A 72,089-nucleotide genomic window follows, 5' to 3' on the forward strand; every position below is an offset into this window, starting at 1 on the left:
GAGTTTGCACGGTTCAAAGTTTTTGGAAAAATTTGAGTCGAAAGAGGTATGTCTTCATTTGAATTTGTTAATGATGGAAACCTTTTGATAGCTATGGGACTCGAAAGTATATATTTAATTTGTCTTTTCGTAATGGCTTTGTATGCAGGTGTTTGGATGATCCGCATTAATCGACATTGAGTTCTTTGTCGTACTAAGTTCTAATGTTTAGTGATCTCATTTTTTAAACCAGTTATTTAACCGCCCGCATCTCGCCGAGAGCGGTTAAGTAGTTTGGGACCAATGGAGAAGTATATTGTTTTAAATTTTCAAGTTATGACAGGTTTTATATTTATGAAAATGTCGAAAAATACGAGGAGATTGTCAAATTTTCAGAAAAGTCACCTACTTTAGGTATATAATTGTTCGAGTTTGGGGTGTTAAACTCAAAGTATATATTTAATGTGTTTTTCGGTAATGGCTTTGGATGATCCGCATTAGTCGCAGACATGGTTCTTTGTCAGACTAAGTCCTAATATTGCGTTGATCTCATTTTTAAAAACCGCTTTATTTAACCGCTTCCGCATCACGTAAAAACGGTTAAGATTTTGGAGTTAATTAATGAGAAATATATTTGTAATGAGGTGCTTGGATGATCCGCATTAGTCGAGACATTCAAGTTCTTTTGTTGTACTAAGTCCTAATGTTAGTGATCTCATTTTTTTTAACCAGCTATTTAACCGCTTCTAGCATTTGTCGGTATGTTAAGTAGCCGGGTTAATCAATGAGAAGTATATTATTTTAAATTTTCAGGTTATGTGATAGATTTTATATTTATGAAATGTCAAAATACAGAGGAGACTTTGTTGAAATTTTCAAAAAAGTCATGTATTTTAGGTATATAATTGTTTGAGTTTTGGGGTGTTGGACTCCGAAAGTATATATTTAATATGTGTTTTTGATAATGCCTTTACAGGTGCTTGGATGACCCGCATTAGTTGAGACATTCTGTTCTTTTGGTCGCATCAAGTCCTAATGTTACAATGATCTCATTTTTAAACCAGTTATTTAATGCTCGTGCATTCATCGAGACAATTAAGTAGGCTGGGTTGCTCAATAAGAAGTATATTTGTAACGAGGTGCTTGGATGATCTCATTATTTGAGACATTCAAGTTCTTTATTGTACTAAGTCATAATGTTGAAGTGATCTCATTTTTTTAAACCAGTTATTTAACTGCTTACAAGTGTATTGATAGCAGGCCATGCGAGCGAAAAACAAGACCTTTTGGCTATGTTTTGTAGTCTACAATTTCACATTGATCACGGTGACATTTATTTTCAGCAACCCTATCTATGTAAGCAAATATGTGTTTAACAAATAAACTAGCTAAATCTAAAATTATGCTATATGAAAGATTCAGATAGCTAACTTTGAAAACAAATCCTTGGACTCCATTGTAAAATTTCACAAAGCACCCATGTTTTCAATTTTTGTAATCCATCATCCACATGCCACCAATCCTCCATGACATCGGCATATGAACTAAGAATTTTCAGCTTATGGTTAAAGCGCATCTCAATCACTAAAACAAGGAAAGCGGCTAATCTACTTATAATCTACTTATTGGGAAAGGAAAAACTTGATAGAAATAAAAGTAGATAGATAGATAAGCATGTACACTAGCGAATACATAGCGAGTACCCTAAAATGCAATCTAAAATGTAATAAAATTTGTATGGTAAAAGCTCAAGTTCTGCGAACCCAAAGCGATAATTTTTTTCTACTTAAAATATATGCGGCTCATTCCCAGATTCCGTTAGATTATAATACATCTAAATTTGGGCTGAGACACCAAAGAAAAGTCGAATATAATTTTGTTTATAATCGATGGATATCGTTGTTGAATGCTAATCCATATCACGGTTTTTCAAGTGGACTTTAACACTTCCTTATTTAGATAAATCACAATGAGGATAAAATCACTAATCAAGTTGATTAATTTTTGTATGTTCATCGGTTTGCTAACTCAAATAATAAATTATGTTCTTAGCATAGCGATGAAATAAGCCAAAGTTTGTTGGAAATGTCTAACTAGGTATTAGCACACGAGAAAGCGTAAAATCTTTGGTGCAATTAACCACAAATGACCGAATTCAAGGATGAGAGTTACCTATTGCCTTTAAAATTGTTTCCTCCATGGCAAATGTCTTTCCATTTCTTAGGGGGAGGACCCGAAGCCTTCATCGCTAAGCTCGTTCTTATGGCATCTCAATCACTAAAAAAAGCGAGAACAAAAAACCTTTATTGGGAGGGTGGGTCTTTGAAATGATATTAGTCAACCTAAAAATTTTGCAAGGTTAAAATCTTGATATGTGAATATTTACACATTCAACGAACCCATTTTGAGCAATAGCAATAGATTCCTAAACAAAAAATCAAATCAAAATATACAACTTACCAATTCAAAACCAAATCAGGAATTACGTCTGAGAACAATATTTCAAATTCAAAATCAACTAGAATTCTAAAATCAACAAAATCAACTCTATATAACACCGGATCCGACTACACAAATATTTGCTGATTTCTTCTTTGCAACAATCTAATTTCTTTCGGTTTTCAACTTACGGTATGTCAATTATTTTCTCTTTACAAATTCTTTCCAAAGCTTTACAATTACAATGGATTCTAGAGTAGATTGTAAGATAAAAAAATCAAATAAAGCGTGGATAACTAGAAAAATTACCTTGAATTTACAATTCTTCAATCTTTGCCAAGTGCCAATGGCGTGTTTTAATTGTTGAATAGTAAAGAAATATCGGTGTGGAATTTAGAATTTGGAAATATCGCTATGTGGAATTTGAATTTTTGAATTCTAATTATTTGGAATTTGGATTACACATACTTTAGCAAATATTTGGAATTTGGAATTTGGAAATATTTCTTGGCATATTACTTTAGCAAATATAATTAACAAGCTGTATCGGTAAAATGCCATATCCGGAATATTGCATCGTGACGATAGTAGATATTATGCCAACATGTATATAAACTTATTCACAATTTAGCATTACTAATTATGTTTAATTTTTTGTGCAGCAAAAATGGATCATGATAAAATATTTCCTATTTCAAGGAAAGCAATATTGAATCGAATCTTGTTGCATAGCAGAAATTTATACACCACCGGTTTACAAAGCGGAAATTATAAAAGCGATAGATTTGGATCAAATGTGACTATAGACATTCCTATTCTACAAGGAATATTTAAAAGAAGATTGTGACAACTATGATAATTCGTCAACATTGCAAACATGTTATGGAACTCTGGAAGAAACACAAAATATAGCTGAAAATCAAGCTGCACAAACTGCTCTCACATCACTTCGTGAATTGTACCAATTCGACGTCAGAGATTTCAACTTCAAAGAACTTAGCCATATACGACAACAACTTAAAGAAGCAAGGAGCGAAATCAATCATCTGCGTCAGTTCATGAAAGAAGCTACAAAAGCGAAATCATACAACTTCAAAGAAGCCAATTAACGGTTTCATGAAATAAATCAACGGTTGCATAATGATATCATGCACCCGTTGGACAAGAAAATAGAAATTACGAACATCATTTGCTAATGTTGACATGGCGAGTGATGAAGTTGTTGGATAATCAACATTAGTGATGATGATGATGATCAGTAGAATAAATTTTAATGGAACTATTACTTATTTTAAGAATAATAATTAGGTTATAGATTGTGCCAAGTTTTAAACTTATCAAGCACGCAAATATATGCTTAAATTTATTACATGTTTGAGATTTATTATGCAATAATTTCTCAATTAGTTAAATTACATGATGATACACTTACTCCTATTACACAATGCTGGAAATGAAATTTCTCAATTAGTTAAATTACATGATAATACCCTTACTCCTATTACACAATGCTAGAAATGAAAATTTCATAAAAAGAACCCGGGCATATGCCCGGGTATAATACCTAGTATATATTATACTTTTACCCTCTTCAATTGAGGAAGCGTTTCTAGAGTGTCCATGTGTCAAGGCTAATTAAGAAAAAATATGAGATAAAATAGGAAACAAATATTTATCTTTATCCTTAGATATATATTATAACTATACCCTCACAAAGACTCCAGTTTTTTTTTAAACTCTATTACTAAATATAAAAAAAATATGATATAAATAAAGAAACAATCCCATCTAGAGTTTCATATACTCTCTAACTTTTTCTAAACACTATAGCTAATTATGAAAAAACAATCACATCTAGATTTTCACAAAATCTCCAACTTTTCCTAAACAATATAGCTAATTACGAGGAAAAAAAAATAGTAAACAAAAACTAAATTACTAAAACAATAATTTCCACGAAAACAATTTTTCTAAAACCCTTTTCGATTTGATCGCCATCCACTGTATGATTTAGACATTTATTCATAGTTAATGATTCAAAAAATCACAATTACGACCACAATAATTATGACATATTCCAATTCATATATATATATATATATATATATATATATATATATATATATATATATATATATCCTATTTTTTTTTAATTAGTCTTGACACTTGGACACTCTAGAAACGCTTCCTCAATTGAAGAGGGTAAAGTATAAAACAAATATTTATCTTTATCCTTAGATATATATTATAACTATACCCTCACAAAAGACTCAGGTTTTTTAAACTCTATTACTAAATATAAAAGCGGTTTTTTCTAAACTCTATTACTAAATATAAAAAAATGATATAAATAAAGAAAACAATCCCACCTAGAGTTTCACATACTCTCTAACTTTTTTCTAAACACTATAGCTAATTATGAAAAACAATCACATCTAGAGTTTCATAAAATCTCCAACTTTTCCTAAACAATATAGTTAATTACGAAAAAAAAATAGTAAACAAAAACTAAATTACTAAAAACAATAATTTCCACAGAAAGCGATTTTTTTCTAAATCCTTTCGATTTGATCGCCAAATCCATCATTATGTGATTTAGACATTTATTCATAGTTAAGGATTCAAAAATCACAATTACAACCACAATAATTATGACATATTCCAATTCCTTATATATATATTATAGTTACACCCTCACTGATCTATTTTTTGGAACACTTTCATGAGGGACTCAGTTTTTCTAAACTCTATTACTACTTATAAAAAAAGTAGGATATAAATAAGAAAACAATCCCATATAAAGTTTCATAGAGTTTCTAACTTTTCCCTAAACACTATAACTAATTCTGAAAAAACAATTCCATCTAGAGTTTCACAAAAACAATCCCATCTAGAGTTTCATAGAGTCTCTAACTTTTTCAAAAAAATATATAGCTAATTCACGAAAAAAAAAAAAAATGAGACAAAAAACTAAATTGCTAAAAATAATAGTTTCCACGAAAACAATTTTCCAAAACCTTTTTAGATTTGATCGTCATCCACAATGGGATTTAAACATTTATTCATAGTTAAGGATTCCAAAAATCACAATTACCCGGTCACAATAATTACAGTGATTCAATTAAATTTATAAATATATATAAATTTTTCAACACTATTATATATATATATATATATATATATATATATATATATATATATATATATATATATATATATATATATATATATATATATATATATCAATCACACAATATATATATAATTATTTGAATAACAAGATTAGGTTAAAAAGTGGAAGTTGGGCTTAAATAAATTATATACCAAACCAAAACAAATTACATGTGAAAAATTAAATTATACAAAAAATAACATCACAAAATATATAATGAAAATGGAAAAAAATAACGGAAACAATAATGACAAATATTTCAAAACATATATATCTTGAATGAAACTAGCGTCAAAGAACAATTAATGGGGAACCCGAAAACTAGATGCAAATGCATCGACCTAACCTCAAATAATATTTAGCAATCCAAATCGAAAACTAGATGCAAATGCAAGTATTAAACTAATCTTAAAAAGTAATTAATAGAAAATCGGAATATGGATACAACTGCATTAAACTAACCTCAAAGAATAATTAACGGGAAATCAAAACTTGGATGCAAATACATCAAACAAATATAAAAAAAGTAATTGTCGGGAAATTGGGAACTGGATGCAAATACATTGAACTAACCTCAAAGAAAAATTAATTATAAATTGGAAACATGATTCAAATCGTGGAACTAATCTTAAAGAATAATTAACGGAAAATCGAAACCGGATCATTTTTGCCTTGAACTAATATCTAAAATAAACTGAATGCAAATACATTGAACTAACCTCGAAAATAATTAACGGAAATTGAAAATTGGATGCAAATTCATTGAACTAACCTCAAACAATAATTAGCAGGAAATCGAAAAACTAGATGCAAATGCAACCTTATCAAATAATAAACGAAAATCGGAAACTTTATGCAAATGCATTAAACTAATCTCCTGAGAATAATTAATTAAATCAGAAACTGGATGCAAAATGCATTGAGCTAACCTCAAATAACAATTAATAGGGAATTGGAAATTGGATGCAAATGTATTGAACTAAGCTATGAAAAGAATAATTAAGAAAAATCGGAAACAAGATACAACCGCATTGAACTAACCTAAAAAAGCGGGAATCAAAATTGGATTCAAGCCGCATTGAACTAACCTCAAATTATAAATAGCGAGGAAAATCAGAAGCTGGATGCAAATGTATTAAATTAACCTCAAAACATAGTTGGATTATATGTTGTGAGAATGTCTTGATAAGTATAGTTTTGCATTTAAAATGGTGTTTATCTTATCTTTTTTTCATTATGGTAGTAACTCCTTACTATTCAAGTAACTTCAATATATATGAACTTAGCCTTATTAGGTAACCTCATGAAAACTTCAATCAAATTTATATTATTAAACAACAAAAATGAAGTTGAAGGGTTTTATCAAAAAGTGAGTTTTTTAATAGAAATTAAAGGTTTTCACGTTATAAGAAATTTGGATGAGTGATCAATATAATATTAATATAAAATAGTTATGCATATTTATAAATATTTTTAGAATAATTAATATAATAACACCCGTTAAGTAGATAATCTTTGCATTCCACATAGAGTCATGCATAATTTAAAAAGAATAATTAATAGAAAATGCGAATTTGGATAATCTTTGATGATCCACATAATAAATCAAACATAATTTATTTTTATGTCATGTTTTGCAAGACCTTCTGAGATGGATCGATAGAAGTTGGTATTACACACCACATTGGATAATTAAAAGGAAATTGAAAATTGGATTCAAATACATAAGCGAACTCAAAGAGTAATTAACGGAAAATCGAAAACTTTATGCAAATACAATAAACTAAACTCAAAAGTAATTAACTAGAAATCGAAAAACTTGATGCAATTGCATTAAACTAACATCAGAGAATAACTAACGAAAAATTAGAAATTGGATGCAAATCTTTAAAAATATTTAACCGAAAAATCGGTATGCAAATACATCAAACAAACCTCAAATAATAATTAATGGAAAACCGAAACCGTGCAAATGCATTGAACTAAACTCAAAAATAATTAACATAAAATCAAAAATCGAATGCAAACCATTGAACTAACCTCATAGAACAATTGGTGGGAAATCGAAACTAAATGCAAATATGCATTAAAATAACCTCAAAGAATAGTTAATGGGAAATCGAAAACATGATGTAATTGCATCAAACTAACCTCAAAGCATAAATAATCAAAAACTATATGCATATATTGAACTAACCTTAAAAGAATTATTACTTAAAAATTGGAAACTAGATGCAATTGCAATGAACTAATAATCAAAATACTAATTAATAAAATATTGAAAAAGGGATGAAACTACTTGAACTAACCTAAATGAATAATTAACATGAAATTATAAATTTGATCTAAATGCATTGAACTAACCTCAAAAAGTAATTATGAGAAAATCGAAACTTGATGCAAATGCATTGAATTAACCTCAAAAAACAATTAACATAAAAATCGAAATTGGATACAAGCAGTATTGAACTAACCTCGAAAAGAATAATTAACAGAAAATCATAAACCTGATGCAAGCGCATTAAACTAAAATTAGAGATTAACTAGCGGGAAATCGAAGAATTGGATGCAAATGCATTGAAATAACCTCAAATAATAGTGAACTGGAAATCGGAGGCCGGATGTAAGTGTATCGCACTAACCTCAAAAGCATAAATAACTAGAAATTATAAACTATCGAACTAACCTAGAAAAACAATTAACGGAAATCGAACCGAATACAAATGTATTGAACAAATCACAAAAGAGTAATTAACTAAACATCAAAACCTGGATGCAACCTCTTGAATTAATCTTAATGAATAACTAACGGGAAATTATAAAGTGAATGCAATTGCACTGAACTAACCTCAAATAATAATTAACGAAAAATCGGAAACTTGATACAACTGTATTGAATTAACCTCAAAAAATAATTAATGAGAAATTGGAAACTGAATGCAACGTGCTACATTGAACTAACCTCAAAAAATAATTAATGGAAAATCAGAAACTTGATACAAATGCATTGAACTAATAACCCTAAAACGTGTTTGTATTATATGTAGGGGGAATAAATGTCTCGACAAATATAGTTTTGTATTTTAAGTAGTGTTTATCATAAATTTTTTTTATTATGATTAAAAATGTCATGTTATTCAAGTAGCTTCAATATTATTTTAAATCACATTGGGCATTCTCACAAAACTTCAATCAAACTTCATTATTAAACCTAACAACAAAAAAATTCGATGAGTTTTATCAAGGTTTAGTCTTCCTTTTTATAGAGAGTGGTCAAGAAATTTGAATGGTGATTAATATAATTTTAATATCTCATAATTATCGTAGTTCTAATATTTTTTCAATAATTAATATAACGGCACTTTCGTTAAGGGCCGGTTCGAAAAATCTAATCTAACCAGTTTCTCAGGTTAACAAGTTTACTTCAGAATTTCATTAGCTGAGATTGATGTGCATTGGAATGCATAGGAGGTTATGGGCAAGTAAGAAAACCTCTTCTAAAATTGACATATATTTAAAATTCAACTAATACTATTAGAACCAAAAAAACTAATACGATTAGAAAAAAAAAAAGATTCAGAAGATTCGATTGGTAAAATTGATGACCCAGTGATTACGAAAATTGGGGTTCCGTGTTGGCTTAAATAATGTAGGACATTATATATCAAAGCAAACAGACTAGACGGAGAGAGAGTACATGAGAGAGAGGGAGATGGCTGAAGAAGAAGCTATACTACAAGGCCAACAAAACATAACAAAGTTACTGTTTGCCTTTGCAGACACCATGGCTCTAAAATGTGTGGTCGAGCTTCGTATAGCAGATATCATAAACAGCCATGGCCTTCCCATATCCCTCTCAGAAATAGCTGCCGGCATTCAATCAACATCATCTTCTTCTTCTCCTCCTAATATCAATTATCTATTTCGCATAATGAGATTGCTAGTTCGTAAAGGTGTTTTCTCATCACACGCTCCAAACCAAAATGAGGAAAAACTCTATGGCCTTACTAATTCTTCCAAGTGGCTATTACGTGATGCTGATTTTAGCATGACCCCAATAATCCAGGCTGTGACACATCATTGCTCAATGGACTCATTTCAAAAACTGAACAAATGTGTGGAAGAAGGAGGGTATGCTTTTGCCAAAGCCAATGGGTGTGAGATTTGGGAGTTTGCTTCCATGAACCCAGAGTTTAATAGGCTTTTTAACTCGGGTATGGCTTCTGCCTCAAGATCGCTGTGGATGCAATTTTGTCGGGTTATAAAAATGGTTTTGATGGTTTAAGATCGCTTGTTGATGTTGGTGGTGGGACGGGGACGTTGATTGGAGAGATTGTGAAAGCTTATCCACATTTAACTGGCACTAATTTTGATCTACCACATGTTGTAGCAACAGCACCTGAGCACGCTGGAGTTGTGCACGTTGGTGGTGACATGTTTGTAGAGATTCCCCATGCCGATGCCATTGTCATGAAGGTTTGCTCCTTAATTGTTATTGAAGTAGCTTACTGTGAGTATCTGATGTGATTCTCAAGATATATGTTTTCCATATCTATATATATATTTTTTTCACTAAACATTGTTTGCATGCATATATATATATAGAGAGAGAGAGGAGACCATGCATTTGAACTAAATCCGACATTTTGACTGGTGAATCCTAAGGTGTATCAATGTAAAACTGTAAAATACATATTACTGTATTATATATGGACTATGGAGAAGGGAGTAGCGGAGACAGATAGACATTTTTACTATATAGAAAAATATGGGGTCAAGTGAATAGTAATTGTGTGTGGACGTAGGAGTAATTTCATCATTTTTTAATTTTATTTCAGATCCCCATGTTTTATGTAAATTACAGAATAATTCCTACTCTTTATGGTAATTACGGTACAGTTCCTATATTTTATGATAACTACATAATAGTCTTTACATTTTTTTTAAATTACATATTAATCCCTATATTTTATCTAAATTACTATAAAATCCTATACTTAAAATTACAAAATTACTCCTATGTGTTTTTTTTTTATATATTACATTTGGTGCAATATTGCCACTGAGCTTTATATGTATTATGTATCCCATTTTTCTCTCTCCTAATCTAAGTGAATAACTACTAATCTAATAGAAAAGCGAAATGGCATCGAAATCGAAATGATCGAAATGTACTCTATCATAATTACATTAAACTATACTGTTTATCAACACGTACTAACCCAGATCTATTTATCTAATCCTAGCTCAAAATTCCCTGATCTTGGAGGATATACGATGAAATTGAATAACAAATAGATGATATATTATGAAATTGATGAATAATTTAGAAAAAAGATGATGAAATTGAAGGAGGTATGTAAAGGGAAAATGGAGATTATTATTCATCATAAACTTCGTCTTCGTCATCCCCATTGATCAATTTCACCTTAACAGCTATTATTATTGCTCCACTTTAACAACAACAATCGTTATGTTAAGAAACTCTAAGTATAAACTATTTATAAACTTAAGTGGATGGACAGTGATAAGATCTAACATTTGACGATCAGGACATGTTCAAATTGTTTTTATTACCTTGCAAATTTCGATCTTTGTTGTTGGAATTCGAATGGAATTTAGATTTTTCAACATTTCAAAATTCCGTTAATTTTGAAATTTGTAACTATATGCATAAATCATTGGTGATGAAATTGAATAACAAATAGATGATATATTATGAAATTGAAGAATAGTTAATTTAGAAAAAAAAATGAAATGAAAGAGGCCGAGGAAAAATGGAGATTATCATTCATCATAAACTTCGTCTTCTCCATCACCATCAATCAATTTCACTTCACAGCCTCGGCCCCATTGTTTCTCCACCTTAACAATCACGCCGTTGTTATGTTAAAAAACCATAACTATAAACTCTTAAACTTAAGTGGATGAACAATGATAAGATCTAAAATATAAAATCAGGAGTCAGGACGTGTTCCAATTGTTTTTAATACCTTGCAAAACAATTTTGATATTGCTGAATTCCAAACAGAATTTAGATTTTTCAACATTTCAAAATTCCACTGAATTCGAAATTTGTAATTATATGCATACCACACTCATGGAAGTGCATTTTTGCTAGTATCAATTAGGGGTGGGAATTTGGCCCTAACGACCACTAACCGATACGACGACCCGACCCCAAAGCCCTATAAAGCCCCCTCACTAAAGCCCTCCAGGAGTTTAGGGGCTGGCGAACCGACCTAATGCCTTCTAGGCGGCTGCTAGAGCTAAGATTCTAAAACATAGGCCGACCCTAACCAAGCCCTAACCGCCTGTTTTTCATACTTTCACTTATAAATCTGGCATACCATAATTGTCCAACTCTTTTGTTAAATATTTTCAATTAAAATAACATTGTCCTTTGTAATTTATCACTTACACCCAAGGGTACTTCCAATAACTTGTTTTATATAACAAAAACTTGTCGACTTAGCGTGTGAATGAAACATGAGCACTAGCCTAATAAAAATAAGACTTTATTCCTTTGATCATCAAGTCAAAGTCCATAACTTATTATTCTCGATTTCTTTTCTCACTTATTTCTTATAAATTATATTTTTATTCACATCAAAGCCAAGTCTAAAACTAAAGATTTCCTTCCACACCATTAAAAGCAAAATCTGGTCTGGAGACATTTGTAACATAGAAAACAAAACAACCTTTGTCAAAAAATGACATTTGTAATCTCAAACCTTTCTCCATCACTTGTTCAAAGCCAATATTTTCATTTCCATATACAAAGCTTGAATCACTTTTAAATTAGAAGAAAGGTAATATTATATTTGTTTGAATCTATTATAGAAATAATTTATGATATTACAAATAGTTTAACAACTTCCATGACCCTTAACCAAAACTATTATGTTTCTTCTTTATATATATATTACTTCTTCTTTAAAATGATAATATAATTATTTGTCTATGTATTTCAATGTTAAATGTAATTTTAGTGAGGTTTGAGTCTGAGGAAGAACAAATTCGAACTCTCGATGTATTTGGAGTTCATTAGATTGTGGATGTGCATTTTAAATTTTTTGGACTTATCTGGGATTATTACTAGATTGGTTGGACTTTGAGTTTGTAGATTATTATGTACATTTTTGTAATATAAATGAGTTTTAAAAGCGATGTAGTAAAAATATATATATATATAGGCCGAGGCTAAAGCCCGACCACAAAAGCCTTTAAAGAGGCTAGGGTCGAGTCGAGGAATTGAGGTTTCGACTTGTGACCCGGCCCTATGCTGACTTTAGGGCCAGGCCGACCCGGCCCTAATATCTTAAGGGCTTTAAATGTTTAGGGCCGGGCTAGCCCGACCCGGCCCATTGCCCACCCCTAGTATCAATTATTTCCTAGCAAAAAAGAAAAAAGAAAAAATAATAATACAAAACTCACTTTCAAAGTTTCAATGCAAGGACATAACTAATAGATACTACATGGATGCACGCATGTTGTGCGGTTTTTCTTGAAAGGATAAAGAGGTTTCATCTAAATGTATGTTTACGTTTTTGTCTCTCCAATCTAATTAATGTTTATTACCTTAGTATTTGGCATATATAATATTGAAATTTTCTATGGAAATGAGGGGCAAAACAGTCATAAAAAATGGACCAACAGACCAAGAGATACATTAAAAATAATAAAAGTATTGTTGCAGAACTGTAAATGAGCTTAGGATTTTTAAAATAGTAGAGATATATGGCCTTAATTGTTAGGGAAACCACTAAAGCCTACATGGGCGCATCAAGGATCTGGCAGTAACCCCACTTAAATTTTGGGGAAAAAATTATCTACAATACTAGTATTTTGCTAGCTTAATTGCCTTTACATCATGGGTAAAACTAACCAATATATTGCATTTGCTTACTTGCTTACTTGCTCAGGACTCAGAACAAACAAAACTCACTCAATGTGCTACCTATAGAACACCAACTTGTCTATAAAATTTAGCAAATTAACAAAGGACTCATAAAACCCATCATCAGTTTTTTCTTTTGCAAAAAACTTGTTGAGTCATCATTTTGAGTTTGTCTTCCCAAATGAACTGCATATAGTTGATTATTTTGGTGATTTATTGAAATATTAACGGTATATGTTGAATTTTCTAGGCGCAATATTTTATTATTAACAAAATTATATACTGAGCATTTTACAGCCCACCCCAATTAACATTATAAAATACTGGCCGGTTCCACCCTTGAAAGCCTCTATCTGGTTGATATTATAGTTCATTCAACTATTCGATCAGTCATTAATTAGTTGTGTTTTTTTCATATTGGATTGACATATTACTTTGCCGAATTTATTTGTTATTCACGAAAACATATTTTACTATTTTTTTTTTCTTTTTTTTCTTTTTCTTTTTTTTTTTTTTTTTTTTCATACAGTGGATATTACATGATTGGAATGACGAAGATTGTGTGAAGATATTGAAAAATTGTCACAAAGCTATAGCAAATGGAGGAGTAAAAGTTATAATTGTTGAAATCGTGTTGCAACCAGATGGAGTAGCTCCTTTGGATGAAACAGGATTGATATTTGATCTCTCAATGATTGCTCATAGCTCTGGCGGCAAAGAAAGAACTGAAACTGAATGGGAAAAGCTACTAAGGGATGGAGGATTTCCTCGTCATAGAATTATTCAAATTCCAGATGTAATATCCATCATTGAAGCCTATCCAGCCTAATTAGTTTATCAGTACATTTCAAATGTTAATGTGTCATGTGTGTGGGTATGGAGTCTTGTGTGTGTTTTGGTGAGGTGTGATGTCTAAGTTTGTGATTGAACTGTATTTTTATGAATATTCTTGTGTGTGTTTTAGTGAGGTGTGATGTCTAAGTTTGTGATTGAACTGTATTTTTATGAATATTTATGAGCTTTAGTAAATGTGAAAGTTCTGTTTTTAGTCCAATTTAGCTGAAATCTTGTTCTTTTCTTAGTGTTTTTCCTTATTTCCTTTGCCATACTATATTGTGAGTGTACATTGGTTCAAGCCAATTTGGTACACAATGCTGGGCAACACGTTAATGTGCAATTTTGCTCATTCTCAACAATTACACAGTGTCTAGCACAAAATATCGCGATATATATCGCAATAAATATCGAGATTTTAGATATGGGTATATAAAAATCGCGATATTAGTTTGGATAAATACCAGTGTAAGTATCGATGATATTTGTGGATATATCGTGATATTTCGATGATATAAAAGCTTTTGTTTTAATCCGATATTTTTCGGATATAATTGGTGGTGGTGGTGGCGAGAGAAAAAACTTGGAAGGAGTATGTCCATCGAGCACACAGGTTGTTGACCATACGGAATATTGGACATTTGAACAAATATCAAACCTTAAGATTGAGGTACCTTTTTTGCCTATTTCCACTGCTATTCTCTATGGTCTAAGTGTCACCTTCATGCGTTTGTGCAGTCTAACTGATGCATGAGCATGGAAGTTTCTAAATTAGTTAATTAATTAGTAGTTTCTATTTTATTTAGTCTCCTAATTGAATTAGGATAAAGATTTAGAATGGTTTTATATTTGGTTTCCAATTAGGTTTAGTAGTTGTTTTCTTATATAAAGGCATCTAGGCCTTCATTGTTGGGTTGGTTATTATTGATTATTAATCCTTTGTGAATTGTTCTTCATGTTTGAAGGTTTAAACCCTAGATTTAAGTGTTTGTTTTATTAAATCTTATTGATGTTCATCCATTGTTAAAGCTTCCGCCAACAAGATACATCAAATTTGGTATCAAGAGCTAATCGATTTTTGGGATTTTTTTTTTCAAGAAATACTGTTCACGAGTACTATTCATTGCGGGGAAAAAAAATCTTCAATTTTCTTGGTTAATTGTCATAGAGTATCATATGAGAAGTAGAAGAGAGTCAACGCCGCTGCCCGATCATCAAAGTTTCCATGGGTCGAAGTACCATATCGATCACAATTATGGGAGAACTTACGATATGGATTGCAACCGCCAGCGAAAGTTTTACTCTTTCAAGAAGGTATGAACCTCCTTCCCTCCTCCATGGTTCTCCTCATCATCGATAGTAGTTTCCTGTGCTGGAAATTTCACGTAATTGCCATTTTCCGCTTTTTCTATGCACATATATGCACTATAAGGTAGTATGACCCAAGCATCATCGTCAACTCGTCTTTCACTAACAACAATGAGCAAGTTGTTATGAACCTCGCCCAAGTCTTGATGGCCATCGTCAGTTGGTAGGAAAATAGGACCTTTGGAAACATTACTTGGTTTTGCGGGTCTTATAGTTGAAACTAGTTGTGCAGATAGTGGTGGCAGAATACTATGACAAACTTGGTGTAGTGGTGGCAGTGGTGGGACTGGCTTGGTCTTCTCACCTTTTTCTCCTTCAACTAACTTTAGTTTTGGAAACACGATAACCTCGACAACATTAATGGATAGAATAGCAAGAGGCGATGGTGAGCACTTTCTTGGGTTTGAATTGCGTCCCCACTATCGGTTTGCCCGGCATTGATGTTGCTGATTTTGACAAAAGGTGTTTGTTGTAGCGGCTTGTCGTCATGGCCATGGAGATCTTTGCGATTCTGTTTCCATAAAACCTGAAGGAAACCCATTGTTAAAATCGAGTTCCAAAGAAGGTTCATTGAAACAATGACCAATTGGCGAAGCAACAGATGCGACGTCAGTTTGTTTAGCTATAATTTTCATATCTCATAGTTGTGCATAGTTGCTAATATTTTTTAGAATAATTTAATATAACGACAGCCGTTCGTAGGATGGGTTTGAAAGCTAGTTAGGTTCTTGATAGAGAAGTCTTTCTAGGCTTTCAACACCCATTCAAAGGGGCTTTTTTTAAAACTTATTGAAGTGTATATGAACTACATGGAAACCACTTATATGTTGTTTACCGCGAAATAGACATGACTTGATATTTTTTGAGTAGCCTTTTAATTAATTTGAGATTTATGCGTGATGAATGCTGATATTGTTTTGTAATATTCAAGAAGCTATTCAGATTTTGTTTATATACAAGGATGGTATTGTCGCTAAACAGATGAGTTCAATGAGTAGCATGTGTATAGGGCGTACTCATGACACATGGGGTTATAGGTGGCAAATGGTCGCATTATCTTTGAATAGCGAAGAAGAGACCTAATGTAGCGGATCGTGTCCGCGATAATACAAGCTTCTTGAAACGCCTGTAATCTGCTAGAGAAAAAGAGTGGGGCGTCGGATAAAGTCCATGGAGCGAGAGATGTACCTTGGAACCTAGAAAAGGCATAAGTTTGATGAAATATCGGGGCCTAAAAAGGAATGTGGATTAAGGAAAAGAAGCGGCAAAACAAAGATGCTTGAAACACAATACCTAAAGAGAGCGGTTGGACAAGTGGCGGGCGTGGGACCGCGAAAAGAGATCATGGAAGCGGTTTAGAGAGGATGGAAGCGGTTGGAGAAAGAGAGCGGTTATGGGATATATAGAGAAACGCTGAGAGAGGGAAAGAGGGAGAAGAAAACACCAGAGTGAGATAGTAATTTTTCAGAGGTTGTAAAATCTGATCATACATTTTGGCACCGTCTGTGGGGACTCGTAGGAGAAAATGGCCACTATAGCAAAAAGAGGCGTTGGAAGACCTAAGAAAGGAGCAGTTAGAGAAGCCGTTGAGGAAGTCGAGAGCGCTAGGATGGAAGGGGTAGGAGAGGAAGAATTATCGGATGTGGCGGTTGACGCCACCAGACTTCTGCAGAAAGAGGTAGTGAGGCTAAGAAATGAAAATGACGAGTTGAGGAAGGACAGGGAGACTACACGGGGGGAAACGGAGTCGGGGATCCTAGGGGCGATGAAGCGGAGGGAGAATGTGGAGTACCTTCTGGGGGCGTCGAACCAACGGCGGGTATCACTTTGGAGGTAGTTCGAGGCCATGATCGAGAAAGATAGGGAAGTGAACCGTGTGGCGAGAAAAAAGTGAACGAGTCGCGGCTCGAAAAAGAGGTAGCGAGCCTCAATAAAATCCGCTAGCGATTCAATATGGAATTCTGGCAAGTACCTAAGAGGTTCTCAGCCAGATTTGAGCGGTCGCGATGGGAAAGGGAGACCTAACTAATCATTTGCACCATTTTGGCGAAAATGCCGTTATGGCGGGAGAGTAAGTATGATGGGCTCCGGTATGATGTTTTTCCCAAACCTTAAGGGAGGCATACCAATTTGGTATTACCGGTTGGCTTCGCGAACATCAAAGTGTTTGAAGAATTGGGCGCGCATTTATCGACCACTTCATTCACCAAAAGAGAGAAGGGTGGTCGATATCGCTCGACTCTATTCAATATTAAACAAAAAGGTCCATGAGAATCGTTAAGGGAGTTTTTATGTAGATTCAAGGAAGAGACGTTAAGAGTGGAAAACTTAGATGAGCATACGGCGGTCATAGCTTTCCAGCACAGATTGAGGTCGGGAACGAGAGTCCATGAGTCGGTCTCCAAAATCGAAATTACTACTTTGCACGCACTATACCCGAAAGTAGAAAAATACATAAGATATGAGGATATAATGCAGAGAACTGCAAAGGAACAGAAGAAATCGGGAAAAGCAGTGCAAGAGGTTGAGAGGGATGATCGAAAGGGTAAAAGAAAGATAGAAGACAAGGAGAGGGGGTCTTACAAAGGGGAGAGCCGAGGTCCGGATAGGACAGGAGATCGGGGTAGAAGGGACATACGGGAAAGGAAGCCATACCGTGAGTTAGAACAGACGCCTCTTAGCAAACCTTTAGAGGAAATCTTGCCTCTAATTAAGGGGAACCAGTATTATGAGGGGCCGCGAAGTATCCCACGGGAGATAGAAGGGAAACCATTCTGCGAGTATCATCAAGTCAGAAACCATGCTACAAATGAGTGTTACGCCTTGAAATGGCTAGTAGAAAGGATGATTGAAAAGGGAATGCTCAGAGAGTTTGTCGCCGAAGTTCACCAAGCTGAGAGAGTGCCATCCCCGGCTAGAATTTTGGGTACTATCAATGTCATTTTCAGTGGAGAGACGCTAGGTAGGAATACACACAGGGATAAGATAAGAAGGGCAGCGAATCTACAACAGGTGAGTGAGGTGGTGAGCATACCGCAGTTAGTAAGTGGAGTCACGATGATAGACGGGAGCATAATGTTCACCCCGAAGGATTTAGAGTCGGTAATTTCGCCGCATGAGGATGCCTTGGTAATTACCATAGCGATGGGGAATTACCTGGTTCGAAGGGTGTTGATAGGCTACTTGGCGATTCGATGGATTTGTTATTCAAAGGGGCCATGGAGGAGATGAACATTGACCGAAACCAGTTGAAGGCTCCGCAAACCAATCTGTATGGGTTCAACGGCAGTATGACAGAGCCCGTTGGGGAGTTGACGCTCCCTGTGACAGCAGGTCCGGTGACCGTATTCACTAGGTTCATGGTGGTGGACACTGGTTCACAATATAATGTGATTTTAGGGAAAAATGGATTCATGAAATGAAGGCCATTCCATCGGCGTATTACGGGTGATCCGCTTTCCCAAGAAGGGGAACATATGAAATCAAAGGGGATCAAGTAGCCACGAGTATACAACGAATGTAATCACGAAGAGTTTGGTTCCGAGAACAAGAGGAGAGGGCGTCTCATGAACAAGGAGGCGTAGCAATTACGAGGAAGCGGCAGAGGCAAGAAGATCCGAGCCGCCATTAGGTCCGTCAGCGTTGGATCGATGGAAATAGTTAACACGGGGTAGGAGGCGATGAAAATTTACATCCGTAGGGCCGACTTGCAAAGAGAATGGAAAAGTAAACTTCGTCGCGGTTCTTAACTGAAAATTCAGGCGTGTTTGCGTGGGTGATAGAAAGGATATCCGCGGGGTTGGATCGAGAGTTTGCATGTCATCATCTACACATGAATGAGGGTGCTAAGCCAATTAAGCCAAAAGATGAAAGCATCGTCCGGCACGCTGGCGAGCGATTCGTGAGGAGGTTATTCGGACCGAAAGGCGGGGGATAATAAGGAGAGTAGAATACCGCAGTGGTTGTCCAACATGGTGCGATTCACGAAAAAGAATGGCGAAGTCAGAATGTGCGTGGACTTTACGGATGTGAACAAGGAGTGTCCGAAAGATTGTTACCCTATGCCGCGGGTGGATGAACTAGTGGACCGAACTGCAGGATTCAAGGTGTTCTCTTTCATGGACACGTCCATGGGATACAATCAGGTTGCCATGTACGGCCCGGATCAGGAAAAGACCACGTTCGTGGTAGAGGGGAGCACCTACTGTTACACCAGGATGCCCTTTGGGTTAAAAAATGCTGGGGCAACATTTCAATGAGTAGGAGAAAAAATGTTCCAAGGGAAGATTCAGAAGGGGATGGAGATATATATTGATGATATGGTGGAAAAGAGCATGTCAGAAGACGAACACTTGGAAGGTCTTTAGGAAACTTTTCACATACTACGAAGACACAAGCTGAAGCTCAACCCCGAGAAGTGTACCTTTGGAGTAGCGTCTGGAAAGTTCTTGGGTTACATAGTAACACACCGCGGTATAGAGGAAAATCCAGAACAAATTAGATCACTGATAGAAATGTCGTCCCCACAAAATGTGAAAGAGGTACAAAGTTTAGCGGGAAGAGTCGCGGCACTCAATCGGTTTATTTCTAAATCATCGGACAAATGTCGTCCGCTGTATCGACTATTGAGGAAAACACAAGACTTCCAATGGACGCGGAAATGTGAGGGAGCCTTCCAGGAGTTGAAGAATTATTTAGGTAAAGCACCACTTCTGTCGTGGCCGGAACAAGGGGAAAAACTGTATTTGTATCTAGGGGTTTCAGAGTACGCGGTGAGCTCGGTATTGGTGCGAATCGTTGAAAAGATAGAAAAACCCGTTTACTTTCAGAGTAAGACCATCTTTGGGCCGAAACCCGATCACACAAAAAAATCGAAAATACGCTTTAGCTGGTATTCTCGGTAGCTAAAGTTGAAACCTTACTTCGAAGCTCATTCCGTGGTGGTAATAACAAACCTGCCTCTCAAGCAGGCATTGAAAGCGGAGAAGTCAGGAAGAATGCTGAAGTGGGCGATAATACTTTCGGTTACTCTGAAATTGATTACCGGTCGAAACCGCCCAGAAAAAAAGCACAAGCGATGGCGGAGGTGTTAGTGGAATTTCCAGCTAAGGACCCAACGTGGGGAGAGGAAATGGTCATGGATCGCGGAGGGGAGCTTAACCCGCGACCCATTGGATCCATGGGATCGCGGGAATGGTTGGAGAGTTTTTTGCGGATGGCTCGGCTACGAATCTGAGGAATCGGAATAAAGCGTCGTCACGGTGACTCCCCGAAACAATAGGCTGGAATTATCGATGAAACTGGGATTTGTGGCTTCCAACAATGAGTCCGAAAGTCTGAAGCGGTGATAGCGAGGTTTAGGTATGGCACAAGATTTGGGAGTGAAGCGGTATGCATTTTACTCGGATTCTAACCTAGTGGTGTGTCAAGTGAATGGAGGATTCGTGGCTCGCTGCCCAAGGATGGCAAGATATTTGGAAGTCTTCTGAGAAAAAGCCGCGTAAGTTCAAGAAGATTAAATTTGCACATTTGAATGGCGGGTGAAAATAGACATGCCCGATGCATTGGCATATGTCGGCGGTACTTCGAGGGGCGGAGGGAAAGATCTATTGAAGTAAGGGTGTTGAGCAAGCCTAGTACCACGAAAGAGGAAGATGTCCGCCTTATATCGCTGATATGGATCCAAGTTGGATAACACCCATCAAAGCTTTCTTGATAGGGGTGGAGGTAGAAAACAAACGGGAAGAGGCCTTGAGAATAGAGCGGGTGAGCCAAAGATACACTTGACTTCGATGGGGATCTGTATAGGAGAAGTTTTAGCGGACCAATGTTAAAATGCATAGGGCCACCGCGGATTAAAGAAGTTAAAGTAGGGTACATGAAAGCGTTGTGGAAGTCGTTCTCATGGGCGCATCGACCACCACCGACCGATCTCCGCGGGGGTATTTTTGGCCACATATGAAAAGGGATCGCAGTAGGGATATGCCAAAAGGTGTGAAAAATGTCGAGATTTGCACCCACGATACATGCTCGGTGAACCAACGCCGCGATGTTTTAGTCCGTGGCCGTTCGCCATGTGGGCGATGGATATAGTAGGGCCCCTGCCAACAGCAAGCGGCAAGAGGAGATTTATGTTGGCAGCGACCGATTATTTTACAAAGTGGGTGGAAGGAGTGGCACTTCAACAAGTCAAGGAAGAAAATGTGAACAAGTTTCTGTGGGAGAATATAATTTGTAGGTTTGGATTGCCACATACAATTATCGCGGACAATGGAACACAATTTACTGGGGGAAAGGTACGAAAGTTCCTTCAGGCGTTTAAAGTGAAGCAGGGGTTCGAAGCCCCATACAATCCGGAGGGGAATGGACAGGCAGAGGCTTCGAACAAAATCATAATGGATAATCTTAAGAGGAAGCCGGAGGCGGAAAAGGGGCATGGGCTGACCCGGTTGCATCATGTGCTATGGGCTTACCGCCTGCTTAAACGACGCAACATCTACAAATGAATCACCATTCTCAATGGGCGTATGGAGTGGAAGCCATGATTAAATGGAAATGATAGAAAAACAACAAGAACCGGCATAGTGGAGTCGGGCAAAATGAGGGGATTTTAACCACGGAGTTGAACTTCATAGAGGAAAAAAAGAAATGCGGCGCGTTAAATGCGGAAGAATATCATCGAAAGTTACAGAGACAGTATGATAAAAGGATGAAGCCGCGAACTTTCAATGTGGGGGATCAGTCTTTGCGATGGGTTCGCCCGACCACGGGGAAGGAGAATGACGACAAAGCCGGGCCTAACTGGGAGGGACCATATGTCGTGACGGAAAAGGGAACTTTTGGGACTTAGAAGCTACGGACTTCAACAGGGAAAAAGATTGATAAACCGTGGAACATAAGAATGTTGAAAATTTACCATAGTGAAAGCCTTGTTTAGTTTTCAAGTGAGATATGAGAGTCAGGGTGTAATATCTGGTACAGTATATTTTTATCCATGAATAAAACAAGTCCTTCTCCTATATATAGTTGGTAGGGAAAGCAGAAGGAATTTTGACGAACGAACTCCAAATCAAGTTGGGGGCAAGCTGAATGGCGCCCACCAGGCTTCACAGCCACCCATGGACAGCAGAAAAGAGGATCCCTTCGCAGACTATATCTCCGATTCAGCTTTGGGGCAAGCTGAGTTGCCCCTCCAGGCTTCACAGCCGCCTGAGAAAACGGGGGAAGAGCCTTCGCGGACTATTTGTCCGAATCCACTTCGGGGCAAGGCGGTTGCCCTCCATGCTTCACACCGCCCGTCGAAAAAGCGGGGGAGGAGCCCTTCGCGGACTATATGTCCGAATCAACGTGGGGGCAAAGGTTGCCCCTCCCCTCCACGGCTTCCGGCCCGAGAAAGCGGGGGAGGAGCCGCTTCCCAACCGACTATACATCCGAATCAACTTGGGGGCAAGTGATCAACATTAAAGACCTGCTGGCCATTCCCAGAAACCAGGTAAAAGAGATGTTACAATCAAGTACTGTCAAAGTGGGAATCACAAAATCTCAAAAGTATAAAGGGGAACATTTTAAGTACAAAACATAAATTCACAAGCACAAAAGATGAATTTCCAAGAAATTACTGAGGCCCTTCGCTCACAGTCTGGTGAGAAGGCACTAATTCCACTTCACCGGCAGAAGGAGGTAGGATATCCACGATGACGGGAGCAGGCATCACTGGGTTAACGGCTTTAGTTGGGGATGGGACCGGTAAAGGAGTTGAAATCGATGCAACGGTTGGAGGGCGAGCTAGTTGAGGATCTGCACTTGCAACAGGAAGGAGGCGACCGGCCGCGGAGAGTTCTTCGAGCTGTTGTTTAAGTTCGCGGCTAATCTTCTTCTCGGCTAGGATACGAAAATGATCTGCGGCCTCTTGCACAGCTTTATCTACGGCGACCTGAGTGGCGACCTTAGCTACCTCTTGTTGGCTCTCCAGTTTGGATGTAACACCCAAAACATAGTCACGGTGCTGATCTTGGGCCACCTGAAGCGCCTTTTGGGCCTTCACGGCCACAATTCGAAGAGCATCGCGATCCTTCTCAACGCGAAGATATTTGGCCTTCCACCTTCAGGTCCTTCAATCTCCTGTTTCATGGTCTCCATAGAGTCCAGCGTGTTGGTCAAGCCGCGGATCACATAACCAATATCCAAACTCAGCTGGGAAGAATCACGGGTTATCAAAGTGTTAAAAAGAATAGAAGAAGGTGCAAGAGACAGAATAGTACCTTTTCCCAACCGTGGTATATGGATGTTCTATGAGACGCGAAACTACCAGAATCACCATATGCTTGATCTTTGGGCAGATGAGAGCTGAAGAAAAGAGAGGCTGCGACGGATGGATTGTCCAGGGTCGAGTCGCGTATAGTTATTTTGCGATCTCTAGCCCTGAATCGAGGTCGCCATATTTCAGTGCACCAGTGTGGCACCCGGATGGTTTGGGGAATCTTTAAAAGGGCGCGAAGCGAAATAATAGGCAGCGGCGGGGACGCGGGAGCGGCCGGTGGGGTTGGTGCTGCCCTCCTAGCCTTTTAGCGGGGAGGGCTCTTAGCGGCAACTTCAACGGGTTCATCCTCGTCAGAGTCACTTTCCCACAATTTGAGTTTGGAAGAGGCCATGGCAGCTTCTTGAACAAGGGAGGAGGGTTGATCAAAATCGTCTTCCCAATCTGCTGCAGCAGAGTAGGAAGAGGGGGCGGTATATGGAGCAGAGGGATGGGCCTTGGACGCAGCGGCAAAATGTTGGGCCACGGCCCTGGAGTGCAATATCTTGTTAGTATACTTAAAAGATTTGTAGGCCTTTCTTTTTAGACGAGGAGAGGGTTTGGGGAGTCTCTCTTTGGGAGGGGTTGGGCGATAAAGTGGACCTTGATACGGACCAATATTTTTCAACGAAGAATCAAGGAGAAGAGGATGCCCCTTTTCTGGATCTATGCCGAGGACTTCACTCTGGGCACTTCCCAAGTTGCGGAGTTTTTGAAAAATAGCTGAGGTGACACCGTTGTAAAGTTTGGATCGCGAATCTGGGCTCCAACCTGTGGTACAAAAGAAAGACAAGTTAAAAGTAAAGTTAGGAACGAGCACTGCAAATCAAAAAGTTTGACGTACCACTAGTAAGGAAACCGAAACCGATGCCTTAGAAACGTCAGAGGGAAGATTCGCGGATAGAAAACTACCGGACACATATAACGGATAATGATGCCACACTTTATCAGAGGTAGTAAGGTAGAGGACAAAGGACTTCTTCTGTGGACGGGTACAGAAAGACTGATATCCTACACTACCAAATTTGGTGCTCTTCTTTATATAATAGTGAGCTATCATATCGCAGAGTTGGATTTTGGGAGAATTGGTTTTGTTGTAATGGTCTGCGGCATATAAGATACGCCAAAAGTTACCGATGCCTTGGCAGGGGGGGATGTTGAAGTGGTTACATACCTCGACATCAAGGAGAGTTAAGGAAATCGCAAAGCCGGCGCTATCGACCCAACGATTTGCAATGAGACAACCGGACCGCGGTGGAAACTAGATCACGGGGAAATGGGAGACGCCAGCACGCGTGCTCAAGGATCACGTTGGCGGGGATACCATAAGCGACTTTAATCGCATCTAAGTTGGGCCTCTGATGGTATGATTGGGGCAAAGTGGCTTTCCTTCCGAGGTGGAAGGCTCGCGACGAGGCTAGCGAGCCCGGCCGTGAGTCGATTGGTCCACGGTGTGACCGCTAGATCTGGGAGCAGAGGACTCCGATCCATCAGGTTGGGTAGCTGAGGAATTCGCCGATTCGGACTCAAACATGACAAAATTAAACAATGGAGAAGCCCTAACTGAAGAATAATGGAGGAAATAGGCTACGAAGGAAGAGAAATGGTAACAGTAAAACGAGGAAGAATAATCGTAACAATGACAAGAACTAAGGGGAGGAAGACAAACCTGAGGAGTAAAGCGGCAAAGAGCAATGAAAGAGAAGCTCGAACCTTGAATAATCGAAGACCCACTGAAGATGAAGAACAGGAAGAAAGGTAGAAGAAACTGGAAGAAAAGGAAGATGGGAAGGTTTAGAGACGAGTTTAGGGGTTTTGAAGGAAGAGAGAGGTTTGGGCGGGACACTAATCGACAGGGGCAAAAGGGTCATTTCAGTTGGGAAAAGAACCAAAAAAAAAGGGACACGTGGGGCATTGAAAAGTGGAAAAGCAGGCTCGATATACATGAGCCGAAATGACAGGTTCGATACGCGTGCAGATCGGACATCGAGAGGTAATGATAGCGCACGTGCCAGGGGTGCACGTGCCACAGATGTAAAAGAAAGGGGGAGATTTATCTCGGTCTCATAGTTTATCCGTGAACTTAGAACGATATCGCTGAATATCAAACGGGACCGAGAGGGGCATCTGTATAGGACGTATTCATGACACATGGGGTTATAGGTGGCAAGTGGGTCGTATGCTGAATAGCGAAGAAGAGACCTAATATAGCGGATCGTGTCCGCGGTAATACAACTGCTGAGAACTACCCTGTAACTGCTAGAGAAAGAGTGGGAGCGTCGGATAAAGTCCGCGGAACCTAGAAAGGCATAAGTTTCAGTGAAATATCGGGGCCTAAAGGAATGTGGATTAAGGAAAGAAGCAGCAGGAGCACAGTAGCCAGAACACAATACCTAAAGAGACGGTTGGACAAGTGGCAGACGTGGGACACGAAAAGAGATCATGGAGAGCGGTTAGAGAGGATGGAGCGGTTGGAGAAAGAGAGCGGTTATGGGATATATAGAGAAACGCTGAGAGAGGGAAAGAGGGAGAAGAAAACACCAGAGTGAGATAGTAATTTTTCAGAGGTTGTAAAATCTGATCATACAGCATGTTTATCAAATCTCGAAGAACTAACCTGAACTATAGGTTAACATTGTTTTTTTTCATACATTTGAATTTTACTGTTTGCCATAGTATATTTTGTTAGCTGTGTTGGGTTGGCTTTAACTTTTGACTTTGTGGCTCATGGAGCTGGGGTTATTTGATTAGGAGTTTGGTACGGTTCAAGTTTTTTGGAAAAATTTGAGTCGAAAGAGGTATGTCTTCATTTGAATTTGTTAATGATGGAAACCTTTTGATAGCTATGGGACTCGAAAGTATATATTTAATTTGTCTTTTCGGTAATGGCTTTGTACGAGGTGTTTGGATGATCTGGCATTAATCGAGACATTCAAGTTCTTTGCTGTACTAAGTTCTAATGTTGTAGTGATCTCATTTTTTAAACCAGTTATTTAACTGCTCTGGCATTCATCGAGACGGTTAAGTAGCTGGGTTAATCAATGAGAAGTATATTGTTTTAAATTTTCAAGTTATGACAGGTTTTATATTTATGAAATGTCGAAAATACAGAGGAGATTGTCGAAATTTTTCAGAAAAGTCACCTACTTTAGGTATATAATTGTTCGAGTTTTGGGGTGTTAAACTCGAAAGTATATATTTAATGTGTTTTCGGTAATGGCTTTGGATGATCTGGCATTAGTCGAGACATTCAAGTTCTTTGCTGTACTAAGTCCTAATATTGCAGTGATCTCATTTTTTAAACCAGTTATTTAACTGTTCTGACATTCGTCGAAACGGTTAAGTAGCTGGGTTAATTAATGAGAAATATATTTGTACGAGGTGCTTGGATGATCTGGCATTAGTCGAGACATTCAAGTTCTTTGTTGTACAAAGTCCTAATGTTGTAGTGATCTCATTTTTTTAACCAGTTATTTAACTGCTCTAGCATTTGTCGAGGCGGTTAAGTAGCTGGGTTAATCAATGAGAAGTATATTATTTTAAATTTTCAGGTTATGACAGATTTTATATTTATGAAATGTCGAAAATACAGAGGAGACTTTGTTGAAATTTTTCAAAAAAGTCATGTACTTTAGGTATATAATTGTTTGAGTTTTGGGGTGTTGGACTCGAAAGTATATATTTAATATGTGTTTTTGATAATGCCTTTGGCGAGGTGCTTGGATGACCTGGCATTAGTTGAGACATTCAAGTTCTTTGCTGTACTAAGTCCTAATGTTACAGTGATCTCATTTTTTAAACCAGTTATTTAACTGTTCAGGCATTCATCGAGACAATTAAGTAGCTGGGTTAATCAATAAGAAGTATATTTGTACGAGGTGCTTGGATGATCTGTCATTAGTTGAGACATTCAAGTTCTTTATTGTACTAAGTCCTAATGTTGCAGTGATCTCATTTTTTAAACCAGTTATTTAACTGCTTTGGCATTCGTTGAGACGGTTAAGTAGCTGGGTTAATCAATGAGAAGTATATTGTTTTAAATTTTTAGATTACGACATGTTTTATATTTATGAAATGTCGAAAATACAGAGAAGACTGTGTCGAAAGTTTTCAGAAAAATCACGTACTTTAGGTATATAATTGTATATTCATAGTTTCTAATAGTTGCATGGTGTGAATCCCTTACTAATATGAATCGATAGCATATTGTGCATAGCATTTTGGTTTTACGGAGAATCGATAGCATATTGTGTATAGCATTTTGGTGATGTAGGAAGATTTAATTCACTTCAAGGGGAAGATTGAGAAGTGTGGAGCAAGGTTGCATATTGATTTTTAGGGCAATGAATTCAACAACCATAGCTGAAAAGTGATATATAGGATTGCCTTTAGATTTTTTTTTTATACTATATTGGGGTTTAGTACGTTTGTTTTTCTTTATGAACTACAGTAACTACTATCACAATACAACTCATTGCACAAAACTATGTGCACCTTTCAATTGAAGCGTTGCAATGCAACGTTCGACAAGTGCCCATCTTCGTTAGGGCTCCATTCTTATGGGTCTGTAACTTTCCAACAACTTATTTTTATATCAAAAATTTGGTTGTTTGCAAAGTTCAAACATAAAGTCTCTATTTGTTTAAACTCTCTTAGGAAAATTCAAATTCTCAAAAGTTCAAAGGTGTATATTTATTTGTGGTCTGATTTTTCTGGCAAGCTGCGTAACCAAAGCTCTTCTTCATCAAGTATTCATGTTTTTCAATCCTCCTATAATGTTATTGCCTTTTTTGCCTTTTTCTTCATGACTATTTTTTTCTCCACGAGTACTCAATCCACTACCTATAATGTTTTTGTAAAAATTTGATCTGTGCACTGCTAGGTTTCGAAGTTGTTTATTTCAAATATTCACTTTGTAATTGTTTAGAAATTCAGGTTATGACGGGGTGGATACAACACATGCCAAAACCTAAAACCCACATCATAAAAGAATAAACCCAAGAATTTTCCACCATCACTTTATTAAGCTACCTTCGTCTAAACAAAACATCAAACAAACTCTAAGAATAAAAGTCTTCACTGCCCATTAAGTTCCAGTTTATCACACAAATCGATTAGGTGTTGTGGGAGCCAAGATAGGTTCATAACGTTCCAGACTGTGAATAACACTCTGCTCAATCAGCTAGAGATGAATGCTCCTTTGGTCCGAATGCAAACTTACTCTAGCCTTCACATCATCCTAGACCTATCAAACATGCAATCTCTGCTTCTCTTAAAAGAGACACGAGAAAGAAAAAAATTAGTTTTTCCTGAGTCAAGATCTGAATCTAGGTCACCTATGTTGGATTGTAGCTTATGTGGCCTAGATTCATTTGAACCGGAACATCAAGGGTGGTGGGAGTACAGTTGATAGACCATAGTTGCAAATGCAGGAGGCTGATAATGTAGAAGGGAACTGTCATTGACCGTGACGGTGACGAGCTGGTAGATGATGGCATCTAACTTTGCTTCTGAGAGCTATGGTCAAGGGATCCCTTTTGGAGCAACAATTGGCGATGGCTCTACAAGTAATGTGGCTGGATCAATGGGTGAAAATCTAAAAGTATATTATATTAAGTAACTGAGGGTTGAAGGAGTTTGTGCTAAAGTCATTGGTGAAACATGCAAGTGTTAGGAAGTGTGGCCATGGCATGCATCCCAGACCCTTCCGTTTAAGTGTCATCATTAGAATGTGATCAATGGATACCGTCTTTGAGGCCTAATGATATAAGTTAGTTCCATATGGTTGTTGTACTTGCAACAAAAAAACTCCTCTGAGTTCATTAAGACATTGCTTTTCCTTAGCCCTGCAATACATAAAATATTGATTTTTGCTGAAAAATTAAGTGAAGAACATGATGCTAAATTAAGAGTTCTTTTCTAATGTGTCCTTTGCATTTGTATATGTCGTTTTTTAGCTCCCTTAACTAATCTTCATTTACAATTTTTGCCGAATTTTTAACATAGACTGTCAGTTAAAAAAAATCATGAACATATACAGAGTTGCACCATTTTGAATATGTTGTTTAACACAACATTTATTCATTCAATCAACTCCATCTTCCACATAATCAATATCCTTTGTAACTTCCATTAAGCAACCATCTTATTAGCCAAATAAATCAATTACTAACTCTCATAAGTACAACTAATTAAATTTTCTAATAAATAAATAAAAAAAAAAAAACAACTGGATCCATCAAGCAACGTATCTCTATGAAGAGCGTCCATGTGCAGAACTAAACATTTCATATATATATATAAAGCTCGCACCTAACATCTCTCCTCATCACATGTGTTTGTTTTTTTAACCGGACATTCTCATAGACTCCTAAAAAACCGCCCATTCCATATATTAGTTAGACCTATCTGGATTTGTTACTTTCTCTTTTGTTTATTCTTTATTTTTAATCACCTCCCCCAATAGAGTTAAAAGTTGAAGTTTTGCCAAAACTAATTAGTCTCTTAATAAGAAAATCGCTAAAAGCCCTAAACTCTCTCCACAATTAGAATCTCCAGTTTTCTCTTCTTTTCGAATGTGTTGATTTTTCAAGAAATTTGTTTAATTTCTTTTTAACTTGGATTTCCACTTTCTTCCTTTCCTTGACGACTCATCTTCGCTAACCACCACATTTTTTTTTATTTCTTACTGGTAATTAATTTTGCATTGCAGATCATTCATGGATGAAGAATTGTATAGTGCAAGCTGATGAGTCCTGTGAATGTGAAACTGCAAGTTGTGGTGGCCTAGACTTGATGGGTGGTGGTTCTTTTTCAATCCCTTTCATCTCCAGGAATCAAGATATCACCTTCGGTTCCGAGTCTCCTCTTATTGGAGAAGCACATGGAGAGTTTTCACCCGCATTTACTTGCAAATTGTCATTTTCTTCTTTTGTGCCTGCCACACCTTGCTATGTATCTGGAGGCTTTTCATTTAGTAGTTGTCACGAGTCAAATAGCTTGGAGTTCTCATCTCCCGTAGCTTCAATGCCAAGCTTTACATTCTTTGGTCCAAGCTCTCCTGTTGGGAAAGTGAATGATCCATTAAGTTTCACAGTCAACACAAAATCTAATGAGATTCAGAGAGGTATTCAAACTTCTGATTGTGTTTTCACTTTGCTTGATTCAAAACTCTGGCTTAAAATGTCATTTTGTTGATTTATTGCAGATACCAACTTAAAGTTATTTATGCCATCAAACTCTCCGATTTGTTTAGGCTGTGACGTGAGGTGAAAGTAACTCATCAAAAATCCAAGGAGACTCAGAGGGGTGGATCTAGATCACGGGCATCCACATCAAGAGAAATCGTACAATTGGTCTTAGGGAGTTTGAGCAACTTGATCTCGAGGAGTAAATGAAATGTTAGGTATTCATCAACCATAGACATACTTTCAAGTAGTGTAGTAATTGACTATTGTGATGTATCTAATTTTAGATAATTACTAATTGTTGTATGAACGTATAGTTGATATAGATACTACTAAGAATTATTTCACAATGATATCAATTGTGCTTATTTAAATTTTTATTTATTTTTGTTAATCTTTTTCCTTCAATTTTTGGTAACGATCATTTTATAGTTCCTTATTAACCAAACTTATTTTGTCGAGACCAAATTGTTGATTTTTTGAAATTTGTTTTTGCCATATATTTGTAATGTAGTTCTATAATATAGGAAAACTGTTTTGTGTTCGGGTTATAAATTTTCAATAATAAGTGGACTGATGGGCGATTTGATACGCACTACAAAACCAACAAGCAATCTATCAAGGTTATTGAATGTTTATTCTATCGCACGTTATATTTTCTTCCTGTCACCTATTTTGTTTGCCAATTGATTATACCCTATAGTTTTGACTTCGAACATGAAGGTTTTATTGGTCTAATAATTGTGTCTATTTGGCACTACCACCTATTTGACACTTGAAGAATGGTAAGAGAAAATTCTGTTTTGAATTTCAATAAGACACCCACTTGGATTTCTTTGAGAATCAAAGAATATATTTTGGAGTTGGATTGTATAAAGTTTGTGGTTAGTAGGAGGCATTTTGTATGCAACTCACATATTAGTTGTTTAATAGAATTGCTAGACAAAGGAAAGACAGTGGCAATGATTTTCACATAAAGGATTGCACCAGCACTATTTTTTTTAAAAAATCTTTTTATTACCGATCATTATGTGGAGTACCCATTTTGGATGGTTTAGAATGTCCTTGACCATTTTTCTGATCCCATGGTTGAAGTTTGTTTATCAACCAGTGATTGATCATGTAATATAATCAATTAAAAAGTGTCGTCGACAGTTAAATTTTAAAAGTTCAATGACTTTTCCAATTTGAATTTGTACACGAAAGAAAGATAAATTCTACTTTATCAATGGTTTAGTCATAAATCAAATTAATTATGTTTGTTGAGCTATTTTTTCCTTTTATTAGTACTATATACTTATGCATCAACGCCCTTTCTATGAATCATTACATTATTCTATAGTTAATTTTTTTGATACATAATAATTCAAAAATATTAAAAATAATCAAATCAATTTTATGAAAATGGTCTCCGTTCGTTGAACGGGCTCAAAAACTAGTTGTGCATATTATAGATTTAACTAAATCTAAGTAATTAACGGAAATTTTCCAAACCTCTTGGTTTTGATGAAGGCTCAATGACAACTAGAAATCTAGAATTAGAAAACCGTCCTTGATAGTGTTGCGGCTTGAGAAAGAAACTTGACTCTATTCTTGGAGTTAACGCTAGCGCTCAATGCACTGAGTGGAAGGTGGCATATGGCCTAACATGCATACATAGGGAGGAAAAAAGTAGATGATACACGTTTCCAAAAGAAAATTCGGAATCCTACGGCCAAACTAAAACTAGACTGGTAATCTAAGGACTCTGGAATTCATATCACTCTATATATGTAATTAGAATCTAAATAAGGCAATTTATTCTAGTTTTTATTTCTCGTGGTCATGCACAGAGACCGAATTTTGTCTAGATCCTTGAAAACTGCATATACAATTTCGATCTTGTGAGAAATCACAAAATATATTGAATAGTATGTCTCCAGTTTATTATACACCTCTATTTTGTTTCTCTAATTAGTCATAGGCATATATAGATAATTTCAATCTTTTAAAACTATGGATGTGCTTGTTTGAGATTTTTTTATTTTCATGTAAACTTGAGCTAATAACATTTTGAAACAACAAACTAGTGTCGTAATTAGTTAGTAGCCAGTGGAAAACAGTATATGAGCATATGAGATGTAATTGACTCTAAGCTTTTAATTATAATAAAGGGGTAGGGGACCTCGTTAAAAACCCCGCTTGCCAACCCAAAAAAAAAATCTACCCAAAAGAAAAAAGAAAAAAGAAGGTGGATAAAAAATTATGAAATGGTAGAAGGGATGATCTCTATTGTGTACATTTTTCAAATAAACTAATTTTTTTTGTGAGGGTGATCTCTATTGTATGGGGAACATATCCACAAAAAACCATTTTCTAATTCATCGTATTTAGTTGTGGAGTTCATACATAGAGAAGAATTAAATAAATAGTAGATATACTCAAACTCCCTCTATAACTCTCTTGGGACTCCATTTCCTACGTGACATCAAAATCATTTTCCTTTTTTTCCAAAATTCAAAAAACAAACATATAAACAAATTAATAACAAATAACTTACCTAATTAATAACTAAAACAAAAAATAGTGACAAACAAATAAATAAATAAAAACTTGCCTATATTTCAACAGACAAATCAAACAAATAAAGAAAAAAAAAAAAAGCCTTAAAGAACCATATAATTTTTTTTTTCTCTATTAAAAATTAATATAAGCTAAAATGATAAAAAGTGGGATGTGACAAGAAAGAGAGATCGAGAGAGGAAATTGAGAATAAGAAAGGTGAAGTTTTCCTAATTCTTATTTGTTTTTTTTTTTTTTCATTTGTGGCATAAGTATTTTTTTTTGTTATTTAATTGAGTAGGTTATTATTTTTTTATTTTTGGAAAGAGAAATATTATTTGTATGTCACGTAGATAGAGTCCTTAAGGAGTTATTAAGGGAGTCTAAATAGATTTTTTGTTAGATAAAATGTTGTGAGAAAGATAAAAAAAAATGTCTGAATCTACAAAGGGACTGCCAGCTCACTCAGGGCTAGCCCTAGGCCTTGCATAGCCCCCAGCCCGTCCCTAAAATAAACCCCCAAATATGAAATTAAAAAATGTCTAAATCTACAAGGGGACTGCCAGCCCACCCAGGGCTGGCCCGACCTTGCATAACCTCCATTATGTTATAAAAAAAGCCATTGTAGTGTTAAAAAAGCCAAATAAAAACCCCAAAATAGAAAACAAAATAGGCCCATGTTGCAAACAAAAACCCCAAATTCCTAGCTATGCTCGGTTGCTCCAAACACAAATGCACAAAACAAATTTAGCTAAAATTTAATTTTATTGTCATTTCAAAACTGTGAATTAGTGAGAATAAATTAGTGAACAACTTTGATTTTGTGTTTAGCACTATCAACTTTGCTGGATGATTTGTTCCCAGACCATAATATAGATTATAGAGAGAAAGAGGCGAGTAGAAGAAATTTGTCAAATTCTTTTGGTAAAGGCCAAGCTGAAAAAGGTACACATGTAGTTTGGTCTACCCTTATTGGTACAACCTTTTTATAGTTGACTAGATTTTGGATCCGGGCATACGTCCGAGATCTATTAAATATTTTGTGTGCTGAAAAGGCTTTACAAAATGTCTTACACAAATTTTTAAATCAAAATATATTTTTATTGAAAATAAACTGAAATACGTTAATGAGCAGCGATTATGGTGCATAAGTACTTAAAAATTAATGGATCAAATTGAGATAGCATCTTCACTTTGTGGTTTAGGATATTAATCAATAATTTTCAAATAGAATTATCTTAAACTCGATCTAGCTTGTATAATAGTTTTATTAGATTTATGGTGATTTAGCGGCAAATTTCGATTTAGAATATATTTTTATTGAAAATAAACCGAAATACGTTAATGAGCAACGATTATGGTGCATAAGTACTTGGAAACTAAGGGATCAAATTGAGATATCCTCTTTACTTTGTGGTTTAGGATATTAATCCGTAATTTTCAAATATAATTATCTTAAACTCGATTTAGCTTGTATAATAGTTTTCTTAGATTTATGGTGATTTAGCAGCAAATTTTCAAATCAGAATATATATTTTTTGAAAATAAACCGAAATACGTTAATGAGCAGCGATTATGGTACATAAGTACTTGGAAACTAAGGGATCAAATTGAGATAACCTCTTTACTTTGTGGTTTAATTATTTTTTAAGATTAGTTCTACGCATTTGCATCGTGTTTCCAATTTATAATTAATTTTTCTTTGAGGTTAGTTCAATGTGGCTGCATCCAGTTCCCGATTTCCATTAATTTAATCTTTGAGAGTTAGCTTAATGCATTTGTATCCAGTTTCCGATTTTTCAACAATTTTTTTTTTTTTTTTTGTTAGTTTGATGTATTTGCATCCAAGTTTTGATTGTCCGTTAATTATTCTTTGAGGTTAGTTTAATGCAATTGTATCCATATTCCAATTTTCTATTAATTACTTTTTAAGATTAGTTTAATGCTTGCATTTGCATCCAGTTTCCAATTTTCCATTAAATATTATTATTTGAGGTTAGTTCGATGCATTTGCATCCAGTTTTTGGTTCCCTATTAAGTATTTTTTGACGTTAGTTTCATTTAGTATTGTATATTTTTTAAAATATTTGTCATTATTGTTTTACCGTTATTTAAAATATTTGTCATTATTGCTTTGCCGTTATTATATATTTTGTGATGTTATTTTTTGTATAATTGTTTTTAACTATGTTTTGAGGTCGTGTTAAGGATATATTTGAAATAAGTCGATGCTTTATCATAGACACTAAAATTATATGATTTGTAATAGGGAATTAGTTTATACAAATTACCTATTTTTTTAACAATTTTTTTATTTGATCAAATATATAAGAATTGGAAAAAAGTGTTTGATTCGTAATAGGAAATTACCTTTTACAAATCACCTATTTTTTAGCAATTTTTTTATTTGATCAAATATATAGAATTAGAAATACACTTAAACTCTCCAAAGAGGTTCCATGTACGTGGGATTGTAGGCTATTAGAAAAGACTATCTTTCATATTATAATGCCACATAGGAGAGAGAAAAAAACTAACTCTTATATTAGAGTGACACTGTAATGCCCAAATTTAAAATACGTATTTATTTATTTATTTATTAATTTATTAATTTATTTAAATTTGTTGGATTGGATTTGGGATATGTGGGCCTAATTTCTAGGCCCGAGTCTGTGTTGGGATTAGGTTTCAAATCTAGATATATATTCATATTTTTCCAGAGAATAGGGTTTTTAGATAAAAATAAAATAAAAATGGAGGCGGAGATAAAAGCTTGATTGCTAGAGCGTCGGAGCGTGACGATTCGGACGATGAGGGATTTGTCGAGTTTTTAATACAGGTGAGTAGATTTTATCTCTCACTGACTACTCAAACTATGATTTTCGTCTGTTTAGAATTTACGAATTTACTGTCCAAAAATATATAAGTTTTGTTCATTCTTCCAGTTCATTTTGTTCGATGCCGAAATATTATGTCGGCTGTTGAAAACCCAGTTATACTGATAAAATGGGTTTGACTATTAATTAATTTTAATTAGTTATCCATATATAATAAACTGTTGTTTGTGTTATCGGTTTTATTTGTTTTGGGATGGACTGTTGTGTTGGTTGTTGAGTTAGAATCGGCGGTGGCTATTGATTGTGGGTGGAAGGTGGCTGACGATTTGGTTGTGTGTTGTTGTTGGATGGAATACGGTGGTTGGGCTGTTGAAGCTTAGAAAAAAAGCTTGGAATAGGCGATAATGGACATCAGGATTGAAATTTGGGTGTGCTGTTGGAGCTTGAGAGGGTGTTAATGGCGTCACAAGAAATCCGGATTATTGTTTGAACTCTTATTGTTTTGTTGTGGTATGGTTGGTTGTCATGAGGGATGGAGTGCTGGAGAGTGGGGAGGTGCTGTTGAAGCTCGAAGGTCCATTAATGGAGTCAAAACGCGATTTTGGAAGGGTACTAGAATTTCAATTGGGTGGTATCGGCAGGTTGGGTTTTTCAGGAGGAGTCCAACCGCTGGGATGAGGGGGCGGTACAGAAGAGAATACGGTGGTGGCTGGTGGTGGAAGAAGCTGGTGAGCTGAGGGAGATGAAGAAGACGATACTGTTCTATGTTTGGGCTTGGGGCTTGGGCCTAAACCTTTGTTTGGTTGGGCCAAAACTCTATTTTAATGTTGGGCCGGTTCTATTTCTTGTTAGGGCCAGTTATAATTTTGTTTTGGTTGGGCCGGTTCTGATTTCAATTTTTGGGCCTAAACACTAGTTAGTGGTTAGGCTGGATTAATCTTAAGTTTTGGACCAGTTTAGTTTAAGTTTGGGCCAATTTCTTTTATTTCTTTGGGCCGAACCAATTAAAGTTTTGGGCCAGTTTAAGTTTCATTTTTGGTTAGCTTGGGTCGAACCCAATTAGTTTTCTTTGGGCCAGTTTCAAGTTTGTTTTGGGGCCGGTCCATATAACTTAAAATAGATCCAATGGTGTAACGCCCGTATTTTTAAAATACGTTTTTTATTTATTTATTAATTAATTAAATTATTTATTTAAAAATTGGCTGGATTGGATTTTGGATACGCGGGCCTAGTTTTGGGCCCGAGTCTGCGTTGGGCTTGGGTTTCGGACCCAAGTATATAAACACTTTTTCTAGAAAATAGGGTTCCTGGAGAATAGAATATTAAAAAAATGGAGGCAGAGATGAAAGCCGGATTTGCAGCGCGGAGCCGCGAAATCGACTTCGGACTCGGAGGAATTCGTAGGAGCTGTTCATTCAGGTGAGTAGCTATTTTGCTATTTCACCGGAATACCGAAACCGTTTTGTTTTATTGTCCTAGGTTTTCATTAAATTTTACTGTTCATTATTCGCATGCTTACGTATGGTTGTTAAAAACTTCAAAACCGAAAGTTTAGATTCAACCGGCCCAAGCTTTATGGTCGTTAAAGGGCGCTTAAAAGCCCCGTTAGAGAAATCGTCATTTCTTTTCCCTTGCTTTCTCTGTTTGCATTTTTATTTACTGTGAATTTGGTTGTTAATGGGGATCAAAACCCAACGAATTGTGGATTGAACCGTTTGGGGTTGTGGGTCGGTGGGGTCGCCAAAGCTTTTAGAGGCGTCAATGGCGCACCCCATCCTCCGAAATTTTGGTTGAACCGTTATGTCTTTTGTTTGTGATGAACCGTTATACGCTTTGAATGGGTGATTAGGAAGTGTGGGGTTTCGGTTTTGACGATGGAATGAGGGTTATTAAAAGCTTTGAACAAATTTTGGCGGCCGACAAGAATCGCTTTTTATTCAAACCTTGTTGGTTTTGTTTTGTTTGGGTATTTGAATTGGTTGTTGGTATATGATGGACGCCGGATTAGGAGTGGGGCATTCTAGTTAAATTTTGAAGAGCCATTAATGGCGCGATAAACTCTCGATCTCTAGTTTTGGGTCGATATGTGAAGTTAAAATTAGAGTTTTCGGTTTTGTTAAAGTTGTAGGGTTTTCTAAATGAGTAAAACCGATGGATTGAAAGGGTTTGTGTGGAGGACCGGGCGGTCGATTTTGGTGGTGGTGGAGGAGAGAATGGGTGAGGAAGAAGACTAGACGATTTGGGCTTGGGCCTTAGCCGTTTTAGTTGGGCCCAAAAGGGTTATTATTTGGGCCAAAACATTAGTTTGGTTGGGCGGTTTTAGTTAAGTTGTTGGGCGAAATGTTTTATTAGCTTGGCCAAATTTCAATAGTGGTTGGACCGAAATTTCCAGTTTAGTGTTAGTTGTGGGGCGAAGTTATATTCCTTGGGGCCAAACTAATTAGGCTATTTTGGGCGCCTCAATCCCAAAGTTTTGGGCCCGCTTTAATATTGTTTGGGCCAAATCCATATAATTTAATATAGATCCCATTTTGGGGCGGGTAGAATTAATAAATTGGTTTTAGACTTCCCGTTTTAAGGTTTGGGCTTGGCGGTTAGGTCCGAACCATGACCTTGTCATGAGCCCACGAGCCATACACTTTTGACCTTAGCCATGAACCATGGCTATGACCTCAACTTTGTCAAACACGGAAACGCCAGACTTGACTTTGGATTTGACAGTTTGACTTTGACCGGACAAATTTGACTTTGACCGTAGATTTTTGACTTTGACCATGACATGTTGACTTTGACCATGATATGTTGACTTTGACGATGACAGTTTGACTTTGACAATCGACCGTTGACTTTGACGGTTGACTTTGACTTTGACTATGACATGTTGAGTTTGACCTTGACCATGAGGTGTTGACCTTTGACTGTTGACCGTTGACTTTGACCGTTGACTGTGAATGTTGACTTTTCTAGTTTTTCACATATTTGATTATATAAAATATTGTCGATATTATATAACTTGGTTGGTCATTATCTAATTTAGATTTGACGTGAGTAGTGTGTAAAGCATATATATATATTGGGCTTTGATTGTGGACGTGGATTTGTTTATTTTTGCTTACGTTTTATGTGTATATTATATGGACACATATAATAATAAAATGTCTTTGTGGAAGCTAAGATAAATTTGGTTGTCATTCTCTAATAAAGATTTGACATTGATGTTGTGTATTTTTTGACACGTGATCGATATTGAGATGTTAGGAGACATTATATTCCTAATACGTTATAATAAATAATGTATGATCGTGGAAGCATTGTGACATGACATGATATAATACGCTATAATATATTGATGCAATATCTTGGAGAAATGTATATACACTCCATTATTTTATATGTGAGATGCTAGTATAGCACTGGTGAATATTTGCCCACGGGAGTGTGGTGTAGTGCAATAATATATTGGCACGTGAAAGAATAAAATTTGGTTATGAGATATAATTGAGATGTTTCTATATATGGTGGCTTAGTGCAATAAGGTAATTGACCGCGACGCGGATATAGTAGAAATGATTATGAGTCATTAACGTGACACCCGAATAAATTACGTAACGAAAATCCTAGAACCCCACTACCACAACTCATGTGATTTGGCCGGCGTTCGATTAATCCGAATGCGGCTTTCGAGAGTTAATCCGAATGGCCTTCGGCGACCCTCCGGGCGAATAATAGTGGCTTGATTATTCCGCTCGCGCAAAATAGAACGATGATGCGCAATAATTTTTATGCGAATAGTGGCAGGTGCTTACATAGATTTGGCTTCCGCGGTGAGGATTTACGGTGTCGCGGCATCCCGCCAGGTGGTTACGCACGGAGTGGCTCATTATGTAAGGGAGGCATGTGGATGTACATGTTAAGGCGGGTCGCGATTGTGGTAGCCGGGAAACTAGGTAAGACATAGATAATGACGTGATTTTAGGGACACACAAAGAAAGCCCGAAATAATCTAATTATGGTAATATGTTTGGTTGGTTATTTGTTTAGTTAGAACCTAAAGCCTCGATGGAGGAACTACATGCCTTATTTATGATGTGTATAGTTTGTTGTGTGGTTAGTGAGAAGTTAAAGGCTTCGGTGGAGGAACTACCGCCTTTAATTATTGTACTTGAGTATGTTATATTAGTCGTTGAAAGTTAAGGCTCGGTGGAGGAACTAACTAACCATATGGATTGTGTATATATATGTATATTATATGTTGTATTTTAGGACTACTCACACCAAAGATTGTTTATAATGTCAATCTCGATTTGATTTGCATGTTTGTTTATCGGGTGTGTTCATTAAATGAACATAGTTGATAAGTCTTGACAGTTTTAGTGTTGAAGAAGATCGGTTCTTTGCTTGTGGTTTGGTTAGCGTTGCATCTCGTGATAAGTTTTGTTTTCCCTTGAGGTGATATAGATTTTCAGTTGAGATAAGATTATTTGCATTTTCATTTGTAAATTGTTTTGGTAATGAAGATGACCATTGTTTAAGTTAAAATTTTTATTGGTTTTAATTATCCGCATATTTTAAACCGCTTTTATGGGTTTTGGGAGTGGAGAGTCGTCACACCTTTTTCGAAGAGTCGGAACAAATAATGTTTTTTCGAATTCTGTCGAAATTCGGGGTGTGACAAATGGGGTCTTTAAATATTTAGATTTTTGGGCTTTGATTGTGGACTGCGGACTGTTTAATTGTGCTACGTTTTATGTTATAAATTGTATGGACAAAGTAAATGCTAAAATATTATGGAAGCATGTATAAATTGGTTTGTCATTATCTAATTGAGATTTGACGTGAGTAGTGTGTAAAGCATATAAATATTAGCACGTAACAAGAAGGGAATTCTTATAAGACTTAGATATATACGTTTTTTATGAGAATTAAATTATATATGGACTTAGATTCATGGACTTTAGTATTGGGCTTTGATGGTAAATTGAGTTCACATAAATATATTGAATGAATACGTTACATAATTGATTACTATTATGGGTTGCTACTTAAATAAATTGTAGTATTTATGAAGGCTTGATATATTCCATATGGTGTAGTGCAATATATGATTAGCACGTGAAATAATAAGTTTTGAGATTGGATATATAGATGCTTGGATATCATGCAATGAATAGTATTGGCACGTGATAATGTGGATTGTATTATAACGAGAAACGTTGAGCTTCAGTACAATTAAGTATACTAGCATGAAATAGAACAAGAATTATTCTGAGATATAAATATATGACACTTGAATAAATTACGTAACGAAAATCCTAGAACCTAGCTACCACAGCTCATGTGATTTGGCCCTTGTGATATGATTGGCCCTTCTGGCGTTTCAGTGAATCTGAATGGTCCTTCGGGCATAAGTAATTTGATTGGCCCTTCTGGCGTTTTAGTGAATCTGAATGACCCTTCTGGCGTAGCCGAATAGTGGCTTGATTATTCCGTTTTCGCAAAAATTAGAACGAGATGCACAATATTTTATGTCGTATAATGGCAGTACTCACATAATGGCTTTCGTGTGAGGGTTACCTGGTATGTGATATCCCGCTTAGGGTAGCTACGCACGGAGTGGTTCATTATGTGAGGGGAGGCATGTGGATGTACATGTTCGGCGTTGGATAGCAATTGTGGTAGCCAGGGAAACTAAGTAAGACATAGATACGACGTGATTTTAGGGACACGCAAAGAAAGCCTTAAATAATATAATTATGGTAATATGATGGTTAATGATATATCTTTAAATATATGATTGTATATGGTTTTGCAGAAGGGTGGGTCAAACTAATTACTTGTGCAGAGACAACCCACTCTGTAATTGAGCATGAAATGCGGTACGTATCGAATATGCTTGGCTGATTATTAGTTTAGTTAGAACCTAAGGCGCCTCGAGGGAGGAACTAAATGCCTTTTATTATGCGTATGGTTTGTTGTGTGGTTAGTGGAAAGTTAAGGCGCCTCAGTGGAGGAACTAACTGCCTTATATGTTGTATGTACATATACATATCGATTGATTTTTATTTTATTATTGAAACTAAGGCTTCTCGATTGGAGGAACTACTTGCCTTAATTATGGTACTTAAGGATGTTGTATTATTCGTTGGAAGATAAGGCGCTTCGGTGGAGGAACTAACTGCCTTCTTTATTGTGTAAATATATGTATAAGTATAATTTGTGTTTTAGGGCTACTCACACCAACATTGTTTATAATGCTGACCTGATTTGTATGTTTGCTTATCGGGTGTGTTCATTAAATGAACATAGTTGAAAACTCTTGATAGGATAAGTGTTGAAGAAAGTTGGTTGCTGCTTGTGGTTTGCGTTAGTGTCGCATTTCAGGATATGTTTTGTTTTCCCTTAATGTGAAATAGATTTTCAGTTGAGACAATGTTTTTGTATTTTCATTTGTAATTTTAATTAAAGAGGTATTGAAAGGGGATTTGTAACTTAATCTTATTTGTGAATTTTTGTAATGAAGAGGACTTTTATTTATTTGAAATTTTTATTGGTTTTTAATTATCCGCGTATTTAAACTGATTATGGGTTTTTGGGAGTGGAGAGTGCATCACACCTCGAAAATTGAAGAGTCAGGAACAAATATTGTTTTTCCGAATTCTGTCGAAATTCGGGGTGTGACAGCCACATAGGAGAGAGAAAATCCTCCATTAGAGGTCTCTCCTTTTGTATATAGATAGTATCCAAGTTTTGATTTTTCGTTAATTATTCTTTGAGGTTAATTATTTTAATATAGTTGTATCCATATTCCAATTTTCTATTAATTACTTTTTAAGATTAGTTTAATGCTTGCATTTGCATCCAGTTTCTGATTTTCTGTTAAATATTATTTGAGGTTAGTTTGATGCATTTGCATCCAGTTTTTGGTTGCCCATTAATTGTTTTTTTACGTTAGTTTCATTCATTATTATATATTTTTAAAAATATTCGTCATTATTGCTTTGTCGTTATTTTTTTTTTCATTTTCTATTATATATTTTGTGATGTTATTTTTTGTATAATTGTTTTTAACTATGTTTTGAGGTCATGTTAAGGATATATTCGAAATAAATCGGTGCTTTATCATAGAGACATAGACACTAAAATTATATGATTTGTAATAGAGAATTAGTTTATACAAATCACATATTTTTTTAGCAATTTTTTTATTTGATCAAATATATAATAATTGGAATACTAAAAATGTTTGATTCGTAATAGAAAATTACCTTTTACAAATCACCTATTTTTTAGCAATTTTTTTTATTTGATCAAATATATAAGAATTGAAAATATACTCAAACTCTCCAAATATAAGAATTAGAAATACACTCAAACTCTCCAAAGAGGTTCCATGTACGTGGGATTATAGGCTATTAGAAAAGACTGTCTTTCATATTATAGTGCCACATAGGAGAAAGAAAAAACTAGAAAAAACTAACTTTCATATTAGAGTACCACATTCCCATATATTGTACATACACTATACATCTGCAATTAAAATGAACGTTATACTTGTATGTACCAGTGTACTCGTACCCCTACAAACGACCATCATTGGGTACTACTATCATTGGTTACTACTATAAGAGCCACCCACTAATGAGGCGTGCTTGCTTGCCCACTACTATGGCAGTCCCGCTTGCCTACTAGTAAGGTGTGCTTGCTTGCCCGCTACTATGGCATCACTTGCCTACTAGTGAGGTGGGCTTGCTTGCCCGCTACTGTGGCAGTCCCGCTTGCCTACTAGTGTGGCATTCGGGCATGCCCCCTATTGGAGCAATGACAATGCCTACTAATATGGCACCCAAGTTATATATAACAGGTCTGGAGATATATCAAGGGATTTTTTCCATATGAAGCTTTTGGAAAAATTTCATACAAAGAGGAAAATATCTCATCAAATAAGGAAAGGGTATTTTAAGCAATAAGATTCCTATAAATACCCAACAATCATTTCAAACAAAGAACTACGTGTATTTTTTAGACTTGATTCCATAGAACGATTTGGATACGTAGGCAGCCATTGGTGGTACAATCTCTCTCACTTCATATCAACCTCTCCAACAAGATCATTGATGTGTTTGCGTGAGTTCTCACCCAAACATAATTGGCGCCGTCCGTGGTCCTTATTAACATACCCTCTTCCACGGTACTTCTTCCAAGCACCATTAATGGAAAAACTACAAGGTCCCAGGCGAACAAGAGTGCAAAAACACAACAACAACAACAAACAACAACAACAACAACAACAAGAAAATCCGGAAGTGCTAATCAATCAGGAAGTGATAGATCAACCCGCTGCAACAGATCTGCAAGATTAGCCTTTTCAACTCCAAGTGCCACGACAACCCAGATCTAGACGTCTGCCATCTCAGGCTCCAGCAACTCACCTTCAGGATCTAGATGTTACAAATGCAAATGAAGTATATCCGGAAAATATGAAGATAGGAGATGAAGACGTGCCATTAGAAGTACTGCGTCAGAGGTTCAGAAGAGAGAAGGAGCATAGTAACTACTTGCAGAAGCAACTGGACAAAGGGAAGCAAGTACAAAGGGATGACGCCGATGCTGCATCTTCCACACTGGCAAGAGCCCCCAGATCTGGTGAAAACCGAGTGTATTCAACCAACTACAACTTAATTATGGTACATCCCATCCATTGGAGCCTGTCCCTGAGCATCATTAGAATCACTCAAGGTCAAGCAGACATTCATCACATTCAAGAAGGCGATCCAGATCTTGAAATACCAACAACACTAGGCGTAGCAGGGGTCATAACATGACAAGATCATTGAATGTTGATCATAGCGCATTAGAAAGGTGGACAACATCCACCATAAGACGCAATGCTAGACGCCAAGATCATGACCTCAGAGACGAATTGCAACATGACCTTAGACATGGCTTGAATGCAGCAAACCGATACATATAGGTTAACAAAGGTCAACCTAGAGTACGGCGACACCAAAGAAGCAGCTCCCCAGTTAGACAGCTTAGCCCTTTTTATCGGCATAGGTCTCGCAGCCCAAGGAACCAGCCAAATATAGAAGCAAGCAATAGTTGGGGGCAATAACACCGTGAGATGCAACGTGGTGAAATTATTCCTCAAATCGAAAATCTAGAAGTCACAGGTGCACCATTCATGGAACAACAAATCAAAGACATTGTCAAGAAAACAATAACCAATGTGGGTGTCACTGACGCACGATGAAAAAACCTTGCAGTGAACGAATATATTGTCGGGAAATTTTCCCTAAAGATACAAAATGCAGAGCATCAGGAAGGATTCAAACAACCAGAACTTCCTACGTTCAAAGAAGTAGGAGGTGACCCGAACGATCATGTTATGGAGTTTAAAAGTAGGCTAATTCTCTGGCGCAGAGATGACCCCCTCATATGCAAACTTTTTCCGTCTACGTTAAAAGGAGAAGCTTTACGTTGGCTTTCCAGCTCGATCTATTGCGTCATTCCATGAATTAGCAAACCAGTTCACAAATCGGTTTAATTATAATTGGACACGTCCTAAGGATGTCAACATCTTGCTAAACACCAAGCAACAAAAGGATGAAGCACTGGCAAAGTTTGTAATTTGTTTCCGCCAAGTGCAAGCAGAGGTCAACGATGTCCCTGACGTAATGATCATTTATGCATTCAAGGATGGAGTCCATTTCAATAAAAATGGAATCTACAACTCCCTTGTACGGGACCCCCCACAATCAAAGTCCGATTTGTTTACACGAATGCAATAGTTCATTAATGTGGAGGAAGATGTTAGATCAAAAGCCTCCATAGATAAAGACTTTTGGAGTAAATACTCAAACGAAGGTAAAAGCAAAACATATCGGAAGGGCAACAATAGAAATCATAAAAGGTTAACACAGTTCGTGAGGAAATGAAGCTCACTCCATTAAATGCCAAGTATGATATGATATATAAGAAGATCAAGAGACGCAACTTACTTTTTCCTCCACTGCCCTTACCTGACCACACTAAGTCTAAACGTGACAAAATAATTTGGTGTTACTTCCACAATGATTTCGGCCATGAAACAGAAGAGCGCAGATCCCTCAAGGGAAAAATACAGAGGATAGTCAACAAGGGACAATTAGACGAGTTTTTGCTGTCAAAAGCTGTGAAGCAAAATTTAGCAATGACTAGTCGCAATGTCATACTAGCTGGTCATGCCAAAATCAATGACATCTCACGCACAAGGCAGAAGTGTGAACAACGAGCCAAGTTCGGTTTCTTGCGTGAATTTTATCACGTCAATAACATTGATGTTGTTGAAGGAATTCGTTCAGAAACTACAGAGCTTGGTCCCCTATGTTTTAGTGATAGAGATTTAATTGGCGTCCATCATCCTCATTATGATGCTGATGCTGATGCTGTCGTCATCTCAGCTTTCATTGGATTATGGCGAGTTCAGCGTATCATGATAGATACTGGAAGTTCTGTCAGCGTCATTTTTGTAGGTTGCTACAAGAACATGCAGCTGTCAGAAAATTTAATTATTGCAAAAAATATTCTAATCATTGGGTTTGACGGAACAACAACAACCCCAGTAGGAAGAGTCTCTCTACCATTCACGCTCATGGACAAGTCAATCGACATTGAATTCCTTCTAATGAATTGCAAATCTCCTTACAATACAATCCTAGGAAGGGACTAGCTCCACAGCATGGGCGCAGTAGTCTCTACCTTTCACCAGGCAATAAAATTCCCATCTCGTGACAAAATTTGTAAGGTGCGCGGTGACCAGATGGCTTCCCATAGCTGTCACGAAAAAGTCTTGGAGGAATATCTTAAGTCGGATATGCGGGGAAATATAATTCTCAGTAATTCGCAAGAAGTATCTAAATCAGAATCAGTCCCACACAATATTTACACTGTTAGTTCACGAAATGAAGGACCGCCGACTATAGACCGCCTCTTAGAAGTTCAGATTGGGAATTTAGGCAGAGAAACAACTTTCATATCGGCAAAACTGATGGAAAATGAACAAAAGAAAATGGTAACACTCCTAAAGAAGAACAAACAAATCTTTGCTTGGTCAGTCGAGCAGATGCCAGGAATTTGCCCAGAAGTTGCATGTCACACACTTGACATTGATCCTACCATCAAGCCAGTTCGGCAGAAGCCTAGGCGCATGGCCCCGAATAGAAAATTCAAAGTCAGAGAGGAAATTGATCGTTTACTCTCAACTAAGGTTATACGGACAATTTCATATCCACAGTGGTTGTCTAACATGGTTGCAGTACCTAAGAAAGATGGTAAAATGAGAGTGTGCATTGATTTCACGAACCTTAACAAAGCTTGCCTGATTCATCATATCCCTACCCTCTGCCACGAATATCGAAATTGGTGGATGCCACGTCTGGCTACCCACGATTATCATTTATGGATGCGTATTCGGGATACCACCAGATCCCGCTAGCTGTTAAGGACCAAGAAGCAACTGCATTCATAACTGACCAAGGGATTTTTTGTTACCAAGTTATGCCTTTTGGTTTAAAAAATGCAGGGACTACGTACCAGAGGATGATCGACACCATATTTGGAGATATGTTGGGCAAAACAATGGAAGCTTACATTGATGACATGGTTGTAAAATCCAAACACAGTGGAGATCACATCTCTGACTTGCAATCAGTTTTTGACAGAATTGATGAATTCAACATGCGGCTAAATCCTTTGAAATGTGTTTTCGGGTTGATATCAGGGAAATTTCTAGGGTATTTGATGACTCGTCGAGGCATCGAAGCTAACCCATAACAGATCTGATCCATTCAAGTCATGCCCTCTCCAAAAACAAAAAAGGAGATTCAACAGCTCACAGGGAGCTTTGCAGCACTAAATTGTTTCATCTCTAAGTACTTGAACCGGTGTCATCCTTTCTTTCAGACGTTAAAAGACGCAGCAAGGAGGAATGATAATTGTGAAAATGTCTTTCAATCAATCAAGAACTACCTGGTCTTGCCACCAATCTTGGCCAGCCCAGCTACAGGGCAACCTGTTGGAGCTTACTTGGCCACTACAGATACTGCAGTAAGTGCAGTCCTGTTCATCGATGGAGAAGACGATCATCCGATCTTCTTCATTAGTAAAACACTAACGGGGGCGGAAACCAGATATTCAAGAATTGAAAAAATTGCTCTAGCATTGGTTCATGCTACCAGACGCCTCAAGCCGTATTTCCAAGGAAGACTGGTCAAAGTATACACGGAATATCCTCTACGCAAAGTTTTCCGAAGTGCCCAGGAATCAAGTAGGCTCGCGGAATGGGACATCTACTTAAGTGCTTATAGCATCAATTTTGAACCTCGCATTTCAGAAAACGGTCATGCAGTTGCATCCCTAATGGCAGATTTCCATATCGATGATTTCGTCCCCGAAGTCAATCAACACAACGGTATCTCTAGCAAAACGACTACAGTTGGGGGCGAGGAATCCCTGCCAAAGCATACTAACCCTTCATCCGATTCATGTATTATTTACACAGATGGCTCACACAACAAATCCGGCTCTAGATTAGGATGTGCTTTTATCAAGCCAGGCAATTAGTAGTTTGGACCGACAGTTCTTTAGAACTAGTCCTTGAAGTAATTTTCTTTTGTTTTTTAGATTATCACTCATCAATAAAATGCATTATTCCATATTTCTTTATTTTCATTCAGTTAGTTAGTAAAAAATAATATATATCAATTACTCAATTACCATTCTTAAAGACAAACAGTTGATAGGAAAGCTAAACTATAAAAAAATATATACAAATTCAAAAGTCATGGAGTTTGCGTTTGCAACACCTCTCTCCATGCACCCAAAAGTCATGGAGTTTGCATTTTCAACACCTCTCTCCACGCACTAAAAAACCGTGGAGTTTGTGTTTTCAACACCTCTCTCCATGCACCAAAAAGTTGTGGAGTTTGCGTTTTCAACACCTCTCTCCATGCACCAAAAGTCATGGAGTTTGTGTTTTCAACACCTCTCTCAACGCACCAAAAAGTCATGGGGTTTGCGTTTTTATCACCTCTCTCCATGCACCAAAAGTCGTGGAGTTTGCGTTTTCAACACCTCTCTCCACGCACCAAAAAGTCATGGGTTTTGCGTTTTCAACACCTCTCTCCATGCACTAAAAAGTCATGGAGTTTGCATTTTCAACACCTCTCTCCATGCACCAAAAAGTTGTACCCCTACGAACGACCATCATTGGGTACTACTATAAGAGCCACCTACTAATGAGGTGTGCTTGCTTGCCCACTCCACGACTTCTTTGGCATCAATACCAACACTAGCATTAACATATGTCATGTCAAACGGGCGGTTGCTACTATCAGCTTTGTCATGCACTTACACCGCAGATATTTCAATTACATTGTTCCATTCTTTTGCAGTAATATTATGTTTATTCTTCGCCGCAAGGAACGAATTCCATCCGACGAAGAGGGGGCGGTGTATGTACCAGTGTACTCATACCCCTACGAATGACCATCATTGGGTACTACTATAAGAGCTGCCCACTAATGAGGCATGCTTGCTTGCCCACTATTATGGCAGTCTCGCTTGCGTACTAGTGAGGCGTGCTTGCTTGCCCGCTACTGTGGTATCACTTGCCTACTAGTGAGGCGGGTTTGCTTGCCTACTACTGTGGTAGTCCCGCTTGCCTACTACTGTGGCATTCGAGCATTCCCCCTATTGGAGCAATGACACTGCCCACTAATATGGCACCCAAATTATATATAGCAGGTCCGGAGATATGTCAAGGGATTTTTTCCATATGAAGCTTTTGGAAAGATTTCATACAAAGAGGGAAATATCTCATCAAATAAGGAAAGGGTATTTTAAGCAATAAGATTCCTATAAATACCCAACAATCATTTCAAATAAAGAACTACGTGCATTTTTTAGACTTGATTCCAAAGAACGATTTGGATACGTAGGCAGCCATTGGTGGTACAGTCTTTCTCACTTCATATCAACCTCTCCAACAAGATCATTGGTGTGTTTGCGTAAGTTCTCACCCAAACAATACCAACAATAAAATATATCTGAAAATACATCTGCAATTGTATCTGAAAATGTTGTTGATATAATTAAAAGAATAATTAAAATCGGAATTTGCATATGTTTTATGTATGTTGCAATTAAAATGAATTCAAAAGCAAAATTGTATTTGACACTTGAGACAGTTTCTTTTAAGGCCCAAATGGTATGCAAAACCTTAAATATATGTACTTAACTAATTTTGTTTATAAACAATACATTGGCTTTATTTGAACTGAATATATACAACCTTCTTCCGTTTCATTTTAGCTCCTGGAAAAGAAATTGAAACTGGCTCTTATAACAAATACAAGATACGGTGAATGAAATCACTTCATTCAGGAGCGAGAATTAAATTAACTGATCGAGGCGGCTATCTTTAGTTTCCTAAATTTTATTCTTCTTTTTCCCAAGTACAGGAAGATGGAATATTGCTCTATATACATTGAATAGAAAAATAACATCACATCCATAACTATGCATTATATCTACCTATCTTCCTCCATTAGATTTGTCTTTTTCCATGTCACATATTCTAAGTCACATCTCCTTTATTTTTTTCAATGATAAGATACTCACATGTATACTTTCTTTTTTTTCGATAACACTCACACGTCCTTTACAGTTACACTTCCTATTCCTATTTAGTGGTTTTATTGCCATGAAAATGGACCATATCTATTATAAAATTAAGTAAGATATTAATTTTGTATTGAATTATATCTAAATTTTTTAATTTCGAATGGTCATGAATTCATGATATATATGAATTAGTTTATAATATTTAATTATTAAAAAAATAAAATAAATTATATATATCATTTTTAATTTCCACGTCTAGATCGCGTCCGCATCTTATTTTTTTTAGATATAGCCGAGTCACCGCGTCAGTCTCCGTACAATATACTTCTGCCTCTTAATTCAAAACATACCTCTAAATTTTAACTTGCAACTTTGAATGAGTGTGTTTCGAAAAACGACTAAAAAGGGTATCAAATTTTACATCTTTTGACAGTTTGGAGACCAAACTTTTTTTCTTGACAGTTTGGGGACCAAATTGTTTGTTTTTTGCAATTTAGAAACTTCTGTCAAATTTCTCTAATACTGTTTTTAATTTGTATTTTTTTTTTCGAAAAATAAAAAACATGCTGACATGTACAACTATAACTCACACGCACACACTTCTAGTTTCGGTGATGGAAAAAAAAACCCCAAAATTACAGTTCTAGCATCGTACAAGATCACTTGGGTCGGAACTGGTTCTTGTTCTGGCACTGGATGACCGAAACTGTAATGTACAAGAAAAGCACAAAAAAACTTCTTGCGCTACCAGTTAACAAAATAAATAGGAGACGAGTCAACTTACGTTACCCTTCATGTCAGTTCAAAGAAACAAAGAAAAATACAACCAGTCCCATTAACTACGACGCTGTAAAACTTTGGGAATCAGAAAACTAAAGTATAAAGGACCTTTAGCATAGCTGTTGGGGTAATTTAGAACATCATTACCGAAATTTGGTTTTCATTTGATACAATTTTACTTCGTTCCTTCAGTCTTGATCGATTACTAGAACAAAATCTGCGCTCCATATGCAGATATGCTCACTCTGCTTCATTGTTTAGCCACATCACCTAAGCACAAAAACTTAATGTGTATCATATCAAGTCTCCGATTCGGGCTGATGTGGCTGAAAAAGTGCAACTTCAGTCTTTTCGAGAAGGCTACCATCTTCAGTTCTGAACTATCAATAACGTACAGAACAAGAAAAGGACACGAGGAAGTCCATTACTTCAGTGTCGAAGTGTGTGTGCGTGTCAGTTATAGTTGTACACATAAGCATGTTTATATTTTTTTGAAAAAAAAAAATACAAATTAGAAACCGTGTTAGAGAAATTTGACAAAAGTTCCTAAATAAAAGCAAATAATTTGGGGAGAAGAAAAAAAATTTAGTCCCCAAACTGTTAAAAGGTGTAAAGTTTGATACTCTTTTTAGTAGTTTTTTGCGTGTGTTTCATCTAAATGTGGACAAGGACTCTGTTGTTAGTGTTATATCTTCCATGATTTCTATCGACTCTTGCTTGGTCCATAGCGAACATATGGATTGCAATTATATGACAAAGCATCATAAAAGTAGAACTGTAAAACAAACTCAAAGTACTTCACAAAAAACAAACACCCCAAATGCACCAAATGAACGACACAAACAAGAAATAACAGTATTATCACGAGACTCTTGCCAGGAAACATACTTGTTTCTACTAGAAGACAACAACTACTGTATTTTATCTAGTGGATTTGGGTTGTTTAAGACCACTCATGGTTGCAAGCCCATTATTCAAACATTAACATGTCTAATCTTACTATCTTAGATATGGATCATTGTCTTGGGACCAAAATTATATCATTTTACGCTACAGGAGTAATCTTTTAATTTTAATTTATTTTTTGGCGAAACTAATCAACGATGTGTACGGAGTCTAGCTGCGATATATTATTTTGAACCAATAGTACAACAAAATATTAAAATGCTGTGACTCATGTAGTGGCTATCACACGAGCTCGAGCCTCTTTCTCGTTTGCTCAAGCTCGACTCGTGTTGCAATAAAATATACAAGTCAAACCTTAATTTTTGACTTGTTTTGTAATACGAATCGAGCTTAAACATATTGAAGGTTGTGCAAAAGATCAAGTTATCCAATTCCCAAGCTTTCTAGCCTTGTTTTATTTTTCTTTCATTTCTTCTAAATTTTATTTGGCATAAAATATTATGCCATACATGTACACTAACAGCAGATTAAACGTGTCACCTTCAGCTATATTTTCTTAAATATATTTCTTCGTCAATTTCTATGGTTCTATATGTTTATATATTGTCCAACACTCCAACTCCATAAACTCTCCAGCAAGATTGCATGTATTTAAATACAACAAATCCTCCTAAGCTAGTTTTCTTATAATAAAACACAACAAACAAATATAACAGTAACTAAGAGAGAAGAGCCACAAACATGAAGGGAGAAGAGAGAATGAGAAGAGAACCACATCCATTGTTAAGAGGAGGAAGAACAGAGAAGAGTTATGATCATGGACTGTCTTCATATGAGCTTATATCACTAGCTTCGATATGTGAAGCTTTCATTCCACCTATACCATTAGATTCACTTCATGTCAATGATGGCAAATATGATCCACCAAATAAGTCTCTTGAATATTTCTTTCTTTCTTCTGGTTCTGATGACTCAGTTCCTGATGAGGTTAGTACACAGTTTTTTATTTTTATTTTTTTAAAATTATATATTGCCTGAGTTTGATATGCCATCTTAGTTGTTAATAGTTTGTGAACTATATATAATTTTTTTCTTTTAAAATGTGTAAAATGGAGGATAGGTAGCAGAAAGGATGGTGAAGGCATGTTTGCCAGAAGCTGTGTTTCTAGTGAGATGGACTCTAAGGTTTCTGTCCACTAGATTGGGTACTCTATTCCTATGTGGATTCATATGTCTTGGAGGGGATTTCCCATTCATCAAAAAGTACTCAGACATGTCTTTAGAAAACAGAGAAAAGGTTCTGCAGAAATGGTCAAAGGAAAAGGAGCTGAGAATTTTCAGAGTTGTTTTTGTAATGCTCAAGATCTTGTGCTTATTCACCTTCTTTTCCAGGGTATTTTTTCTTCCTACAGTACTGGTTTAATAGTATACATTATCATTATTATGCACAATGGTCCATTTCTTTGAAAACAATGAAAAGTATTAGTAGATATGTTACTTGGTCAAATTCCTATTCCTGATGTCAATTTTTGTTGCTGTTCAAGTATGATATTTCAATTTGAATTAGCTCCCCATTATTGCTAGAGTCATAGATGAACATCTTTCAACTTAGGTGGCTTATAAATTGAGATACTAATATTATTAATGAGTCTGTTCACTCTGTTGTATGTCTTTTTCCAAACGATAGTGAGAGGGAATTCATAACTTTGTTGTTTTTGTAATTTGTTCGCTGCATTTTAACAAGTGATTTTTCTTTAAAATCCTTTAAATGGAAGTGGGGATATCTTGGATTGTCCCCGACTCCTTGACATCTTCATCACTATCCACATATCAAAATCGGTAGAAATAAAGAGTCGATGGACCTAAAAATGATGTACAAGTGTGTGATGGTTTCAGGTTAGTACTGCTTAAATACATGGGAGGTTATGAGAGGTGGAGACTAAATGCTTAAGGATGAGGGTTCCTCTTTTTTCCCTTTCTTTTGTGTGTGTAGGCGACTTGTGTTCCTTGATTGATGTTACTCATAAAGCAAAGGTTGTCTTTTTTACTCTACTAGTGAGATATCAATATGACTTAATGTAGTGTTGTTTAGATTAATGTAACAGTTATTTTCCGGTTGTGTTGTTGCAGACTGACAAAAATATGCACAATCCAGCATGGGATGCAATTGGGTATCATGTAGACAGAGATGAGAACTCGAGCACACCTAAAAAGGACAGACCTCTTGAGAAAGGAATCATTGAAACTATACATGAGTCTGACTCTACTCTTGTTAAATCCCTCTCCCAAAAAGGCGTCAGTGTCATCAATGATCCAAACAAGAATTTTTACAGGATAGAATGTGATGTTGTGATTGTTGGTTCTGGTTCCGGTGGAGGGGTTGCTGCTGCAGTTCTTGCAGCTTCTGGCAAGAAGGTTGTCGTCCTTGAGAAAGGGAACTACTTTGTGCCAGAAGATTATTCCTCTCTAGAGGGTCCTTCCATGAATCAATTGTACGAATCAAGTGGAATGTTAGCAACTGGTGATGCAAAATGTACGATAATTGCAGGATCAACAGTTGGTGGTGGTTCAGCTGTGAACTGGTCTGCTTGCATCAAAACACCAAGTTCAGTACTCAAGGAATGGGCTGAAGACCATAGAATTGCACTCTTTGGGAGCTCAATGTACCTCTCAGCCATGGAAACCGTGTGTAAAAGGATTGGTGTCACCGAGAAATGCACTATGGAAGGGCTGCAAAATCAAGTTCTTCGTAAGGGATGTGAAAATCTTGGTCTGAAAGTTGACTCCGTGCCACGTAATTCCTCAGAGAACCATTACTGTGGCTCTTGTTGTTATGGTTGTAAAAATGGAGACAAAAAGGGTACTGATTCTACTTGGCTAGTTGATGCTGTAGATTGTGGTGCAGTGATTTTAACAGGCTGCAAAGCAGAGAGGTTCATATTAGAGCAGAACAATTCTGGCAAGACTAAAAGGAAGAAATGCTTGGGTGTGATAGCAGCATCCTCTAGTAAAAATATCTCAAAGAAAATACACATTCACGCAAAGGTAACGATTTCAGCATGTGGGTCGATTTTAACACCCCCTCTAATGATCTCGAGTGGATTGAAGAATCCAAACATTGGAAAGAACCTTCATCTCCACCCCACTCTTATGGTTTGGGGATACTTCCCTGAATCAATGACAGGCCTCAAAGGAAAACATATGAAGGAGGAATTATCACTTCACTCCATAAGGTAGTTTCAAAGGAATCTGGTGTTCAGGCAATCATCGAAACCCCTGCACTTGGGCCTGCTGGTTTTGTTGCATTGTTCCCATGGGTGTCTGGGTATGACATGAAGGAGAGGCTAGTAAAGTATGCAAGGACTGTTCATCTGTTTGCATTGGTGAGGGACCAAGGCTCGGGAGAAGTGATGAAGGAATGTAAAATACGTTACAGATTAAATGACAGAGACAAAGAAAATTTAAGAACTGGACTGCGACAGGCTTTGAGAATTTTAATTGCTGCTGGAGCAGTCGAGGTTGGTACACATCGAAATGATGGGCAGAGATTAAAATGTAAAGGAATTAAGGAGAAAGAGTTGGAAGAGTTCTTAGACAGAGTGACTGCCCATGGAGGGCCAATGTCAAAGGGGGAGAACTGGAACATATATGCTTCTGCTCATCAGATGGGAAGTTGTAGAATGGGTGCTACAGAGGAAGAAGGCGCAGTTGATGAAAATGGGGAGAGTTGGGAAGTAGAAAGCTTGTTCGTATGTGATGGCAGTCTTTTACCTAGTGCAGTTGGTATCAATCCCATGATCACAATACAGTCCACGGCTTACTGTCTCTCCAAAAAGATAGCAGAATCCTGCACTAACTAGACATTGTATAAACTATAAAGATAGATCTCTTCAAAAATAAAGAAAATGTTAGGACATGTGGCCGTTTAGGATGTCTTTACACAAATAATCGCATCATGTTCGTTCTTGCCTGTATCCTGTTTCAGTAGGCCTATTATGACCGTATATCATTGTCATCTCCAGCTATCTCTGTGCTTCTGCTAAAAGGATAGCTCCTTAGCATTCATATTTCTTTTATTTGTTTAATATCAAAAACGTTCAAGTTTTGTGCAGCCCATATGTTGGCTATCAATCAAACAGCTTTCTTTTGTTGGTGTCATTGTTTTGTAGTCCTAACTAGGGCTGTCAATGGTTTCCATAACTCGATAACCGAAAACGGTTTGGGTTTTGATAATTTAGTTTGCTCTCTATTGACCCCAAACCAAACCGAACCGATAATATATTAGTTTGGTTTTGGATTTGTCCTCTACCGATCTGATATGAACCCGAACCGATAAAATAACATTTTAGTAATATTTATAATTAATTTTGTATATGTTTATCAATTGTGTGGTTAAAATTAATTAATTTAATTTAAAATTTAATTGATTTTATAGTTTTCGATTCATGTCGGTTCAGATTCGGTTTGCAATATATTTTAGGGGACAAAGTTGAAAAAGACAAAATTCCAAAATAACTAACCAAAAAACTCACTCTTATTTCAAAAACACTCTCAAGGACAATAGTTGATTTTTGTCCGAAAAAAACAATAGTATCCTGGTATGCACAGGTGTCGGTTCATACCACCTTAGGTATGCACAGACGTAAGTGCATACCAAACATCACAAAGAAAATAGTATGCACAAGTGTCAGTGTATACCACCTCTTGGTATGCAAAGTATACACAAACGTCAGTGCATACCAAACATCACAAAAAAAATGTCAATGCATACCACCTCTTGGTATGCGAGGTATGCACAGACGTCAGTACATAGCAAACATCACAAAGAAAATAGTATACACAAGTGTTAGTGCATACCACCTCTTGGTATGCAAAGTATGCACAGACGTCAGTGCATACCAAACATCACAAGGAAAATGATATTCACAAGTGTCACTGCATAGTGCATACCACCTCTTAGTATGCAAAGTATGTACAGACGTCAGTGTATACCAAACATAGAAATGTAAAATTGGAAAAAGTAAAAAATAAAAAAAATAAATAAAGTCTGTCCTTACTAATAAGGGTGATCTTGGACATACCCAACAAAACACTCTCGTACCCAACTTTAAAATAAATAAATAAAATGATTTTAGACATATTTAACTTTCTAAATTACCCTTCTTTTTTATTAGGCATACCCAAAATATTTATTGACTAAAACAAATCATTTACTCTACGTGATTCAATTGTAGAAGAAAAAAACTGATTTTTTTTTTCCCTTCTTCTCCAATAATTCAAAATCAAATGGATACGGAGAGTCAACTTTACAAATGGAACTGAACCGATACATCCCTACTACAGCCGCCTTTGGAGGCAGATGCATTGGAGCTTTGACATTTCTGGCGGATTTCATGGGCGCAATTGGTTCTGGAACTGGAATTGTACTTGCGGTCACAATAATTTATCAATATATTGAAACTTTTGAAATGGAAAAAAGCCAGTGATGGCCGTAGGGTACTCTGTCTGCACCTTTGATGTAAATTTTTTTATGAGTGCTATCAGTTTGTTCTAGATAGATGTGCAGCAATTTCAGAATACTACCATCTTGAATTGCTTTAACAATGTTACTCTTGTACCACTGGCTCATATATTGCAAGTATTTAACACACGAGCTTCTATGAGATCGCTCAAAGAAAGATCCCTTTGAAAGGCTATATTGTTTCTTTGAATGGGTTTATCTTTTGTTGCTCTTTTAATTTGTTATCGCTTTTTTTGTTATATTGATTCCTATTGATTTTGATTGATTTTTCCCCTAACTTATTAGCCCGGCTAGTGTCAGATATAGTGAATACTGAATAATCATCTATTGTGAATCGTTTGTATCTATAAACTCCCAATGCATCTATTGTGAATCGAACCAAATTCTGTTATGTTGAGATTTGCTAGAGATAATGGCATTCTATAAATGCCCAATGTATTGTGTATCTTGAAAAGCCTCAATGAGACCATTCTACTGAGGAATTTTTTTGGTCCATGGATCATGAGCGAGAAGTGAGACACATTATGTTGGCTTGTGGATGTCCTCTGAGTCAAGAGAGGTTTTGTCATGAGTTGGTGTGCCTGATTCATGACGAAGCTGACTGCTGATTTGTCCATTTTTGTTTCTACTTTCGTTTTATAAGCTATCAATGTTTTCAAATTTTGAAATCTCACTCATTTGCGATCATGGCCGGCTCAACCCCCTAGCAAAATAGGCAGCTGCTTAGGGCCCCGTAGCCCAGAGGCCCCAATATAATGCAGCCCAATGCTTTCTTTTCAGCCTACAATCGTTTTTCTAGCCCTTATTTAAGGGTTAGATAACGTACATTGGAATCTATGAAATAACGTTAGATAACCATTTGTTTCCCTCGCCTTCTCCAACGTTTCTCTCGCGTTCTCTGACTAAAAAAATTCCTCGCATCTATTGGTATTTGGCGTTCTCTGACCAAAAAAATTCCTCGCATCCATTGGCATTTGAACTTTGTCTAGGGCCCCTGATTGTCTTGAGCCGCCCCTATTTGCGATAAGATTTTGATCACTATTCAAACCCCAAAGCACCTCGGTTTCAAGATAAAAGAACATTATCTTTACTTGTGCTAAAAGAAAAGGAATGCAATTGCTCATAACTGGAATCCGCTCTTTATGCAACTGAAGGATAATTGCTGAGTATACCTTTTGAATGAAAGAAATGGAACCGCTATACCATAAAACTTAATCCAAGATTCCAACTGTTGTGACCTACCCTTTCTCCTCCTCTCCTATCCTATTTATAATCCCCCTACTCTCCCTTGGGCCCTCCATCTGTCCCTTCATCTCTCGATCTATGGATTGCCACGTGGTAAATTCTCGTACGACGTTAGGGTTTTTTCGTGCTTCCTGCTGCACGCGTGTCGGATGGTACAACTCCAAGTCGACTATCCTTCCGGCCCAGCTTTATTGTCGGTCCTCGGCTCTCGACCTCCATACTTGACTCCCATGTCCACGGCCTTTAAATAACAGGGCCGCCGTCCCACATCCAATCCTCTTCATGGATCCATTACCCGCCCGGTCCCTCGGCCATCATAAATTAGGTCGCTCCTGATGCCCCTCCGAGTCCGCGAACCTCCCCGAATGTTTGAGGGGCTCGAAACTTCGATTTACACTTTTTTCCTTGGCCACGTTTCACACCTTCCTATCCTTGGCGAGCGTGTCCCCCTGTGCTTGGTTGGGTCACCCTCGTTTCTGCTCCTCCACATGTCACCTATCCTCTGCGGTTCAACCGGCGGCTCCTTGGTTTCGATCCTATTCTTTTCCCCTTTTACCCCTTCACGCTTCAACTTCCTCTCACTTCCTCTTTCCTTCTCATTTCTTTTCTCACTTTTCTTCTTCTTCCTTACGGGGCGCCATTTTTTGAACTTCCCACTTTCTTCCCACACTACTCTCGCCCCATTTTGCATTCGACCCCTTCCCCTCTCTAGTTTTCCTCCCACTTCTCCACTCTATACACTTCGCCTGCTCAAGCGTTTGCTCTTGCTGCTGGATTGGTGCACCAGGTTGGTAATCTTTACTCTTACCTTTTGCATTTCTTTTCGTGAACCGTTCATATTCCTTAGCTCTCTCCCATGTCGGATTCCCAATCCGACGGTCCGCCTTCCTCGCGGTCATATGCGGAGGAGTCTTCTCCTCCGCCTGATCCCATCCCCCCTCCACCACCATCAAGGCCTTTCAAACTTCCACCGCCCCCCACGCTCCCGCCGACCTAATCAAGCGATTAGGGGGTTGGCATCGCATCCCGGGCGACATCCTCCTCGAGCACGTGCGTGCGACGCGTGACTTACTTCCCTCATCCGTCCCCTCCAAACCTGGATGCCTCGTGGTCCAGCGATTGGCCAAATTGTCTCTCGGCTTGCGACTACCATTTGTCTCGACTAGATGTCGGCGCATGTAACCACTTCAACATTCCACCCCCCGGGGTATAGGCAATTTTGGCGTTATCATGTATGCCGCATAAACTATTACAACCTCCACCATGAGCCCCGAATAGTCCTCCACGACATAATTTCTCACTATTACATACGCCTTGAAAGAGTACCAAAGATGTGGCGTTGGATATCACTCTTTTCTGCGTCCGTCTCCGGTTAAACAAATCCTTCATTCTCAAACTCACCACCTCGGACAAAACTTGGCATCATTACCCCCTGTCGTCTCGGTAATTTCTTGTCCGCGGATGTTCCATCCGGAAGTGACCCTCAACCATCTCACCTTCACGCCTCGCGGTGGTGAGTTAAGCTTTTATTGCCTCTCTTTCTTATATTGACTATCTTTGCGGACTCACTTCTTATCTTTATTTCTCTCCCAATGCGGGTTGGAAGTCGACTCCAAATCCCGATTTTCACGTCGGCGAAGTCCGCCATCTTTGAACAAATCCGCTAATCTGGCTCTTCTCAAAGTTTGAGTTCTCGGCATAGACCCCCTCCCACGGAACCCCCTTATTGGTGACCCCTCTCTTGACACCTTGGGTAAATACTTCGACCCATTTTATCGTCCACGCCCCCAAGAACGAAAGCCTCGTCCTTCACCGCCCTCACTATCCGCCTCCCGTCCTTTTCCAAAATAAGCCTGCGCCGCGGCTTCCACTCATCGAAACCACCAAGTCTCCGGGCCGGGCTCGGGGCTCTAGAGGAGATAGTCGAAAAGGTCCCCTTGCCCACCTTCCTTCTCCGCCCGCCAATATACATCTCCTTCCTTCCGCTCCTCCCGACCGGACGATCATTATATTCCTCGACTTCCCCTCCAAGGCTCAACGCCTCCACCCATGGGCGTTTCCAAGATTAAAGCGTTCGACCGGTGACTCTCGGCGATGAAGTGGATCAAGTCCCTAACTCCCAAGCTGCCCGGCCTCACCGTCCCCCCAGCGTCCGCGGATCTCTCGTCTAAAGAGCCCCCACAAGCCGCAACAGGATCATCTCCTACCGCCAAGCCTTTCTGCGGCTCCTCCGCCTCTCCACCTCTACGGTATACGGCGAAACCGCCGCTATCTCCACAGGTCCAGCGGCTCCGAAACTTTCCGCCCCCACTTCAAAGTCGCGGCGGCCGCGAAATCAATGTAGAGGATTACGCTCTAGAAAACCCTGGCGTGGCCTCGGCCATGTTCTCGACTCCCATCTTCCCCGCTGACTTAGCTTATGCCGATCTGGGACCTTTGAACGACATCGGACCTCTCAGATGCGGCTGGGAGAAGGTATGTCTCTCTTGCCCACCTTTCACTTTCTGCTTTGCTCCTTATTCTGACTGCTTTTCCATCACTCTCTGCTTTGCCCCTTACTCTAACTGCTTTTCCCTTGCTAGGTGAGCTTGGACATGGCCTATATGATCCGCGGCCTCTTCTCGTCCCTGAATTCTGTGGAATCCTTAGAGAAGGAGGTCGGCGGTTCCAATGGACTAAGGGCCACCTGTGCACGCCTCCGAGCTGATTTGTCGGCCGCGGACATGGCCAAACTTCGAGCCGAAGATGAATTGAGGACCGCTGAAGCTTCCCACCAGGCCTTTATGGACGGAGTGAATGACCGTTTAAGCAAACAACGGGAAGCCCTTGTCCTCCAACATAAGGAGAATCGGCCTCTCTCTCCTTCTGCAACCACCTCGGGACATGGAGCGGTGTGGATAAGCTTCAAAGCTCAAAGGACAAACGCTGCGTGGCCAAGAAGCTTTGAGGAAACACGCGTTTACTCAAAGGCCGACTCCTCCCGGGAAAGCCTCCTCTCTCCCATGTCGGAAGATCCGGTAGCCCGGTCCCCATTGCCGCCAAAGCGGCTTTGTTTACGGGTCGAGTTGATGTTGCCCCCTCGATCCATTTTGCTGAAGACTCGTTTGTGAGGCCACCTCCCGCCCCGCCTCTCGAAGTTTTCTCGACCATGTTCCTCTTGTCGAAGATTTGTTGCAGACTTTAGCCCCACCCGTTGGTACCCTTTATTGTACTAGCTATCTTGTAACTGACTTTCCCAACTATGTGTGCCATTGATCTTATTTTTTCTCTTTCCCTTTTTACTTGTGTGTTGGTTTGATTAGGAACTGTTTCACTCTTTCCGATTATATGTATGATCTCTTAGCTTTAATTGTTGTTTTGTCTGACATGTTGCCGCTCGTTCCTTCGTCCTTTCACTCTACTCTACTCTCTCATTTGGTCATTCTCTACACTGGGGCCTTCTCTCTTCTTGCCCCCACGTGCGATCCACGCCTCTCGCTTGGGAATGTCTCGTTTCCTTTCGGAGTCACTCGTCGACTTCGAGTTCCATCGGGGCAACTCAACCTGCCGTGGACCCGATTTAAACAATTCGACCGCGGAAGGCTCCTCCCACCGCCGCCCTTTTAGAGTGGCCCGCCGACCGGCCGGGCTTCTCTTTTGCCCCGGTGCGGTATGCCTTTCTTCCTCGCGGAGGAAGGCTCTCTCTCAGATCAGCGGCTTAACTTCGAGGTGGACCTCTCGTCCTTCAAGCCTCTTGCCCTCAAACCCGTGTTTAGCCTTTGACCGCTACATTTTATGCGGGATGGCGAAATTTACTCCTCAAAAGTGTCATTGTATTATATATTTACAAAGCGACTCCGGTGTATCGTTTCGGACTTTCATTACATTCAAACATAAAACTTTTTAACATTCTCACATTCCATGGCTTTTCTAGCACTTTTCCTTCCACCGCTCTTAGCTTGTAAGTACCAGCTCCTCCTACGTCGACCACCGTATAGGTCCCCTCCTAGTTCATTGACTTTCCGTCATTCTCTCTCTTAGTAATCGTCGTCACTTTCGTTCAAATACAGCGTCCCCTACTCTGAACTATCGCGGCTTGACTCTCTTGTTATAACGTCTCTGAAGGCTGCGGTGATATTCCTCTAGTCGATTCGGCGCCAAGTCTCTTCTCTCTTCGCTAAAGTCATATCCATTGCCGAGTATGCCCTCGTTCAGATACATCTCCACCACTTTTGTCCTCGTCGTGGCCGCTACCATTTCCGTGGGAATCACGGCCTCGACCCCGTAAGCTAAAGAGAATGGAGTTTCCCTAGTTGACGTTCGAGGCGTGGTCCTGTATGCCCAAAGAACATGACTCAGTTCATCTGCCCACACTCCTTTCTTATCCTCTAGCTTCCTTTTGAGATTGTTCATAATGGCCTTGTTAGACTCTGCCTGCCCGTTGCCTTTCCTGATTGTATGGGGCCGAGAACCCCTGCTTCACCTTTGTATGCTTGCAAGAACGCCTTCACCTTGGACCCGATGGGCGGGTTCCATTGTCCGCTATGATAATGTATGGCAACCCAAATCTACAGATGATATTCTCCCACAAGAACTTGATCACATGAGTTTCCTTGACCTGTTGCAGGGCCACTGCCTCGATCCATTTGGTGAAATAATCTGTGGCCGCCAACATGAATCTCCTTTTGCTGGTAGCCATGGGCAGCGGACCCACTATATCCATTGCCCACATCGCGAAAGGCCACGGACTTGACACATTATGTAGCGGTTCCGCTGGCGCAAAGATCATCTGAGCAAACTTCTAGCACTTCTCACATCGTTTAGCGTAGTCCATGGCATCTCTTTTCATGTGTGGCCAAAAGTAGCCCTGTGTTATCAATCTGTGCGTTGTTGTTCTGCCCGCTGAGTGACTTCCGCAATCTCCCCCATGCAACTCCGCCAGCACTTCTAGGGCTAACTTCGGCCCGAGACACTTTAGCAAAGGCCCATTGAAATTCCTTCGATATAGCTCCCCCTAGGGGTGGGCAATGGGCCGGGTCGGGCTAGCCCGGCCCTAAACATTTAAAGCCCTTAAGATATTAGAAGAATTCGTTCTACCTAAAGTCGTCGGCATAGGGTAGGTCACAAGTCGAAACCTCCCCGACCTACCACACTAGCCCTCTTTAAAGGCTTTAGGGTCGGGCTTTAGTGGCGAGAACCTATATATTTTCTTTTTTTTTACTACATCGGTTTAAAAATCATTTATATTACAAAAATGTACAATAATCTACAAACTCAAAGTCCAACCAATCTAGTAATAATCCTCAGATAAGTCCAAAAATTTAAAATGCACATCCACAATCTAATGAATCAAGATACATCGAGAGTTCGAATTTGTTCTTCCTCAGACTTTCAAACCTCACTAAAATTATATTTAACATTGAAATACATAGACAAATAATTATATTATCATTTTAAAGGAAGAAGTATATATATATAAAGAAGAAAACATAATAGTTTTGGTTAAAATTAAATGGAAGTTGTTAAACTATTTGTAATATCATAAATTATTTCTATAATAGATTCAAACAAATATAATATTACCTTTCTTCTAATTTAAAAGTGATTCAAGCCTTTGTATATGGAAATGAAAATATTGGCTTTTGAACATATAACACCCGTGTTTTTTTATCGATATTTTTATATTTATTAATTAATTAAATTATTTATTTTCAAAATTGATTCGGATTGGACTTCGGGATCACGTGGGAACTGGTTTTGGGGCGAAGTCGGTGTTGAAACTTTGGGTTTCGGACCCAAGTATATAAACACATTGTTCTAGAGAATAGGGTTGGAAAGATAATAAAATATAAAAATGGGAGTTTTACTGACAGCAGAAAAAGGAAGTTTTTCTGATAGCTGACTGATAATCGGAGAGCGCTACAGGTGAGTAGAGTTTTTCTTTCACTGAGATTATCGACATTCACATGACTACGTATGGTATTCTATTTAAAATTTGCTTATTCTGTCCAAAACATAAGTTCGGTATAATTTACAATCTCTGTCGAAACCATGAGGTTCTGTTTTTTTTCATGGTAACAGTTGAACTAAATCTTCATGACTCTAATTGTGTATATACATACTGTTGATTGGGGGTTTAAATGTTTGAATGGGTGATTTTATTTGATTGATTGTTTTGGATTGTGTTGTGTGAACTGCCGATTGGAATTCTTTGAAACTGTGGGTTTGATTTGAATGTGATATCTGTCGGTTGGTCATGGGTTGAATGACAACGATAGGATTGAGTCTTTAACTGAATCAGGAGAACTAGACCAGCGCAGACGATGCCGTGGAAGAAGATTTCGTATCTTATCGGAAATTCCAGTTGCTTTCTTGCTATTCGTTTTCGGTTTTGAATTCAGTGATTTCAGTTTGTAAATTGTCTACTGACCTTTTCCCTGAAAAAAAAAAAGATGTATCGGCAACAGCAGTTCAATTAGTGTTGGGATAATGAACTTAGTTGGTTGTTGGTTTGGAGCAATGCCTTGTTGTTATGGGTTAGGAGGATGGATTGGGTGTGTGAGTGCTGTAGAGTGAGGGAAAGGCGCTGTGAAGCTCGGAGCAGCCATTAATGGCGTCGATCTCGATTTTGTCAGTATAACGAAATCGCGTTTTGATGGTATAGGTAGGTGGGGGTTTTTGTGAGGAACCAAACCGCTGGGTTTGTTTTACTGATGGGTGGCCGGTGGTGGCTGTGTGGTGGTCGGTGGTGGAGGAAGTTTGGTTTGAAGAAGGAGATGAACAGTACCCAAAAACGATTTTGGGCTTGGGCCAAAATCGTGGGCTATTCTCTTTTTGGTTTTGGATTTTAAAATTTGACTTTTAGATTAGACTATGGGCCTTAGGATTTGGGCTTTTGGGTTTTTGGAGTTTAGGCCGGGTTGACCAGAGTTGACTGTTGACTTTGACCAGAGTTGACTTTGACTTTGACCAGGGTTGACTTTGACCAGTTGACCTGAAAATTTGACTTTTCCTAAAAATTATGATTCGGTTTAATAGGATAAAGTCTCAGGACTATTAAGATCTTGGCTTTAAAATTTAAGACATACTATATATCGTGTGTATGTGTATTAACTATATGTGATTTTCAAAGATTTTATGATATCTGGCGTTATGACATTTAAGACATCCCCAAATTAATAACGCGTAAATCAAAATACAGGAATCAAAATACTCATTCGTTAACGAAATGATACATAAAATAAAGTTCAATAATCGTAAATAAAGTTACCGCGAACCTTTTTAGATCTCTCAACGCCTCGAGTTTTGGAATTGAGTTTATGACCGGATGAAGTCATATGTTAAAGGGCATTTATTGAATGTCTTGTGCAAAATGGCCCGTTAAAAATTATATAAGGGTATTCATTGAATGTCTTGTGAATGACCGGCATTTATTGAATGTCTTGTGAATGACCGATAGTTTGGATCATTTAAAGAGAAACTAAGGTATTAAGCCTTGCGGGTTAGTTGAATTCGCGAGTGTATGCGGGAATGTAGGATTGGGCATTCCTCGAATGTATGGCGAGGAATGACCCAGGCATTCATTGAATGTGCTATGAATGGCCGTTAGTGATTTGATAGGTATTCCTCGAATGTGGCGGGAATGACTGGATGCATGGGTTGTGAAATGGGTGTATAAGAAAAGTAATTGATTAATTGATAAGAGAAATGGATTTGTTTATCTGAGTGTCTTTGGGTTTACCTTTGAATACATATAGAATATCTACATATGTTATATATACAAGTTCTAACTTTCTTTGCGGGGAGGTAGGACTTAATAACATTTTCTCGAGGGGACGCCGGTCCCACCCTTTATCTGGCCGGATATCGGTAAGTGTAATTCAATTATCTAGATATTAAAAGGAGTTATTAGAATGAGTTAATAAGATGGAAGTTAATAAAATGGAAGTTTTGCTTGGGGAAGAAATTATCTGCGGTTAAAATAGCCGGAACCACTTGTCTTCCAAGTGAATGAATGATTAAGTTATGGGATAATATAAAGTGATTGTTTGAATAATTAAAGTATGATAATGGTTTTATGTGTTTAGTCTACATCATACCAAAGAAATCAATTTCTTTGACCCATGTTTTTCTTTTTTTTTTGCGACGTGGGTGTGTTCTTAGAACACATAGGTGGAAAGCGATGGAACCCGCTGGCGTGTGATTGGGATTCTCGCTGGAAAATTCACAGGAGTTTAGTTCATTAGGTCCGATCTTTTGGAAGGATGTAATAACGTAGGTTACATTTTATATGACATGAGAATAATGATGTTTGGAATCATTATTCTTAGAATTTTATATTGATGTTTTATTGGGTAAGACAGAAGATAGACTTGTTATAAAGTAATAAAGAGAAGTTTTGGAAGATTTTGTTGTTAAGTTTCTTTATGATGTGGGTTTTAGGTTTTGGCATGTGTAGTATCCACCCGTCATGCTTTGAGTTTTTTAGACAATTGAATATAGTGATGTTTGAGATATTTATATTTCAAATATTCATTTATTTTATTGTTTAGAAAATCGGTTTAACGTGATGAAAAAATGATGGAGAAAGGTTTGAGATTACAAATGTCATTTTTTCCAAGAAAGGTTGTTTTGGTTTTATATTCTTACAAATATGTCCGCTTCGTATTTTGCTTTAATGGTGTGGAAGGAAATCTTTAGCTTTAGACTTGACTTGGCTTGGATGTGAATAAAAATATAATTTATAAGAAATAAGTGAAAAGAAATTGAGAATAAGAAGTTATGGACTTTGACTTGATGATCAAAGGAATAAAGTCTTATTTTTATTAAAGGCTAGTGCTCATTGTTCTTCACGGGCTTAAGTTGACAAGTTTTTGTTATATAAAACAAGTTATTGGAAGTACCACTTGGGTGTAAGTGATAAATTACAGAAAGAACAATGTTATTTTAATTGAAAATATTTAACAAAAGAGTTGACATTATGGTATGTGTATTTATAGTGAAAGTATGAAACAGCGGGGCGGTTTAGGGCTTGGTTAGGGTCGGGCCTATGTTTTAGAATCTTAGCCAGCCCTACACTCGCTAGAAGGCGTTAGGGCAGGGCGGGCCGCCCCCTAAACTCTGTGGAGGGCTTTAGTTGTGAGGGCTTTATAGGGCTTAGTGGTCGGGTCGGTTCGTCGGTCGGTTAAATCGTTAGGGGCCAAATTCCCACCCCCCCTCCCCTCTATGAGCACGTATCTCCGGCGTCCGCTCCTCCATCTCTTTTCTCCCCTTTATCTTTCACCACGTTCCCAGACAAAAACTCTTGATGGGTTTAATCCAACCCCTCTTCCTCCTCCTTTTGACATACCTCAGTCATTCTTTCCTCCCCTCCTCCTCTGTACTAGGTTTCTCCAATCGCTTTTACCTTTATCACTCTCTTCAGATTTAGGGATTGCGGCCCCCACGTATGCTGGGGCGTCGGCATGTTTCTCGCCCCAAGTGTATGAACTTAACGCCCATAAACCCGTGCCCCCTTTTTTAACCTTCAAATATTTTACCATCGTGGGCACCACGCTACAAACCCCCATTTGTTTGGCACACTACCAAATTTGAGTCGAATACTTAATGTTAATTCTTTTCACCCCTACATCCTTCCGCCATCCTCATGCCCGCGCTTATCGCCTCATACTCGCTTCGTTATTTGATGCCGTGAACCCTAACTTCATGGTTAATTCCATTCTGTTGTTTTCCCTGGCATTGACCAATACCACTCTATCCCACTACAGTGTCTGTGGTGACCCATCGGCCAAGACTCCATCCATTCCTTCGATCCTGGGGTCCAACCCGGTCTGTTCCATGACCGCTTTCCCGCTCCATGACCATCTCTTTCTCCCCAGTGGGGTCCTCCACTGAAACTTCGCTAAAATTAATTCCACCGCTGCGCCTTTTCCACAATATAATCGATCAGATCTCGTAAGAACTTCAACATTCTTTGCCCGTTTTCAAAGATCCTCCCCGCTTCTCTTTTCGATGCTTGCTTTAAAGGCAAATTTGTCACCACCACTACTGGTCGCCTTCAAAAGTATGGTTTCAACTTCGGTATGAGAACACCAACCGCCAAGCATATTTCTCTATTCTACTATATCGGTCTCGGGCTTCCAAAAAGCGTTTTTTTGGAAGTACACCGGCTTTTCTAATTTACCCACAATCGACTAGTACCGGAGCTAATGGCATACTCGTGGACCCCCGAATATAAGTACAATTTCTCTCCCCTTGTTCGGTCAGCGGCGGCATAGAGCCTTACCTAAATAACTCTTCAACTCTTGGGAACGCCTCCTCGCTCAGTGGTCCATTCAAAATTCGAAGTGTTTCAAAGAACCCGTATCTGACGGCTACACACTTATCGATGACTTTGAGATGAACCTATTCAAAGCCAGCGACCGCTTCCCTCAAGTCTCTCGCACCTCTCCTTGACATCCCGAGGCGACGACATCTACACTAGGGCTCTTATCTGCTTTCGGGGTTGGCTTCTATTCCCCGGTGAGTAACTATGTACCCCAGGAACTTCCCTGTAGTAACGCCGAACATACATTTTTCTGGATTGAGCTTTAAATTGTACAACCGCAGTATTTTAAACATCTCTTCCAAACCCTCTAGATGCTCTTCCTCTGACATGCTCTTCTCCACCATGTCGTCTATGTAAATCTCAATCCCCTTTCGGATCTTGCTTTCGAACATTTTCTCCCCTAGCCGCTGAAATGTGGCCCCGGCATTCTTCAATCCAAACGGCATTCTTGTGTAACAATACGTCCCACCTTTCACTACGAAGGCTGTCTTCTCCTGATCTGGCCCATACATGGCCACCTGGTTATATCCCATTGACGCGTCCATGAAAGAAAATACTTTAAACCCCGCAGTTCTATCCACTAGCTCGTCTACTCTCTACATGGGGTAGGCGTCTTTGGGACATTCTCCGATTCCGCGTCGGTGAAGTCGACGCGACATCCGCACCTTGCCATTCTTCTTAGGTATCGCTACCACGTTTGACAACCCGATTCGGTAAACAACACCTCTCATATTATACCGCCTTTTCAACCTCGCGACCTCCTCGCGGAATTCATCTTCGTACCTTGGCCTCGATTCCTGCGTCTTACGTCTTCTTCGGGCTTCGTCTTCCCTCATATGTAACCTATGACATGCGAATTACGGGTCTAATCCGGTGACTTCCTCGATCATCCATGCAAAACACATCTTTGTTGGCGGACAAGAACCGTATTAACTTGCTCTTCCATTCCTCGAACGATTTGGACCCCACCGATGTGAACTTCTCCTCACCGCCCTCCCCAAATTCACTACCTCTATCTCGTCCAAGGTCTTGGTCCTTCCAGTTAACTCCGCCCACCCTCCCAGCACCGAATTAATTATATGCGCCTCTTTCCCGGAATGTGAGGTCTCTTCCTCGATCGGCGGATCAATCTCTTCACCGTACTCACGGTGGCTGTTTTTTTTTCGACACACGATCCCTCTTGGACCTCATGTACCCGGTAGGGGTAGGGGAACGAATCACTTGGTAGTAGGTAGAGAACCGCTTTCATCTCATGAATCCACCTCCTCCCGGGATGGCGTTATCTTCGCGAAGTCGGCATCCACCACCTTAAATCTTGAAAACAACATGCTAATTCGGGTCCCGTGGTCACAGGGAGCAGAAGCTCCCCCAGGGGTTCCTTCATGCTTCCGTTGAACCCATACAAATTTGTTGGTGAGGGTCTCAACTGCTTCCTTTCTATCTTCATTTCTTCCATTGCCCCTCTAAACGGTAAATCTACAAAGACTGCCGCAATCCACCAAACACCCTCTTTTTTACTATGTAATTTCCCATAGCCACCGCGGATCACCAACGGCGTCCTCATGCGGGAGTCGATGGCTCGAAGGTCCGCGTCGGTGAGCGTTATACTTTTCTTTCCTTTCGCGGCCCGATGAATTAAGCCAGCATCGTCTCCTGTCTCATGTACGCTGCTGTACACTTGCCGCCAGCCGTGATACGTCTCGGTGTGCATTGTGGCTCAATATCTCTCCACTGAAGATCACGTTGATCGTTCGATATCCTCCCAGGCGGCTTGCTCTCCCTTTTCCTCTTCCATTATAAATTCCTTCAACAATCCATTTCCTATCATCCTCTGAATTAACCATCTTAACGCATAGCGGCCGTTCATCTCATGATTGTGTATTTGATGATAGGCCTGATAAGTGGTCCGCCTTGTACCTCCAATCGGGCTGGTTTCGTGGACCCTCATACCCTGGAAATTCTGAATCAACGGTAGTATTTCACTCCACGATTTATTCATGGCACTTGCTCTTCCTCGCGATAGGGCTTTTTGTCTCGATTCTCCCTCTAGCCTCTTCGGCTCTCTCCGGGCGCGACGAATACCGATATCCGGCGCCCCGCTTTGTCAGAGGGCTCAT

General features: G+C 38.1%; 3 protein-coding genes across 3 annotated transcripts; all 3 read left to right on the forward strand.

The window, feature by feature from the left end:
- The first annotated feature begins 9,275 nt into the window (after positions 1 to 9,275).
- On the forward strand, positions 9,276 to 14,544 carry LOC147500300 ((R,S)-reticuline 7-O-methyltransferase-like). Its single transcript, XM_086561972.1, is given in 3 exon segments — positions 9,276 to 9,816; positions 9,819 to 10,066; positions 14,020 to 14,544. Coding segments are annotated over 3 exon segments (1,077 nt in total). The 5' UTR covers positions 9,276 to 9,287; the 3' UTR covers positions 14,320 to 14,544.
- A 31,940-nt stretch (positions 14,545 to 46,484) lies between these two features.
- Positions 46,485 to 47,261, forward strand: LOC147500301 (uncharacterized). The gene has a single exon (XM_086563627.1). The coding sequence runs from the start codon at positions 46,485 to 46,487 to the stop codon at positions 47,259 to 47,261; it is 777 nt and encodes a 258-aa protein (XP_086419753.1).
- A 6,191-nt stretch (positions 47,262 to 53,452) lies between these two features.
- On the forward strand, positions 53,453 to 57,058 carry LOC147500302 (long-chain-alcohol oxidase FAO1-like). Its single transcript, XM_086561976.1, is given in 4 exon segments — positions 53,453 to 53,887; positions 54,021 to 54,293; positions 55,031 to 56,096; positions 56,099 to 57,058. Coding segments are annotated over 4 exon segments (2,247 nt in total). The 5' UTR covers positions 53,453 to 53,641; the 3' UTR covers positions 56,761 to 57,058.
- Positions 57,059 to 72,089: the final 15,031 nt, after the last annotated feature.

This window comes from Coptis chinensis, chromosome 5, assembly GCF_015680905.1.
Source record: "Coptis chinensis isolate HL-2020 chromosome 5, ASM1568090v1, whole genome shotgun sequence".
NCBI lineage: Eukaryota > Viridiplantae > Streptophyta > Magnoliopsida > Ranunculales > Ranunculaceae > Coptis > Coptis chinensis.

Bases quoted from the DNA above. Each gene is read 5' to 3' on its own strand.
- LOC147500301 (XM_086563627.1), top strand. From the start codon at position 46,485: ATGAAGCTCACTCCATTAAATGCCAAGTATGATATGATATATAAGAAG.